The sequence below is a fragment of the Beta vulgaris genome, chromosome 8, assembly GCF_026745355.1.
Source record: "Beta vulgaris subsp. vulgaris cultivar EL10 chromosome 8, EL10.2, whole genome shotgun sequence".
Classification (NCBI taxonomy): Eukaryota; Viridiplantae; Streptophyta; class Magnoliopsida; order Caryophyllales; family Amaranthaceae; genus Beta; species Beta vulgaris.
Genome location: NC_079209.1, coordinates 46,957,096 through 47,028,281, shown reverse-complemented (window position 1 = coordinate 47,028,281; position 71,186 = coordinate 46,957,096). Strand labels below are relative to the sequence as shown.

At 35.5% G+C, this 71,186-nt stretch overlaps 6 protein-coding genes across 10 annotated transcripts; 2 read left to right on the top strand and 4 right to left on the bottom strand.

Moving 5' to 3' along the window:
- Positions 1 to 163: 163 nt before the first annotated feature.
- LOC104909032 (rab escort protein 1) lies at positions 164 to 7,741 on the bottom strand. The gene is made up of 10 exons (XM_010698209.4): positions 6,843 to 7,741; positions 5,170 to 5,292; positions 4,945 to 5,044; positions 3,571 to 3,609; positions 3,214 to 3,466; positions 3,062 to 3,137; positions 1,891 to 2,110; positions 1,078 to 1,158; positions 845 to 954; positions 164 to 676 (listed from the first exon to the last, which is right to left on the bottom strand). The coding sequence occupies exons 1-9, from the start codon at positions 7,535 to 7,537 to the stop codon at positions 865 to 867; spliced, it is 1,677 nt and encodes a 558-aa protein (XP_010696511.1). The 5' UTR covers positions 7,538 to 7,741; the 3' UTR covers positions 164 to 676; positions 845 to 864.
- A 14,612-nt stretch (positions 7,742 to 22,353) lies between these two features.
- LOC104909031 (NAC domain-containing protein 17) lies at positions 22,354 to 26,322 on the bottom strand. Its single transcript, XM_010698207.4, has 4 exons — positions 25,940 to 26,322; positions 24,156 to 24,733; positions 23,572 to 23,998; positions 22,354 to 23,298 (listed from the first exon to the last, which is right to left on the bottom strand). Exons 1-4 carry the CDS (start codon positions 26,106 to 26,108, stop codon positions 22,916 to 22,918), a joined length of 1,557 nt encoding a protein of 518 aa, XP_010696509.1. The 5' UTR covers positions 26,109 to 26,322; the 3' UTR covers positions 22,354 to 22,915.
- A 915-nt stretch (positions 26,323 to 27,237) lies between these two features.
- On the top strand, positions 27,238 to 28,131 carry LOC104909080 (uncharacterized). The gene has a single exon (XM_010698266.1). The coding sequence runs from the start codon at positions 27,238 to 27,240 to the stop codon at positions 28,129 to 28,131; it is 894 nt and encodes a 297-aa protein (XP_010696568.1).
- An 8,171-nt stretch (positions 28,132 to 36,302) lies between these two features.
- Positions 36,303 to 39,440, top strand: LOC104909030 (uncharacterized). The gene is made up of 5 exons (XM_010698206.4): positions 36,303 to 36,527; positions 37,365 to 37,436; positions 37,934 to 38,100; positions 38,575 to 38,686; positions 38,922 to 39,440. Exons 1-5 carry the CDS (start codon positions 36,489 to 36,491, stop codon positions 39,138 to 39,140), a joined length of 609 nt encoding a protein of 202 aa, XP_010696508.1. The 5' UTR covers positions 36,303 to 36,488; the 3' UTR covers positions 39,141 to 39,440.
- Positions 39,441 to 40,072: 632 nt separating this feature from the next.
- Positions 40,073 to 45,728, bottom strand: LOC104909029 (CRM-domain containing factor CFM3, chloroplastic/mitochondrial). The gene is made up of 9 exons (XM_010698205.4): positions 44,688 to 45,728; positions 43,114 to 43,534; positions 42,894 to 43,024; positions 41,959 to 42,306; positions 41,705 to 41,861; positions 41,332 to 41,624; positions 41,181 to 41,240; positions 41,001 to 41,093; positions 40,073 to 40,327 (listed from the first exon to the last, which is right to left on the bottom strand). Exons 1-9 carry the CDS (start codon positions 45,672 to 45,674, stop codon positions 40,235 to 40,237), a joined length of 2,583 nt encoding a protein of 860 aa, XP_010696507.1. The 5' UTR covers positions 45,675 to 45,728; the 3' UTR covers positions 40,073 to 40,234.
- Positions 45,729 to 48,783: 3,055 nt separating this feature from the next.
- Positions 48,784 to 62,749, bottom strand: LOC104909027 (tubulin-folding cofactor B). Of its 5 annotated transcripts, none has more exons than XM_048634997.2 (10): positions 62,456 to 62,749; positions 60,207 to 60,357; positions 57,282 to 57,408; positions 57,049 to 57,200; positions 56,682 to 56,800; positions 55,531 to 55,592; positions 55,232 to 55,273; positions 50,152 to 50,285; positions 49,847 to 49,916; positions 48,784 to 49,059 (listed from the first exon to the last, which is right to left on the bottom strand). In XM_048634997.2, the coding sequence occupies exons 3-10, from the start codon at positions 57,381 to 57,383 to the stop codon at positions 49,012 to 49,014; spliced, it is 729 nt and encodes a 242-aa protein (XP_048490954.1). In that variant the 5' UTR covers positions 57,384 to 57,408; positions 60,207 to 60,357; positions 62,456 to 62,749; the 3' UTR covers positions 48,784 to 49,011. The 5 variants fall into 5 exon arrangements, with proteins under 5 accessions (XP_048490954.1, XP_048490955.1, XP_010696504.1 ...); XM_048634998.2 differs by having other exon boundaries at positions 60,207 to 60,299; XM_010698202.4 differs by lacking the exon at positions 60,207 to 60,357 and having other exon boundaries at positions 62,456 to 62,748.
- Between the last annotated feature and the right edge of the window lie 8,437 nt (positions 62,750 to 71,186).

Below are 71,186 nucleotides of genomic sequence, written 5' to 3'. Positions count from 1 at the left end.
TTTCCCTTTATATTTTCTTTCCTTGTGCCACTTGAGTCCTTTAACCATGGGAATGACGCACATAATAACCAAAGAAACCCAAGAGCATGAAACTCGTAAGCAAATTTCCTGATAATTAGAATTTAATAGGAAATCGAGAATTTGGAAAGATGAAGACGCACAATTTGGGAGGTGGAAAGATCCTTCAAGCAAATAATTAATTAGTACAAAATCACTCGAACAAGACGATTAAGTTGTATCGATGAACTTGTTTACTCGGATATCAGGAGTACTCCCACTGATTTTTACTAAATAAGCATAACCGTGAAGCAAAGCAAAAACCTTCTCGAGTCCTAGTTTTTGGCTCTTAAATGCTATCAAAAGTGCAGCAAAACTATTTATTCAAGACTTTTTTAAATGAAGTTCACCGTTCTCTACAACTCACTTGGTCATGATCACAATCTAGTTAGGCAAACTGAAGAACAACCAGCAACATTGCAAAAGTGCCATCTTCCCGGACTAAGAAAACCACCTCCCGTGGCTATGGGTCATCCGCCTAGGCTCTTCAAACTGCCAAGCAAGGCATACGCCAAGGCCCAAAGTATTAGCCACTGCGTCCTTTTTCTCACATCAGCTCGCATGTGCCCATAGTGTGCATCCGAGTGACCGAGCAGGCTTGCTCCCTAACAAATTTGCACTGCACACAAAAAAAACTACTTCATACAACTACTCATTCAAAATTCAAACCACAATATACTCTAGCAACTTTACAAGTAACTAACAGATGGTAAAATTCTTCTGATTCCCTCAAAAAAAAAGTAAAATTCTTTTGACGAGTAACTATTACACCATTGTTTCACCTCACCTTGTCATATTATCTATTACTCAAGAATCAAAATTTTCAACATTGTCAAGATCGTCCGTTGTAGCTTCCTTGGGAAAAAATTCTTCACCAGGGAACATTTGTTGAAACATCTGCATATAGGATATTGATCACAGATTAGCAGAATATAGCTTCCCTGGTTTCAATTCCTTTCACATGGATGCCAAAGAGAGCAAAATTTTTGGGACGAATAGTCAAAGCAGGAGTTCACATACCTTCTCACTGATATTAATGAGGTTATTATAGCTCAAATTACCATCCGGGGAGGGGCTGCTGCTGATAGTATTAACTGATTCCTGAAATGAAGCATGAAAACAAGTTGATTCATTAGGACACATGGGTAATGTAAAGGAGGAGAGGGGGATTTAAACAATTGCATGTTTCTAGGTTCTAGGCCAAAATCTAAAACGAAGTGTAAAATGCTATACAGTACCAGTTAAATTCAGGCAATTTTATCGTGTTCCTATTGATAGATCATTCATATGAACTTGACAAAGAAAGAGCTAACAAATGGACATGGCCTTGGAAGCTCGTAACTGTTGTAGATATAGTGATACATTCTATTTCTCCTTCGAAAAGAACAAGACACTTTTGACTATAAAATGACTTTGCGCGGGCATAACCGAAAAGTGTGTGATCTCTGTTTAATTGCTATTCATCTCCATAGTCCATACTATGGAAGGAAGAGCCAAAATCAGAAATTCATTTTATTAAAAAAAAAAAGGGTGACAGACCCTTCCAACCTGGAGGTCAAGAGGCAGAAGAATATTCTAGTCTCATATCCACCATCATACCAACCTCACTTACCCAAAACTTATTCTGAAGTAATGAAATTCAGACACATCAATTCAGTTACATCAAAACCAAGAGAACATACTACTTCAGAAAATCAATTCAGTTAGATATGCTCCATAAGTTCTCCAAAAGTTATGATTTGGATTGGAGAGAGAGTTGGAACTCGGGAACCACGATGCCACTCCTATCCCTTTTTGTTGAGGGGGGGGGGGGTACAATAAGGGAAGTCAAACCTCTTTAATTTCTTGGATATACAAGGCAGTCCACACCAACGCAGGTTTTTGCTCTTCTGTAACTGCACTCTGATCCACGGGGTTGTCTTCAGGATTCTGGGAGGAATTGATTTCGGAGATTCCAGATATGGACTGCTCAGACAAAGCATTCATTGCAGCATTTAACAATTTCTTCCCTTGGCTGGCATCATCACACAAAGTGGACAGGTGCAAAACAAACCTGCAGAATAGGAACCACACAGCTTGAGACATTTTTAAAAAATTGAACTTCAATTAGGAGTGAGAGATTTAATCAAGGAGATGTAGCTTGAAAGAAACACAAGAGCACGCAACTAAATCCTATTTCCAACTTTTGCAAATATCTACATAGTTGCCAGTTAATTTACAGAATCAGAGGTGCTATCTAAGTGGGGTTTTTTTTTCTCTTCTTTTCATTTTTGTTTTAACTTCGATTCGGAGCGATTAGATCAACAAGACATAAACAGAGAGCTCACTCTATCCCCTTTCGTTTGCTCCATAATACTTCTTGAGAAGTCTTCAAAAATACTTGAAAATGATAACGGGGACCACCACCTTCATCTCACATTCAATATAATTGGTCCCACCATATTTGTCGTTTGATCGATTTCACCCAACCAAAAATTAAAAAAGTACCTTGGTTACAACGGGGGTAAACAATGAGGCAAAGGAGTAGTACACAACTACTCTCATTCCAACTTATGCAGATAACCAGCAGGAATATCAATTTATGTACAGGATCAGAGGTGCTATATAGATCACTCTTCCAGGGAACAAGAGAAAATGCAAATTGTTGACGAATTACTAGTGGTCTAGCATGAAATAAACACAAGAGACACAAGTATTTCCTATGTTTACTTTTCAAATATCTGACAGGTTTACCAGTTCATTTGTGAATGAGAGAGTGGTATACAAGTGGCTCTTCCAAAAAAAAGAGAAATAATTGCAAAGCATTGACTAGTTAATACTAGTCTCCATTTGCACAGCAAAGTTGCTATTAGCTAGACCATCAAATTTTAACTTCAATTGTCTTCATAAAAGAGGTGTATCTGAGTAAGTAACATCACCAGGCACAAACTCAAAAGTAATATCTTGCAGTCAGGCATACCATAGACGCAGAAAGCAACAGATTAATTTAGAGTTCCAAACTTACATGCCCACAGGACACATTGCTGAGTTGCTGCCTAATTGAAGAGCACGAACTGATGTTGCCTGCTCAGGGTACAAAGCTAAAGAAAAAATAGTGAGCTCATGATTACCCCTGAAGCTATACTTGAACACAGAAGAAAGCTAATACAATCTTACATCTTGGAGGATACACTATCAAAACGTTTGAAGCATCTGACTTCAGCGATGATTTAGTAATGCAAATTCCCCTTGCAACCTTCTTTTTAATCTCTCTTTGGCTGGAATGTTGAGAGCATCCTTGTAAACCATCCGCCCCAGCCAAAGCCAAAGCCAAAGCTGGAGGAATTTCAAAGTGTGGGTCAATCAGCAATTGCTGACTGAAGAGATTCTGGCCAGAAATCAATCTCACACCTCTATAATGCCCACTACCCTGCAGTTCTCAACATATGAAGCAAACTTGTCACTTTATCAGACTTTTCATATGCTCTATAAAGCAATTAGTTTGCACAACCAGTACTGCTCACATTTCCACACCTTATCTGTAAGCAGAGCAGCTACTGGCATCCGTAATACCTGTGATAGCACAAAACAATTACTAGCAGTATAATAAATAATAATAATAATAATAATAATAATAATAATAATAATAATAATAATAATAATAATAATAATAATAATAATAACAATAACAATAATAATAATAATAATAAATAATAATAATAATAATAATAATAATAATAATAATAATAATAAGGAAAAATTGACATCATAAATCCCGAAGTTTGAGTTGTCTGCTTTATCCAAGATTTGATTTGTTTCTTGATAATCCTAAGTTTGTGGGCATCCTTCCCACATTGGTGCCAACTCCCAAGTGATTTATTACTTGTTTTATAAGTTATTTTGGTTTTTTTTCTTGGGTTCAATTTCTCATTCTTCTCCCTCCTCTCTCTCTTTTCCATCACTAGGCTACCATGGCCATTTAGAGCATGATACATGACTTTATTTTATTTTTTTACTTGCTGAATTGATCAACTATATTTGGTACCAATATAAGAAATGTAACCCTGAACATGGGATCATTTATGAACAAGTTAAATTGGGATCAATATGGGATAAACCCTAATCTTGGGATTGATGGTGTCAACTTCTTAAGATAGATCTATCAGATTTACAATAAGCATATAGAGAGAGTATATCAACATGAGCAGAAACGAACACAACTTTGGCTTCATACCGCTCCAACAACACGACAACAAACAAAGAGCCACTAATACTTTAGCCTTTGACAAATTTAAACCATGTACATGCAAGCAAGGATTAGTAGCATCATCATGGATGGTCAGTTATAATGGGATGCATGAATAACTACAAAAGTACTAGTAGCACACTTCTTTGCTCAAGTGATTCAATTGTCAGCTTATCATAAGTTGCAGCCTATGTGAGACTTGAATTTCCCTCTCTTTCCTTCAAAAACCTAACTTCTGGTTACCCCCCCCCCTCCCCCCTCAACAAAGCACGTGAACTTCATTATAAAATAGAAAAACTGAACTTATATTATCATAACATTATAGGGAATATAAGAACAAAGCGGACAGGGGTGCATATGCAACCTGAGCCACACAATTGATGCGAGGCTTTCTTAGCCTTACCTATACAACTGAATATATAATTTAAAGCTTTACCCCTAAGGTTTCAAAACTAACATTCCTAGCATATAAAAAGACCAAGATTGAAGGCGGCAGCGTCTTTTATTTTAGTTCGTAGAAGTCATCAGAGGATTCTAGCTAATGATAATGTCCATGACTATGCTAAGATAGAACCGAGCCAAAAATATGCAAAAGGCAAGTCGTATTAAAATAATGATCAAATCAAGACGAGACTTTCTGGTTAATACTCTAAGGCACCTACATATATGCATCCTTTGACAGCAGCACGACGGCAAAAAGCTTGTGGCAACTCTCCGTGGCCATACACAGGATATAGCATAGCACCTGGTGCATTTGGGAATCTTAAACAGAATGGTGAAGATAGATCACAGGTAGATAAAAAAATTCAGTCTTAGTAGATTTCAAACAGGGGAAAAAAAGAAGTACGATAATCAGTATTAATCATGTAAGTTTTACAAATATTCACCTTCCAATTGACGAAAGATACAGAGCCAAACGTTCAATCCCATCCCTTGTCTTGATCAAATCTTTGCAAACTTCTAAATTTTCTTGGTCGTAATCTGCAAATGCTATGGCATACAGAATAATCCTAAAAAGAGGTTTAAAAAAGCAACAATTTCAGTACAGCATATATGTAGAACTTCTATCATAGAAGCCCTAAAAAAAATCCAGCATTAATTCAACTTTGACCTAGAAAAATAAATAAGAAACCTAACCAATCTACAGCCAGTAACAGCCTCAAAAACATACACCAGGACACATTCAACCAGTGTGGATTGCCAGCAAGACCTTTAACAGATCAAGATGTAACCAACCTCACTCAAAATCATTAAATGACTTATATTGTACTTACCTTCATTATTTTTATATTGTACCATATGATTTTTGACACTATTCCCATTATTCACTTTGACCTTCTTTTCATTATTTATACACAATGAAAAACATAGTCATGTGGGATTTTGTTAGATTTATCTTATATAGTTTCATAATATCAACTTTTTCATAATAATTACTTTTCTATAATTCAAGATACTAATGCTCAAAATTGTGACTTGTGTGTTGGTAAACGTGCCAAACCCTTTGGGTACAACTTAAAAAAAGGAGGTAGTATGATATACCATCTAAAACAAGATGCTGCATAAATATTATATAATAAGAGTGGAAGCATTTAGATAAGAAGTAACTAATATAACTACTAACATATACATAACCAACAAATTATAGCAAAGATGTAATCATAACAAAGAAATAGAAACATGATATCTATTAAACTACTAAAAACGATGTGAGAAAAGAAAATTTAAACAGTCATTGAAAATTAGGAATAAAGAACAATACACAAGGAAACTCATTATTAAATGCAAATTAATGCTAGAGATGGAGAGTGACAACACTATGGGATAGGGGAGGTGCGAGACGTAGGAACTAGATTGAAAAACTTAAGCTATGAAAAAGACCTTCAAGTATGCCGAAGATACATATCCTGTCAACTGGTCTCCTTCATGGTGAGATGTGATTGAAGTCTGTCATTACTTATGACTAAAATAACACCACTTAGTACCTACCCTCTAAGTTTTTGACTAATGCAGCCGACCCTATTTTAATGGGATTAAGCCCATGACATCGTCCTTGTATTCTCTCACAACTCCAAACTTGGGCCACAAAGCTTCTCTGCTTAATGTGTATCAACCATCAACTATTAGTTCCCTTAATTTCCACCTTAACAACAATAACTTTTGCCTTATTTGATCACTATTCTTCTTAAAACTTACCCATCATACAATGAATGCATCCCAACTGAATCATTTGCCTCTCAATCACAAAGCCTAAGTAAAATGATTCACTAGCCAACACTTTGTGAAAATTCCCAGGAAAACGCAAACTTGTCCTCCTCCTTTCACAGGATTATGGCCAATATAATCATACATAGCCAATTTCTCAGATAAAATTTTCAACCAAGCTTCTGATAAACTCCAATTTTAAGCTAACTAAAAACTCCAGAACATAGATTTCATCTTCCCAGCTAACTTACTAATCAAATTTCAAACTCAAGCTACATTGTATCTCAAACAAACAAATCAAGCAAAAGATAAAAATTCAAACGAGGAATAAAATCAAAAAAGATATAGAAATTACCATTTAATTTTCCGAGACAATTTAAACTCAATCTTGTTCAAAAACTCAACAAACGGACTCTCCAAATCCTCCTCAGAAAAAACACCTTCTCTTTCTCCTCCAGAATACTCTTTAACAAGCTCTAAAAACTTCATCAACTTTAGCTTCTCAGTCAAACTCAAATTCTTCCGATCATTAAAAACAGCACTTCTAGAATCAGGAACACTCACAAACCTCTTACTCTCCGCATCATAAATCAAGCTCGCATCAACGCCTTTAAACTCCATATAATGATTCACACCAGATTTCAACAACAAATCAATAGCAGAATCAGCGCAAAACAAAACCCTAGGTCCCGAAACATCGAAGCAAAATCTATGACTAAAATCCTCCCTAAATTCTTCGTCGATTTGGACATCGGAGTACAGAGAGTGGGATGAGAGAGAAACGGCGTCGTAGTCGGTGGAAGTTGGGGAGGACAGAGAAAGTTGAGGGAGAGGAGAGAGAAAGAAGGATGAAAAGTCGGAAGATGAGAGAGAAGAGAAGTGGGAGCCGTAGAAAGGGTTAGGGTCGAGGTGGAGGACGGATTTTCCGGCGGTTGATGCGGCGGCGGAAATAATTGATTGTGGAAGGCCGGTGCCGATTATAATTAGGTCGAAGTTGGATGGGTCGATCGGAGGAAATTCCGGTGCCGGAGATTCGGAAAACTCCGACATTGCTGCTCATCAATTCTAAGGTGATTGTTTATTTTCGAATTATAGGGTTTTGTAATTTTGTTCGCCGATTAAAGTTGTTTATCTTAGAATTTTTGACCAGAGGATCAAAGGAGAGAGAAAAAGATCAGAAGAGAGAGAAGGAAAGAAGATCAGGATTCAGGGGAGAGAGAGAGTCACAATTTCTTTTTCTTTTCTACAGTATGTGGGGAAGGGGAAGGAGAAAAACATAGGTTCGAATTGCGAGTGGACAGAGGAGGATTATTTGATATGTTGGTATTAAAAAAATCGAATTTTTCACCATATATTCCGAGTAATTTGTTTTTTCACCAAGTACACTTTAAACTTTTAAAATTCAATGTGTATATCTCAATTTTATGAATTGAGCTATATAAGTAATTAATGACTAACGAATGTTAGTCATTTTACTTATTAATTCCTAATCTATACTAATACTAGAATTTTTTTTTCAAAACAGACTCTCGATTTTTTTGGGCATAAGAGTCAAAATTTGAACATTAGACATACGGAGTATAATTGTTTTAGTTGCAAAATTTAATTGGTTTACTTTATGTCACTTAAGTCTCTCACCATTCTTTTATTTTTTTTTTTACTTTTCAAAGTTAAATTCTATGAACAAAATAGAAATTTTATTGAATTTATTTATGATTTCTAATATTATAATTTTTTTAGTTGATTTTTGAATCAAGTACAATACTTCATAAATTGTAAAGAAAGTGGACACTTTGGTTTCAAGTCAATTTTTTCAGAGGTTGTAGTTTATTGTTATAATTATATTTTTGGTATTTTTGTTTGAAGCCCCCTTTGATTTGTAAGTGAATTTGTAATTTAGAATGGGAAGGGGGTATCATAGTCTTTTCATTCGGGGACACCATAGCTCCCCCCTTCCCTTATATAATAGAGATATGTTGAACTTTAATTCTTGAATGATATTTTACATAAACCTTTTTACTTTGATAACTGATCGCTATCATATAATAGAAAAAGATATGTCCATATATATGTAAAAGTTTTATTATATATAGGAAACACTACCAAAAAAAAAAAAAAATTTCCTTGTCTAACTTCTAAATTATGATTTCACTACAAATACACCTCTATTTTTTATCATGCCCCACCATTAATTGTGAATGGTTCTTGAGAATAGTGATTTGTAAGTAAATTTTTGTAAATGTTTTTGTATTTATTGACGTTCTAGGTTATTAGTTTTAGTTTGTATGTTAATTTTAAGTTTTAAAAGAGTTTCCTGATTATTTGAGTGATTTGCGTGATTTTCATAACGTGATTTTCTCAATTGTATGAGTGATTTGTAAAGATTCTTAATTAAGTGATTTGTGAATTGTGAGTGAGTGTTGTAAATTAATTTTTGGTAGTTTTATTTAAGTGTCAATTTTGATGTTGACATTCCTTTTGTAATTTAGAAAGGGAAGGAGGGCAAAATAGGTCTTTCAAAAGAGGACACCATTGCTCCCTCTTCCCTTATATAATAGAGATATTAAAAGACATTCTTAAATCGGGAACGATATCACAGGGCCTCATTGTGGCCGCCGCCCACCGCGCCCCCGGGCCGGTCTCGTCATTCACGCAATTTCCTCGTCCATCGATCGATCGCGCGAGTACGCATGGCACTATCGTTAAGGATGTTTTGCTTCATGTAATTCACATACAATAAAAAAATTAGAAATTGCATACTAAAGGTTTGATCCCGGGATTTTAAGTTTCTATATTGAAGTCTCAACAAATAAAAAACAAGGGATATTTAGTGTTACAAAAATTATTAAAAGAGACGGTCTAATTTTAATATAAAAGTAAACTTAGTTACTAAATGGATTAAACTATTCACCGGAAGAAATTAACCTAATCACTATTGGGCTTATTCTCATTTTAATATTGGGCTTATCATTACCTATTTTAAAAGTAGGCGATAAACAAAGTCTTAGTGCTATAATAATAATAAAATAAATGAACATTTTTCCTTACTGGAACATTGCGCAAACCTAATAACTAGTTTTATTATTAAAGGTTGATTAACTTCTATATGACCAATATACCCTAATTGTTTTTTTTTGGCTACTTCTCCAATCTCCCTCATACTTTATCCTCTCTCTTTCTTTCTTTATTCTGATTACTGTCGATCGCCGGACACTTTGACAGTCGCGTCGCCGGAGCCCGGAGTGGAAGGCCACTAGGCACTAGCCCAGAACGACAGAACGCCATAAGCCTACTGTTAGAGGTTTTCTTTTTCTTTTGGCAGTAGCATTAGATGTTAATTGATATTTTGAATTGAAATAAGAAATTATGAAAATGAAATTAAATGTTGTGCAATTGTGAAATATGGAAATTAAGATTACTTGAATTGAAATTAGATATTAGAAATTGAGGTTGTCAATTGAAATTAGTTGGAGACATTGGAATTAATATCTAATAATATGTTTACTTTATACTAAATTTGGAAGGTGAAAAACAAAAGTTTAGAATCTTTTGGAAGAGAGGTGGAGTAAAATCACAAAACCGAATTGCGAAATAGTATGCGAATCAACTTTTTAATGTTTGTTTAGACTTTAGTCACTTATAGTGAGAGGGAGTTTTTTTTTGCAGGTTAGTGATGATGATGTAATTAACCACTTCCAATCTAGGAAAGGTCGTTGGATGCACTTGTAATTTTTATTTATTTGGAACTTATGAATTTTCATTGTTTTAAATTAGTTGTAATTTGAATCATTAATTGACATTGGCATTGTATTTTGAATTGAATTTTTAGTCGTAAATTAACTCTAGCATTGTATTTTGTTTTATTTTTATTTTATCTTACCCGTACCCCCATCGCGTTATTCTTGGATAAGCCACTGTTCGTTTAGGTCTAATTCTAGTATATATTGTAATTTTAAAGATTTAAAGTTTGCAGTGTAGCATTACATATTTGAGCAAGGAATTTCAATTTATTTCACTAGTTGCCAGCTCAAATTTTAAAAAAATCCAGATTTTGAGGCCGAACTTTTTTTTTAAAACCTTTAATCTCCTCAGAATTTAATTCGATTATGTAATTGAGTGTTTTTTCCGCCTCCATTATTTATAACTTGGTTTAATTTTCTTAAAGTTGCTTGAATTATCAACTAGGCAATTGTTTCAATTTGAATTTAGAATGTAATGGATGGCTAAATGAGAGAACAATAGAATTTGGAGTTGGTTTGGGAACAAATTAAGTTGTCATTAAAGAATTTTGTGTTTTGGTGTGTGATCAAAGTAGGTGGGGGATTGTGAGGAGTGAGAATACGAGGGATGAAGTTAGGGAGGAGAGAAAAAATATGCCTTAGAGTTAATGGACATCCATTCTGAGGTTTTTAATGATGAACTTTGAAATTAAATATTCCAATCAGTAAGTTGCCTCAAGTTCAACTCCTTTTGAAGTTAGAATGATGGTAAGATATGATATGGACCAAAATTCATCGTAGTTGTAATTGATCAGGGCTTTCTAGCGAGATTTGTTGTATATTAAAGAAGAAGGATGCGTAAAATAGGTACATGTGATGTATCTTATAGCTAGAAATGGCGCTGTAATTCTTAATGTCATGTTGCAGCCTAGTGAGCACTTAAAATTGAAGCTCTTATTGGTTCTTTTTCTTCAATTACTAAGGTCTTTAATCTGTAGGATTAATTTGGGAGCTGACAGTGACGGTTTAATTTTGTAATTGTGTAAGAAGTTAAGAGTTGTGCACTTGCTACCTTCTACTTATGCTTGAATGTTTTTGCTATGTATGGATGTTTGTGTATGTATTACTTTTTTGAGGTGGCCAAAATTTCAACTAGAGGTTTTATTTCAATGGTTTTAAGTATGATTCAACTATGGATTGATTGTTAAGTATATTTGGACTATCATTGATTGACATGGTTGTAGAAGAAGGACCATTACAATTATTTACAAGATTAAGTTGTGTTCAGTCATTTGAGAGTAGTGGTAATACATCCCTAAATTTGTTTTCAGTATCAATATTTATTAGTCTTTTATCTACCATTTTTTATTTTGTTGGTTCTGATCAGGGGTGTTACAAAGAAGTAATTTATTAAACTAGTTATAGAGCCAAAATCCTCCCCCCCCCCCTCTCGAAGTCATGAATGCTACTCTCATGGTAAGCTAAGTTTTATCTGAGCATCTCCGTTTTTTTGTTTGTTAGTTTGGTTTGTGTATTCCAAAAGTCACTTGGTGAGCGAATAATTGCACGTATATTATTATGAAAATTTAGATTATAAGGGAAAGTGGTGTTATAGTTTATTGATCTGTTATCCAAGTTTCTTATATTTTCCCTTGCTGGCTCTCCTCTCATGCAACTTTACAAGGAGTATGTTTTAACAAGTAATGTAATAATTGCGGTGAACTTGACCAATGTGTTTTCTTCCTCTTGCGGATTTTGATTATATACACACACATACAATGAATTAATTATTCTATTATTTTGGCTATATATTCAGGTCACAAAATTCAGCTCGTTGTGGATAGGAGCTTTTTTCTTATGGATGAGATTGGAATCATTGGAGATAGTCATCCGAAAGATGTTAGATGGCTTTGTTCCTTGTCCGAGTCGGAACTTGTAAGTAGCGGAAGATTTTCTTATGCTGCACCTATTAAAGTCCAACTTGGACCACTTCTTATGGCTTCATATTCTGCATGTCCCATATCGATGATTTCATGTGTTATCAAAATGACTAAAATCTCTTGAACTTGTTTCAACAAAAAAAGCTTCTTTTTCTGTTTGTGTTGCTCTTCTATGAAATCTTCCCACTTGTAACACTCATTTGCTGCAAGTGAGGATCAGTTGTTGCTCCTTTGTTAATCATCCTTTTTGTTCTTATTGTTTCTTGTCAAGCTTATCCATGATCCTAATCCCAAAGATCTTAGTCTGAATTACAAAAAATCCTACACATAAACATCTTATGGTGCGTCACCTTATGGGTATTGGTTCTGAGTGCCAGCACGGAAAGTATTATAAGCATTTTTCCCTCTAAGAAGCATCACTAGCCACTAGATTGTCCTTCCAACTCCATATAATCTGCACATAGCAATTGTCATTGGACAAAAGCTGATAAAAAGTGGAAAAGATAACTACTTTAGGTGTGGCATTTGTGAATTTATACCATTGCTTCCCCTTCTCTCTGTTTTCAAGCTTTGCAATTTGAAACACCTTATTGTTAGTCCCATATTCCAAAGGTTGCTAGAAATATGTATGGAATTTTGTTTCTCCTCCTGTAATTCCATGTTATATGTGTTCCCTTGTCTAATTGCATTGATTCTGTAACAAAAAGGTTCATGAATAATATCTAGGCTCTTTTTGAATTAGACACTGGACATTTCCTCCCCTTAGCGGACTTGTTACTAGTACAACCTTCTTATTAGTGCCAAGTATTTCTTGAAGTGTTGAACCGAGGAAGAAAAAGTTAATTGTAGCAATAAAGTTGTATCACTAAATCCTTTAGTTTTTATTCTCCTGGCTTGTGCCACTCCTCTTAACTGTTTATTCTCCTGGCTTCTTTTCATGTGACGGATAAGGTCTTTAGTTGTTTGCATTTGTTACTGCTCACCATCATAAGCTTTGCTGGACATTTTACTCACTTGTTTAGTTGAGATGGTTGGATAGTGGGTATGACACCAGAATAAATTAGTGAAGAATTTGAAGCTGTTTTACATATGTGACAGATGGGTCTAACTGCTTACCATCATAAGCTCAAATGTCTTTGCTTGGACAAGTTACTCTCACTTGTTTAGTTGAGATGGTTGGGTAGTGGGTCTGACACCAGAATAAATTAGTGAAGAATTTGAAGTTGTTGTACATATGTGACAGATGGGTCTAACTGTAGCCAACTGGATATACATGTTTTTATCTTCAAGAGGAATAAATCGGTTGTCGTAACTCGTAATAGTTTCTGTTTATACTTTATTACTTTCCGTGCTTCCTTCTCGTTTTCTATTTCTGAAATCTAGAAGCATTGAGATATCCATAATTTATGTCAATTTTCAGCAGCACTTCACTGCAAAGCACAATTCTCATATTAGGTGTCGTCTTGGGGGGTGGGGGGAGGAGGGAGGAAGGTGGGATGCTTATACCCTCAATTCTGCGTAGTCATTAAGGTTTCTCCCACAAGATTGGATATGTCCATCTTAGTTCTATAGAAAGGTTTTGTGCCGTAAGACATGTAACATCAAATTTTACTGGATGATAATTTTCGTGTGTCATCTGCCATTAAATTGTAATATAAAATGTCCACTGACAATATGTAAGTCTCTGCCATGTTTTGTTGCTTCCAATCATGTAAAGATTGGATCCGTCCATATTAGTTCTATAGAAAAGTTTTGTTTTGTGAGATCATATTTTTTACTGTTATATCATCTACCATTAAATTGTTATATACAATGTCCATTGACAAGATGTAAGTTTCTGCTATATTTTGTTGGTTCTAATCATGTTAAGATTGGATCTGTCCATCTTACTTTTATATAAAGGTTTTTGTGTTGTAACATCATACTTTTTACTGGATGATAATTTATGTATATCATCTGCCACTAAATTGTTATATAGAATGTCCATTGACAGGATGTAAGGAAATACTTTGCTTATGCTTACCAAATATCTTTCCGGAATTGTATTACTTACCTGATTGCTATACAATGTTTACAGGACATGCTGATTAGCTTGAAGAAGCTTGCCCTTCAACGAGCTCGAGCTGTTGAGCATGAAAGTCTAGCCCATGGATTTGATTTAAAAATGCTTCGAGCACTTGGTATGTTCCATCTCTTGTTTAATTATAATGGCATAAGCAGGCGGCAATTTCTGATACTGAAATTTCGCTATTTAATCCCTGTCCTCTGTGATGTTTTTGATGAATGGTGTTCTGTCTTAGGTGGTGCTATACCTTTCTTATTATTAAATTTATTACTTCTGGAAATTCTAATGTACTCCCTTTGTTTTTCTTGATAGGTACGTTTGTTTTTTAACTTCGACCAAGGAAAAAGTGAATAAAGTAGATATCACGAGAGAAAACGTAACAATAAAGTGAAAAAGGTAAAGAGGAGGAGAGTAGAAGTAAGAGAGAGATGCATTAATTAGGTGGATGAACCTACCATATAAGGAAAAGGGTCAAATGTTTATTGGAAAAAACAATCCTAAATGGCAAGATGTCACCTATTATAAAAAAAAGAGGGAGTATAATCAACTACGTCCATTTTTTTTACTTGCATCTTTTCCAGTTTGAGAAATTGCATATTACTTGCACCATATCTATTTTGGCCAATATATTTCTCTCTTTCATTCTCCTAGCGTGTGACGTCCCTTCTTATGATCTCTCTCTATCTTTCTTCCCTCCCATTTTATTTTTCTTGTGCCAATAGCCAATCGTGCGAGTTAAAAAAAAAAAAAAAAGAGGATGATTTTCCTCTATAGTTATTTTTCCCCATATCCATATGTTTTTGTTTTACCCTGCTTTCTTAACGCTAAAAAGATGCTTGGTCATATTAAGAAATCTCACACTTATCTGACAAAGTGTGGATTATGGACTAGGGTGCATAATGCTCATTGTGCACCCAAAAAGAACATAAGTATAATTAATATAAAAGAACACAAACTTTTTTCAACAACTTTTCTATTTTAAAAAAGAACACACGGCATAAAATTAAAGAACGTGTAAATCTATATTTTTAAAGAACAAATATTATAATGAAAAGAACATATAGTAAATGAACATCTACACTTAAGGTAAAAGGACATATACCTTTTAAGTTTAAATTTGAAAAAGGAATCTTTACTTGCAAAATTTAAGGAAACAAATAACAATAATTTTTAAAATTATAGATTAAAACGACGTAGTTTAAAAAAGGAAGCACCATGCTCTACATGTACTTGGGTGCATGTACTTATTTGCGCTTATCTAATGATGTACCTTCTAGAGTTCTAGGGGACTGCTTTGATTAAGAATTTGGAAGGTCGATTTGCACTGTTGAGCTTTTTGTTATGCTAGTTTGAAGTCTGATGTACCAAATTCTAGAACTATGTCGCTTTCAATGAATGTAAGTATATAACTTGAATGAAGAAAATAGAAGTTTGCAGTGTGGTACAGCTTATTTGTTCTCCCATCTTTGTTCTTCTGCAGGGTTTATTTTGATGCAAGATGTAAAAGAAAAGGTAAATGACTTGCAATTGACAGGATCAATTGCGTCAAATGATTTCTTTGATGTGTAATTTATTGAAACTGGATTTGGAGGACAGAGTAGAGACAGGAGAGCAAGCAATGGCAAGGTAAATTATCTGTATCTATAATTGGCACTTCATCATGCTTCATTTCTTCTTATTTAAGCATCTTTACTCTTCTCTGCCGTTACGCTTCTCTGTCACTCTGTGGTCTGTATTTATATACCAAAATCCTCTTTTTGAGGCTCTGTTTCTTATTATCTGATGAAGCCTTAAGGAAGCGACAAACTGTAACGTATATCTTGCTCTCTTTCTGTCCTTGTCCCTTGTACATCAGAAAGAATCAAAACTTGGGTCTTATCGGATCCATATGGGGTCGATGTTTTACTATGAGTTGTTTATGTTATGTCCGTTTCAAAATACTCGCTACACTTTCCATTATGGGAAGTTTCACATTACTTGCTACACTTCTTTTTTAGGCAATAAACTCTCTCTATCTCTCTCCTTCCACATGGGTCCCTTTTCTTTTTACTCTCTACCTCTCTTCTCCAAAAATTGCCTAGGAGTCCGTGTAGCGAGTAAAATGAAACGGAGGAAGTATATACAATCTTTGCCTTTTACGACAATGTTATTCTAGAATAGTATCTTGATTTCTTCAGTGCATGCTCTAAGAGAAGCTAAGTGGTGGTTTTGTCACATAGGCTAAGTTTACGTCGGGACATTTTTGTACAGAATGTTCTAGCTTGTCTCTGACTATCACCAAAGATTGTTTAGCCACTTCAATTCCATAAATTACATACTTTCCTGCTATTCCTATTATTTTACAGGCATGGCTAATGGCTTGACAAACCCAATTTCTTTCTTGTATGCCAATCAGTTGCCTCCTCATATTAGATTTGAGTATTTTTCGTTGCTCTGGGAAACTTGAATCTTTTGCCTCGGGAGAAGCCGTAGCAGGCTTTCTGACCTGTAACTCTGTAAGAAATTGTATGTGCTATTTCTATTACAAGACATTTTCCAGTTTAAGGCAGTGCTGTGTTGCAGTCATGAATATTGTGCTGAAGAATTCATACAGAACAATGATTAGAGAATTGGTAGCTAGACACTGTTAGCTGCAGTTTCTGATGCTGAGCAACTGATGAAATATCATTATTGTGATTATCTCTATTATATAAGGGAAGGGGGAAACCATGGTGTCCTCTTTTGAAATGCCTATTTTGCCCCCCTTCCCTTTCTAAATTACAAAAGAAATGTCAAATCAAAATCGGCACTCAAAGAAAAAACTACCGAAAATAGATTTACAACACTCACTCACAAATCACTTAAAAGAAGAAACTTTAAAAATCACTCATACAATTGAGAAAATCACGTTATAAAAATCATGCAAATCACTCAAATAATCAGGAAACTTTATTAAAACTTAAAATTAACATACAAACTAAAACTAATAACCTAGAACGTCAATACATACAAAAACATTTACAAAAATTTACTTATAAATCACTATTCTCAAGAACCATTAACAATTAATGGTGGATCATGATAAAAAATAGAGGTGTATTTGTAGTGAAATCAGAATTTAAAAGTTAGACAAGGAAAAACATTTTTTTACTTTTTTATAGTATTTCCTATATATGATGAAACTTTTACATATATTTGGACCTATCTTTTTCTATTATATAATAGCGATTAATTATCAATGTAAAAAGGTTTATGTAAAATATCACTCAAGAATTAAAATACAACATATCTATCTCTATTATATAAGGGAAGGGGGGAGCAATGGTGTCCTCTTTTGAAATGCCTATTTTGCCCCCTTTCCCTTTCTAAATTACAATAGGAATGTCAAAATCAAAATCGGCACTCAAAAAAAACTACCGAAAATTAATTTACAACACTCACTCACAAATCATTTAAAAGAAGAAACTTTACAAATCACTCATACAATTGGGAAAATCACGTTATAAAAATCACGCAAATCACTCAAATAATCGGGAAACTTTATTAAAACTTAAAATTAACATACAAACTAAAACTAATAACCTAGAACGTCAATACATACAAAAACATTTATACAAAATTTATTTACAAATCACTATTCTCAAGAACCGTTCACAATTAATGGTGGGTCATGATAAAAATAGAGGTGTATTTGTAGTGAAATCAGAATTTAGAAGTTAGACAAGGAAAAAAATTATTTACTATTTTATAGTGTTTAGAATTTAGAAGTTAGTATTGTACTTAATTGAAAAATCAACTAAAAAATTATAATATTAGAAATCATAAATAAATTCAATAAAATTTCTATTTTGTTTATAGAATTTTACTTTGAAAAGTAAAAAAAAAAAGACAAAAATAATGGTGAGAGACTTAAGTGACAGAAACTAAACCAATCAAATTTTGCAACTAAAAATAATTATATTTCATATGTCTAATGTTCGAATTTTGACTCTTATGCCGAAGAAAATCGAGTTTCTGTTTTGAAAAAAATTCAAGCACGCATCGCGTGCAAAAAATTCTAGTTCTTTTTTAGAGAAAGGAGGATAAAGTTTAAAATTTCCAGTTTTGGATGTCTAATACTTCCTTTCTTTTTCTGTTGCAAGAATTACCACTTTGGGTAGTTTCACATGTATTGCAACTTTTTTGTAAAAACAAAAGCAACTTTAGTTGACAATATCGCCCTCACTTTATCTTACTAAATCTATCATTAATTACTCACTTTGCGCCCAAACCCATTCTCGCAATAGATTAAGAATGGAGAAAGTGTATAACAAATGGACACAGGCTAGTTACTGCTATTGAAAGCAACAACTTATCATAAAGAACTGAACTTATTGGAACTTATTAAACCTGATTGGACCTGATTCAACTTAGGGTGCGTTCTATTCAACTTATTGGACCTGAACTTATTGGAACTTATCTGAACTGAACTTATTGAACCTGAACTGAACTTATTGGAACTTATTAAACCTGATTGGACCTGATTCAACTTATTGGACCTGATTGAACCTCATTGGAACTTGTTGGACCTGATTGAACCTGATTGACCTTATTGGACCTTATTGGAACTTATTGACCCTGATTGAAACTTATTAGACCTTATTGGACCTGATTGAAACTTATTAGACCTTATTGAACCTGATTGAAACTTATTTGACCTTATTAGACAAAAACATTGACCATGAATAACATAAATATTACCACTAACGTAAATGCTACCCCTCAAAATTTTTTATGGAATAATAATTATTATAATTCGTCCTTTAAAAAATAATGATTATTAATTATCTGTTATGATAATTAATTTAACAAAAAAATTACTATTTATATATTTGCCTATACATAACTTTCATCACTAATATATCTAATAGTATTGTTTTAATTTTATAAAATACTAGTAGAAAATCAAAAAATTAATTTTATAAAATACTAGTACATAATCCGCTAATAAAATTAATACAAATAAATAATAAAATAATAGACATAATACAAATAAATAATAAAATAATAGACACTAATACAAGTATAATACTATATAATCATTGTGGTACTTTAATTCAAATTCTAATAATAACATAATTCGCTAATAGTGATATGAAATTATGAATAACAAAAAAGTGGACAATAATACAAATGTTTATTAAACATTGACTATTTGGACCTTATTGGACCTTATTAGACCTGATTGGAACTTATTGGACCTTATTAGACCTGATTGGAACTTATTGCACCTGATTGGAACTTATTGGACCTTATTAGACCTTATTGGAACTTATTGCACTTATTAGACCTTATTGCAACTTATCTGAACTTATCTGAACTTATTGAACCCGAAACTTAATTTTTTAAGTTGAACAGAACGCACCCTTATTGGACCTGATTGAACCTGATTGAAACTTATTGGACCTTATTGGAACTTATTGACCTTATTGAAACTTATTAGACCTTATTGGCCCTGATTGAAACTTATTAGACCTGATTAAAACTTATTAGACCTTATTGGACCTGATTGAAACTTATTTGACCTTATTAGACAAAAAATTTGATCATTAATAACATAAATATTACCACTAACGTAAATGCTACCCCTCAAAATTTTTTATGGAGTAAACTATTATAATTCATCCTTTAAAAAATAATGATTATTAATTATCTCTTATGATAATTAATTTTACAAAAAAAATTTACTATTTATATATTTGCCTATACATAACTTTCACCACTAATATATCTAATAGTCTTGTTTTGATTTTATAAAACACTAGTAGAAAAGAAATTTTTTTAATATGAATAATAAAATAATAGACATAATACATATAAATAATAAAATAATAGACATAATACAAATAAATAATAAAATAATGTAATTATAATTATTATTGCAAAATATTGTAATTATAATTATTATTGCAAAATATTGTAATTATAATAATTATTATTATTATTGTTAACCTTAATTATTTGACCATGATTATAATATTATTTAATAGCAATATGAATAATCATATAATAGACAATAATACAAGTATAATAATATACATTGTGGTACTTTAATAAAAAATTCTAATAATAACATAATCAGCTAATAGTAATATGAATAATAAAATAATAGACATAATATAATTAAATAATAAAATAATAGACATAATATAAATAAATAATAAAATAATAGACACTAATACAAGTATAATACTATATAATCATTGTGGTACTTTAATTAAAATTCTAATAATAACATAATCAGCTAATAGTGATATGAAATTATGAATAACAAAATAATGGACAATAATACAAATGTTTATTAAACATTGACTATTTGGACCTTATTGGACTTTATTAGACCTGATTGGAACTTATTGGACCTTATGAGACCTGATTGGAACTTATTGCACCTGATTGGAACTTATTGCACCTGATTGGAACTTATTGGAACTTATTGCCCTTATTAGACCTTATTGCAACTTATCTGAACTTATTTGAACTTATTGGACCTGAAACTTAATTTTTTAAGTTGAACAGAACGCACTTTTATTGATGGTTGAAATTATGCATTGGCAAGCATGAAAGTCAAACTGTTGCAAGTAAAAAGAAACAGAGGAAGTATTGTGTATATTCTTTATACTTATCTTTCAGGGAGCGTTTGGTTCACATGATTTTGGTATCAGGTATGGGTTTAGAATGAGCAAAACCAATACCTAATGTTTGTATAATTATTTGATAGATTTAAAACCCATACCTCAAACCTATAAGGTATGGGGTTTAAAAACTTAGGGGGAGGTGAGTTTGGCTCATACCAATACCTCTAGGTATTAAATAGAAAAAAAAAAAATTTATTCCCAAATAAAACCAAACACATGATATTATGTATCAAGTTCCAAACCTATACCACCTTGATTTCATTCCTGATTCCAAACCCATACCATTATATGAACCAAACGCCGCCTTATATAGTTGACTTATTCCTTCATAATCTCTAGTTGCTAGTGTAATTTACTGCTACACTTGTACTATAAATGCCACGGCAATTACTCATGGAAACGTATAACTTCTTCCAAACTTCTTTATAGTATCACAGCCAAGATCCAACCTCTAGCAGTTATTTTTTCCGTCAAAACCATGGTATACGACTCTCACTCTCTCCACAATGCCCCACTTAATCTTCCAACCACCCGCTCATGTTACATGGGTTCACCAAGATAAACTACTTTTTGGTGCCCTTGCCGACACTCTTTCCCTGTCCCTTGGCCCCCTAATTTTCCGTGCCAACACCTCAAAAAAGCTTGGGACATTCTTGCCCACACTTATGCTAAACCTTCCCGTAGCCATATACGACAACTTAAATCCCAAATTAAAAATCTCACCAAAGGCTCTGATGATATCGAAACCTATATGAACAAAATTCGCCGAATTGTTTACGAATTGGTCTTGCTTGGTGCGTCCCTTAACCCCGAAGATATTACTGAACATATTCTTGCTCGAGATCTACCCATTTCCTTCGATGAACTAAATGAAAAATTAATTCGTCACGAGCTTAAACTTACCAAACAATCTACTACACCCTCTCCCTTCCCAGTTGTGGCACACCCCACCCACACTCGTCCTCACTACACTTGCCACAACACCTCACCCTCGCCTAAACCTACATCCAACACCCCACCCAACCAAAATCCGAGAAACCCTTTCAAAGGGTACTGCCTGTAATGTCCAAAGACATACACTCTTACTGTCCCACATTCAAGGACCTCCATCCATCTATTAACTTTTTCCACATTATGTGCGTGGATGTTGATGATAATTTGGTTGTTGCATGTTGCTCTTAACTAAGCTTAGTTACCCTAAAAAGGTAGTTTAATCATTTTGCAGTGGCTTTATTAGTTCGTTTTACTAGAAGGTAATGACTTTGCCTTCAGTATTACTGTGTTGCCCACCTTACTATTAGTCTATTACACAATTAATCTTTATTTCATTAAAGCCACGCCTAATCTCGACATACAATTATCACCTTTCTGTTCTTTCCTTGCCTTTTATTAGAGGTTTATCTGCAATGATTCGGCATCCAAAATTATCTTCTTGTTAAGACTGGAATAAAATCATATGAACAAAGAAACCACGGGAGACAACGTATAAAACAAACAATTATAAGCATATAACATACACATAAACCACACAATCTAGTAGTACACTTGTATCGTTTTACTAGCTCTCTGCCGGAAGCATTGACGGAGCAGCCAGTTGAACGAACATAAGAAGTACTAGCTAGAAAGTTGTTTCCAATGTAGCTTCGCTTCCTGAGAAACCCAAAAAGCACAAAATTATATGACAGTTCTGCTTATCTTATAGGAACTTAGATAATAGTTTCCTCCATTATGCAAGTAGAAATTCCTACAAAGTAAGACTTCACATTCTTCCACTTCCTAGAAAGTTTTACTCCCATTTTTATGTCAATCAGACAAGCACGCAAAATACCAATGAAGGGGCAAGCATTGAACCCATTGAAGAAACCAAAAAACAAAATACAAAAAAGAGTTAATAAGCTAAAACAAACAAGAAATTTCAATGATAGTCTATATAGACTATTCCTGTATAATAGTAAGGCTCTACACATGCCATATTTACACTCAATATTCTTCCCTCGAATCCCACCCAACCCATACATTATAATATTGGATGTCATGATAAAATTAACTTACAAATTCATACGACAGTGTAATTTACCAAAAACACTAGCATTTGAACCAATAAATACACATACTACAGCAAACAAGGCAGCCAAAAATGAAAATATGAAGTATCCCTTCATCCTGCCTCCTACACCTGCACTTGAAGACTTATTAGCACTAAGTGCGGCAGCAGAGATGGTATTTTTGGAATTTATTCTTACCCTACCGAAACTAGACATCCTATGAAACGCCTTGTTCAACAAAGCGCTCTCCGCAGCTGATGCAGGGGCGGCAGGTATAGACTCCACAAATGACCATATAGTAGATGACCAAGGTTGAGACTTTTCAGCCTCTTGACTTTGATTCAAGTCAGTGGAGATAGCTGCAGACATGCCGCCATATATAACACCTGAACATGCCCAAATACTCTAATATTAGCAATAAAAATCAAGAGGTTCAAGAGTTCTCCAAGCCGATCAAGGACAAGAGGTCTCTCCACATCAAATACAACAAAAGCACTCCTATAAACAAATAAGTGTTTAAAACATGGAAAAATGTGAATCAAGTACTATGATTCACAATCAACAGTTAGTCTATCTACACTTCGCAGATCAAAAGGGTATGTAATATGTCTGTTGAAATGGCAGGCTGAAATGTCAGTTCAGAAACTGCAAGTATATACCTGTGGATGGTAAGGGCATAGATCCCTTGTTATCTGTGGAGTTGAAGTTGCAGACAGTAGAATCATAAGTCCACAACTCATCCCCTGAAAACGAAAGCCCTTCCACTTGGTTAAAATAATAATTTTCCTGTGACCTATGAAATTCAGCAGGAGGCACTGTCTGATCATTAGGTGCCAAATCACGAAGAATGGCGTCAGCATCATAATACAAATCGAATTCACTCAACCCATCTTCTATTCTCAACTGCGAATCCTCTGGAATTACTCCACCGGTTGGTTGTGGAAGCACTGTACTGAGACCTTGGACAGGTTCTGGACCAAAAAGATCGTCCATTTCAATAAAATCATCATCGAGCACAAGTGTATTATTGGCTTCCTCATATGATGGATTTGTAACCGTACTCTGATTGTCTTCTTCACCAAGAAACTGCAACAAAAAAAAATAACAGAAAAACTCAGCATACAAGCTCCATCAAGAAAGTGCAGACTTAACAAGTTATTGTGTAAGACGGAAAACAGAAAATATATGCAGAAGACCAAAAAGAAAAAAAACAACTCAACAATGACAATGCGCAAAAACTGACCTGAGATAGTGCTTGCTCAAAGTCATCAATATTCACTGGCAATGGTCTAGGCTCATCAGGTACACAGTCTAAAAGCTCACAAATGTTGTTCACTGCTCGATCTACTTCGGCATACGTACAACTATCAGTAGGAGAATCATTGCCAACTTGCTGAGCTGTATTAAGCTGGTCGCAGCTGCTAGTGCTTTTGGGACAATCATCTTCAGCCCAATCTTCCTCCCTAAAAGGGGCTCCATACTGCTCCCCATTCTTAGGACCTGGACCACTCTTCTTAAAAACCTTGTAAATAACATAATAATCATGAACATTTTGGCACCTCTTAAGCTCATCTTCCTCTAATATATACTCATGCATCACCCAATCTGTACGCTGACCAGTAGGTGCGCGGCCCCTGTAAAATACCAAAGTTTTCTTAATGCCCACATTCCTGGAGTTACAGGCAATAGTGCGGTCCTTTCCAGTTGCTTTCCAGTACCCTTGTCTTGTAGCCCTGTTAGCCCTTGATCCATTTGGGTATTTCCTGTCCCTTGGGCTAAAAAAGAACCACTGTCGGTCCCCATTCTTCAGTACAGATAGCCCTGCATCAAACATTACCAGCAGACCAGTTAATAACTTGTTGCTCAATGCACATAAAATTCGTAACTAAGGGAGATAATCTATAAATGACAAGCGCAAACATAACAACATCATTAACTTTGGTCAAACTACAACAAGGAAGAAAAATTGTCTATTTTAATCAAGAGAAACGATGAAAAAGTGAGCTATGTTGTGGCTCGTCATTAACAGTCTGAAAGCCTTGCCGCCAATCGTTACTCTCTTTCTCTCTTTGTAAGTTTTTTGCTTTCAACAGAAACTTACGAAAAAGTTGAGTGAGTTGTGGTCTCAGATTAACTCTAAAAGAACCATCTACAATGGTTTCAGGCTTTCAGCAAACAAGGAAAAAAAACTTTAGGGAGCATACATACATACAGATCGATAAAACAATCACAAAGCACGCGGACAAGTAAACCACATCAAGATCAGCATACTCTCGAAATTGAGATCAGCAAATTGCATATAATATAGATCATGGTAAACAGGCAATTATTCAAAAAGACCAAAATAGAAAAACTCAAACAGAATTCAGATTAGAATCAAAAGCCTTTAATAAAACCAAACCACCCCATAATATTACACACTCCTCAAATAGCCAAAAACCCTCTATTGTTCCCAAAATCTCCCAACAGTTCGGATTTGGAAATTCCTCGGCTTAATCATACCAAGAATCACGAATTAACAAAGAATATTTCATACTCATAAACAAAATCTCCATATACATACATGATAAAACAATCTTTTTATCAACCACCAGATCAATTATCGAAAATTGATCATCAAAGCCAAGACCAAAAACGATAAAATTCCAGCTAAACTTCACAAAGAAACCTATCATTATCATCATTTGAAGTAAAATAACAATCTTTTATCAATAAAGAACATACAAAACCCTTTCCCTGCCTTCTGGCTTCTACCAAAAACAAAACGCGCACAAATCTAAATCATATCAATATCACATAAACATAACCTAATCAAATCGCAAAAATTAAAATTAAAAAAAGAAAACCCTAATACCATAAAAAGTTGGAAACCATCAAAGAAGTCAAAGTTTCCTGCAAACATCATACCAAGAATCAACCAAAATCAATCAATCAATCATCCCAAAAAAAAAAAAAAACACAAATCAGCAACAAAATTCAACAATCAATTCCTCCAAAAAAAAAAAACACAAAAAAAGAGTAAATTACCAGGTAATTCTTCAGGCTCACACTTATAAACATCAACTTCAGCGATTATATCAAGTTTCAATTTGCGATGCGAGATCTTCCTTTTCAAATAGTAAAGAATCAATTCTTCGTCAGTCGGATGAAATCGGAAACCAGGAGGCCAAACATCATCGGCCAAATTCGCCGCCATTAATGGAAGTGGTAAAAAGACTGCTAGTGAGGAGAGAGAAAGCGCCAGAAAATGAGGTTGAGGACTGAATAAACTTCTTCTGTACGAATGCGAATAATGTTGAGGAGAGAGAAAATAAACAACACAGCAAATTTTGTGGAAAGATAGAAAAAAAAAGAGAAAGTAAAGTTTTTGTACACACTGAGAATTGACTACAATGTCCTTACTATGTGGTGTGAATAACAGTTAATATGAGAAAGAGAGATGTGGTTTATTTTGGTGAGAATGAGAGGAGATAAATGGAAGAAGGGGAAAAATTAAGCAAAGAGACATGTTCTCCAAGATACTAGTATGTGGTCAACTAGTAATTTGTGTGGATTTTGGTCAAATTATTCAAGATGGGACACTTTCGGAGAAGGTGCATGATTATTATAAATTTTGTCATGTAATCCATAAGTTGTTGCTGATGTGGTCAAAAAGGTTGAGTTTAAAATGTATTATTTCTCTTGAAGTCTTTACTTTTTAGATAGTTCGAGCCCCACCAAAACTGGCAAGCATAGAACGGATCTTATCAATAAGCCCCTTCGGGATGTGAAAAATGCTCATCATATAAGTAGGGATGGCCTGTGCAATAGCTTTTATAAGAATCTCCTTCCCCCGTCTCGAAAGTAGCTTCTCTTTTCACCCTTGAAGTTTCTTCCAAATTCTCTCCATCATGCACGCAAAAGCAAACCACTGGCATAGTTGGAAGTCTTTATGCCTTCCAAAGTCTATGGGTGGTATGGGGTTCAAGGATTTGAAGTGTTTTAATCAGGCACTTCTAGCTAAGCAGTGTTGGAGGCTTTGTGAACCCGGAAACTCGTTGCTACAGGGGGTTCTAAAGGCACGGTATTATAAGCATATGGAATTTATAGAATCATTTCGTGGTCATGACCCTAGTTATTCGTGAAGGAGTATTTGGGGAGCAAAATCTTTGTTACTTGAGGGGTTGAAATGGAGAGTTGGAAATGGTATGAATATTAATGTTTGGGAAGATGCTTGGTTGCCTGGCAACGTCACTCACATTGTGCCTTCCCCGTCAAATGACAGTGATCCATCCATGCAGGTTAGCAGTCTCATTGATTTTGTTAATGGGTGATGGGATATGAATATGGTGAACCAAACTTTACACCAACATGATGTTATGCTGGTTGCTGACATTCCTCTCTCAAGGTCTTGGCCCTCGGATAGTCGCTACTGGTGGCCTACTAGTGATGGTGTTTACACTTTCAAAACAGGATACTGGCTCGGCATGCTTGGCCGTGAACGTACCTGGCAGCTCGCTTTTAGTACCATTGAGGCACCTATGTGGAAGCGTGTTTGGAGTCTACAAGGCCCACCGAAGTTACGTCACTTCATTTGGCAAGCGTGCAAAGGCAGCTTAGCTGTCAAAGCGCAACTTCGGCATCGTCACATTGTCCCAGATGCAACTTGTCAAACGTGTGGTGCTCCTGATGAAACTATTATTCATGCTCTTTTCCAATGCCCTCTAGTGGATGAGATTTGGAGACTTAGCTCCCTTGTAAGCATGGTTAATATGGCTCCTTTCTCGGCTTTTGCGGATCACTTTCTATGGATGATGAACAATGCCACTGTTGAGGAGTTTCACCTGTTCTCCACTCTCACTTGGGCTGCTTTGTTGTGTCGCAACAAGGCCCTCTTTGACACTTCGCCCCCTTCTCCATCCTTGATGGTTGTTGTGTTTTGTAGACTTGTGAAGGATTATGTGGAGTATCAAAAAAAGGTGGGAAGTACCGCTAGAAATGCTTCGTGTGGTGCTTCGGGCAGTTGGTCCAAACCCCTTGTTGGATGGGTAAAGGTCAACGTGGATGCTCATGTGTCTATGGGGAATGGTGTTAGGCTAGGTGTGGTGACGAGGGATCATGATGGTGATGTTTTGGCGGCAACAGTGATGAGAGTAAGATCAAGGTGGGAGGCAAGTGGTGCTGAGGTTGCGGCTGCTCGCTACGGGGTTGGTATTGCACGAAGATTTGGTTTGGCTTGAGAGTGATGCTGAAAGTGTGGTGAACAAGATTGTGGGGAAACATCAGAGTGCTTCTCCTATTTTCCACTTCTATTATGATATTTTTGCTTTAAGTAGTTTGTTTTCTTCGTTCCGTTGTAGTCATGTTAGGAGATTGGGCAATACTGTAGCCCAACTTGTAGCTAGATGGGAGGCCCTCTTAGATTCGAAAACTATTTATGTTGGTTCTTTTCCCCAAAGTTTAATCGCTTTGGCGGAGCTTGATTTAGTTTGAATAAAATGTGTTACTTGCTTCCCCTAAAAAAAAGATAGGTCATAGGGTTGTTTAGTAAAATTAATTGTTGTGTATTCATTGGTATTAGTAGTAGCTGTTAGCTGAGGGAAAAAACTTTATCAATCCAGTGGGTCAAAAACCACTACAAATAGAACTAAATAAATAGTGAAATCTAACTCATCAGTTTTAATAGTTTTTTAATTTTCTATTTCTAGTGGGTTAACTACCCACCGGGTAGATGTACCATTGCCCCTGTGTGAGTGCTAGTAACCGTCAGAAGTAATTATCAAATTAGTTTGCTTGAGATATATATTTCACACAAACTAGATACTATAGGGGTGTTTGGCAATTGGAAGTTTGGAGTAAAAAGAGAGTTTTGGACCACTTTTAGAGTTTTGACTAGTCAAAAACTCTAAAAGGGGTGTTTGGTAAAAGAGAGTTTTAGAGAGAGTTTTGGAATAAAAACTCTCAAAATAAAAAAGCTCCTATTATTAGGTAAAAATATGTTTAATGATTTGTATGCCTCTAATGATAATACAACCCATGTGTATTAAAAATGTCTATAAATGTCATTTCACACAAACAAATGGTAATAAGCTTTTAGCAATTAGTTAATTGTTACCAAACACATTTATAAAAGGAAAAATTGATTTAATCGGTCCCAACTTTGAGCGTCCTGATAAAATCAGTCCCAATTTTCACCTACCTACCTTCTGTAAAAAAAACCCTAAACACATCGATTTTGCACTTCTCCTCCCATGGCAGCACGTTTCTTTTTGTAAACGTGTGATGAGGTGGAAGGCAATTGAGGATTCGAAGGCATCGAGTTGGAAGCATGCGAGTAGGCTGTGCAAGGGGATGGGTGGGGTAGGGCCGTATGGGAGTGATGTTGCGAAGAGGAGAAAGAGGGGCGTGAGTGGTGGGAGATGATCAGCGAAGGAGATGGGAGAGAGGCGATTGTTGGCGGCGGTTTACTGGCGTTGTTGGAGCTCGCTGGTGGTGGTCAAAAGGTGGGGCAGTGGTGGTTGCTATGGTTTTTTGGTTTTGGGTGCCGAAGAAAAACAGAGGATTGTTTTTGTGTTTGTGAGAAATATGAAACCTCTATCAAGAATCAAGGCCTTCATCTCCAATCTTAAACATCAAACTCCATAGTCCACACATAAACATTTGAAGCAATTCAGTTGCGCATCCAAAGGAGATTCAGTAGGTTCACCTCAACAACCAAAATCTGAAAATTCACACTTCCAGATTTTGACTAACTTTGACCTACTCCACCTCGCAAATTTTTTTTCAAAAACCCATTTACAGCTCCTATAAATCTAGAATCCAACATCAAATGAGAGATAAATTAGCATTTAAAAGAATGAAATCCCTAACCACACACCCATTAGTATCCAATAGTTTCTCTATCCATTATTAGTCAATCACACTGAAAGATTAAATTCTTTATTAAAACCCATAAGATCAAAGGAGATGTGTGACATGGAGGGGAAGTGGGCGAGGAAGGGGTTGTGGAGTGGCAGGGGAGGGGAGATGTGGCAGTAAAGGGAGGTGGGCGGGGAGGGGTGGCAGGAGAGGGGATGAATGGCAGGGGAGGTAGGAAGGAGGAGAGAGAAAGAGGAAGAAAAAAGATAAGAAATTACAACAACTAAAAAAAATTTAAAAAATGTTTTACCTCTTATATAGGTGACTGGTTAACCTGGACCACTATTGTAATACACCTTCTAAAGTTGGGACTGAACAATAAAAAACCATAGTTGAGACTGTTTTCATCAGAGCGCCCATAATTGGGACCGATTAAATCAATTTTTCCTTTATAAAAAGGAGTTGTAAATCAGCAATCAAATCTGCTTAACAAAAACTCTAAGCTCTAAAAGCTAACTCTAAACTCTAACAGCTAAACTCTAAACTCTATTTGCCAAACAAGGCCTATCTCTATTTTGTAATGTATGTATAGCAGTAGTATCAAAGTGGCACATGAACCAAAAAAGAGGAAAGAAAGCGTATACAAATTTAATTTTTAGTGTCTATAGAGAGATTATTAATACATAAGATTAGTTGTCTCCCCTTTTCTATCTCTACCTCCATAATTTTCTCCCATCTTTGTTTCTCCAGCTAGCCTATCCCTCTCTATGGCTCCCCGCTGATCTTCACTTTCTTCGATCACTCCTCGATTGACATACCATCACTACCACTAATAAGGAATAATGAACAAAAAAATATTGATTTTAAATAATAAGGGAATCCAACTCTAAAATGTCCTTTTGCATAATACGCAATGTTTTTTTTTTTGCGTAAGGCAAAATGTTCAAAACTAAGATCAAATGTGCAATTAGAATTTAACATTATAATAATCAGTGCTACTACATATATGTTTTTTTAACATAATCAATGATGTTCAAAAACTAAGATTAAATGTATATTTTAATGAATTTGATTTATTTTACGGACATTTAATTTTTTGATGATGGGACCTAAATTTAATGTTCTTTTTAAGTCCTTGAAATGTCAATTTGAATAAGACGCAATAATCAAAATTAAGATCAACTTTTCTTTTAAGATATACCACTACGATAACTAAGCGGTGCAACATAATTCCATTTACCTAGTAATTAAGATACATTGTTCAAAAACTAAGACAAAAACTGGGTTGCTAAATGCCTTCCTATAATTTCTTATTAACATCCTAAAAATACGTATTTTATACTGTATATATATATCCCCCCTTCTTTCCCCACCACTATATATTGCACCATTGGACTCTATAGCCACCACCGCACCAATTTCCCGACGAGCTTGAATATACTAATTCAAAAATTGAATTTACTAATACGTTCAACATCTCATAGAAAAAGCGAAAGTCTAAAAACGAAACTAAGAACTTACTTTATTTCTTACTTCACTGGCTTTTTAAAGTTCATCAGCCAACAACTACAATCAATGACTAAAGCATGAAACTGGAGTAAAACTAAAAATCAAATACGTTTATGAGGCCTAAACCACTTATCTAAGTTTTTCAAGTTTCTTCTCTCTTCATGTTATTCTCAATCTTTCTACCTCTACAACCAAACCCAAAATCAATTATATGTGGTGATTGGAAGCTTGAAAAAGAAATCAATGATATCCAGAAAATCAATGACTCCTCTTCACGCCCTAAAAGAAATGGATGAAATTGAATTATTTTTTTGAAACAAAAAGAGGAGTTCACCATGGAGCCTATCGATATTTTTTTTAAAAAAGGAGGCATCTATGATAGGCGCTCCACCATAGGGTGAGGCGCTTGCCATGGACGTCTCCATCGATGGTGGATGCCTCACCATTTTATTTTTTTTAAAAAAAAAACCAAATGAATTTTGGTCTTGAATTTGTAGGAATCCATGTTAGAATGCTTCTCTTCAATCCATGGGGGATGGTAGACACTGTTCTTCAATTTGTTCAATTGTTTTTTTTGCAGATTTCAGGTGTATTAAATAATGTATGATATTGTACATTTGGCTGTGTTAATTAAATATTGTAGATTTGGGGGTATGGTGGAGGCGATGGCAGCGGCAGTGGCGGTGGCGGTTCTGGTGGTGGTGGTGGAAGAAGGGAAAGGGGAAGGAAGGTGGAGGGAGAATAAAGGAAAGGTATAAAATATTGTATAATTATATATATTTAGGGTGTTAGTAGGAAATTTTAGGGCGTCGAATATTAAATCCCATTTTAGATTTTAAAAACTTTATGCTTTTATCTTGCCCCACTTTATTGACACGCATTTCGTGTTTTTTTATTTTATTTGTATGCAAATCCTCTTCATACAAGCATGTGTAGAACCTAATTCAAGCTAACACAAACTTTACTTTTCATATCCAATCAGGAAAAAACACTTGAATTTTTTCCATGAATAACTTGTTCCATGAATAACTTGTGTGCGACATCTTGCTTCCAACTTGAATACGAAGTATAGGAATGATGTCATCAAGAATCTATTTTGAAAAGCTGCATATGCTAGGCAAAAGAGGAAGTCTTTGTACTACATGGATCGAATTGACTCCATTAATGTCGAGGCGGCTAGATATCTGTTGGACATTCCCCTTCATCTATGGCCTCTTCATCATGATGAGGGATGTAGATATGGTTTGCAAACCACGAACATGTCTGAAGTGTTTAATGGCGTCCTAAAAGGGGTAAGTTGTCTTCCGATCACTGCTTTGGTAAGAATGACATTTTATCGTGTCAATTCTTATTTTGCTACCAAGAGAAATTTGGATAGAAAAAGACTTGAGGAAGGCCATGATTATAGGCCGAAGGCGACTACCATATTGAAAAAAAATGGAGAAGGCAAGTGCTCATAAGGTGATTGTGTTTGACTATGAACGAGGGCTATTTGAGGTCACTACTGGACGTGGAGACCGTGCGTATTCCAGGGAAAGGTGGAAAGAAACACACGGTGAACTTAATGCAGAAGACATGTACATGTGAGAAAGTGAGAATATATAATAAGTTGTCGTGTTCTCATGTCCTTGCGGTCCGTCGATACTGGAGCTTGTCATATAGCAATTTTGTGGATGATTCTTTTATGACTACCGATTATCGATCTACTTATATGTCTTATTTCAAGCATGTGCATGATATGTACAATTGTTCTCCATATTGTGGTCCGAGAATTATAGTTGATGAGGGGCTAAAGCGTGGAGTTGGACTTCCGAGGTCCACTCAAATAAAAAATGAAATGGATGTAGCTGATAGGGCAGTCAAATATCGATGTAGCATTTGTAAGGTTGCGGGACATAACAAAGCAAAGATGCCCTAATAAGAACGATGAAGGAACATCTGGGTAAATCTGTTTTTGTAAGGATGCTTCTTTTATCACTACCGATTATCGATCTACTTATATGTCCTATTTCAAGCATGCGCATGATATGTACAATTGTTCTCCATATTGTGGTCCAAGAATTATAGCTGATGAGGGACTAAAATGTGGAGTTGGACGTCCGAGGTCCACTCGAATAAAAAATAAAATAGATGCAGCTGACATGCCCGACAAATATTGATGTAGCATTTGTAAGGTCCTGAGACATAACAAGCAAAGATGCCCTAATAAGAACGATGAAGGAACATCTAGGTAAATCTGTTTTCATTACAAACATAAATTTATATTATCATATTCAGTAAGACATAATGTATTATTATTATCATAGTCGCTTTATTTTTCCATTGTGTTACTAACTTATGTTAATTTTTTTTGCTCTTAGGTCTAATGGCACAATCCATCTTTCACGACCCCACTGATCGCAATTTTCTTACCCTCCAGGACAAGCATCAGAGTGAGGATGCCCGGAGGAGAATAGCGGACACGGTATTATCGTGCGATTGCATCATCATAGTCTCACTCTTGACTGGGAGGTTCACGATAGGGTTCTTCGGTATGTTGAGCGTGTTGGTTTCCTTGGTATCCATCGTTTGGTAGCTAGGGGAGGTTTGAAAATCGATCGACCACTTCTGACGGCATTAGTGGAGCGATGGAGACAGGAGACACATACCTTTCATTTGATTGTCGGGGAGACGACGATTACTTTAGAAGATGTCGCTGTTATCCTTGGACTTAGAGTGCACGGGCTATGGCTTACTCGTTCAGGCGAGGGTAATTGGGCTACAGCTGTGCACAAATTGTTAGGGATTTAGCCCACCACTCCGGAAAACGAGCGCAAAGTTTCCAGGGTTCGTTTTTGAGGTTGACATGGATTTGGTCCTAGTTTTTCTTGTTGCCGAACGATGCTGACGAGGAGACAGTGCATAGATTCACACGGGCTTACATTCTTATCTTGATGAGATCCATTCTTTTTGGTGATAAGAGTGGAGATATAGTTGAGGTGATTTATCTCCCACTCTTGGTTGATCTGGACGCAGCAGGAACATATAGTTGGGGTAGTGCGACCCTTGCATACTTGTATCGGCAACTATGTTGGGTATCACATAGGGGTGCAAGGGAGGTAGCTGGACATGTGTTGTTGTTACAACTTTTGGGCATGGGAGCACATACACATCGACAGACCTGAGATTTCGAGGGTGCGGGACCCAGCTCCACAATTTGACGATGGCGTTCCTGTTTTAGGCTCCCAACATGTTCTGGAGGTTGACCCCTTAGATGTTAGGTAATATGCACTGTCTCATATTTATTAACGTTATTTATTTAATATCATTTTTTAGAAAGATATTAATGTGTATTTCTTTTCAGTTGGCTTCGGGTACACCTCACCAGGTCCACTTAGCAAGTGGGCTTTCTTACTACAGGGATGCACTTGACCCATCAGGCGGACGAGTAGGTAGATAGCGTCTCACATTCCTAACTTATATACATTAGTAGACCTCTCTCACACGCCTAGTATTTGCAACCTTCTTTCTTTGTAGATGACTCGGCAGCCGTATACTGAGGCGAGACTTGTGTTGTTACCTGCTATATGTCAAGCTGATCGACATGTATGGCGCACATTGGCTCCACTTATTTGTTTCGACATTGTGGAGTTTTATTTTCCTGATCGAGTTATGCGCCAGTTTGGATTCGAACAGATGATTTCAACACCTTATGATACGAGTACAACCCTTCATGACATAGATTGGAGGTCGAAGAACAAGAATTATTCGCTCAGACGTCGACCTTACATAGCGTAGTGGGGTGAGCGCGAGAGACGTGTTGTTCAAGGTACTCCGTTTAGTGGTCGTACTCATGTCATTGAGGAGTATATGATATGGTATCGTTGCATCACGAGGTTGCGCATGACAGATCGATTGAGGTGACCTCCTTCTACGCATTATCAGCCTGTGTCTACAGATATAGTACTGGTAAGTCACATGATTTGTATTTACACTTTTATTTATCTTTGAAACTACTTAATGTATATTTTTCTTTCTATGCAGGCACATACTTTATCTGATGTTGCTCATAGGTGCAGTACTGCACTGGAGGCTGCCGAGTCATTGCCTCCAGATATGGGGGCTAGTTGTATGCACACACATTGGAGACCATGAGGGGCTTGTGTATTGACGCTGTTGGCCGAGCTGGACATGGCACATCTATAGGGCGTGCCTACTTCTGCTGCACATACATCGACTTCTACATCTTTTATGCCCGCTGCCCACACATCTACCACGACACCTTTTGCTTTCGCCTCCAGTCTGTCAGAGGACCTACCGACAACGTTCGTCCACCACTCCGTCTTCTCTTGATGCCATTGCGGAGTCTAAAGAGTAATTCATATAGACATACACAAAAGAAGAAGGGGGGGGGGGGGGATTAGCACTTTCATTTATTGTTTGTATAGTTAGTTAGTTAACGCTATGTTACATTTTAAACTATGTTTGTGATTGATCTATTGTTATATGTCATTTTCTTAATCTCTCTTCATCATTAAGCAATTCTTGGATAAATTTGAATTTGCATGAACTTGATGTTTGGTGATTGATGTGTGGATAAACTTGGTGTTGTTGGATGATTGAAGAGATATGGTGCTGGAATTGCAGGTTGGAGAGCTTATTTTGTAATATTTCAAGCATTTTGGCCAGTTATGGGAAAACAGCATTGGCTGGGGGATCTGTGCATATAAACCGCTACTTCGAATAGCGGTTCATAAACATAAACCGCTATTTTGAGTAGTGGTTCATATACGCCAAGGCTGCAGTGGCTGCCCACAGCGAACCGCTACCTGGAGTAGCGTTTTGTTTTCCTTACTGTAGCGGTTAATTTTAAAGTGAAACGCTACTCCGAGTAGCGGTTTATTTGGGCGAAAACAAATTTTTCTTTTTTTGTGAGTTGTTCTACATGAACGGTACCTCAAATTAAGCGCATGTGAGGAATTGATATCCATTTTAACATTTTTCAAGGAAAAAATTAAAAAAAAAACTTACATATTGCAATTTTGATTTTAGTTTTGTAAAAAGAAACCTTCTTCCCAAAATAAAAAAAAAGGAAAAAGAGCAGCCCAGTTCTCCTTCTCACATTTTGCGTTATTTTGTGTCTCTCTCCAAGGGTTTAACAATCCCCTGCATCTTCTACACTTAAACAGCTCGTTTTCTCTTCCACACACTCTTGCATTCGTTCGAGATCCATTTCTTGGTTCCAGTCAACATGAAGATGACTACGGGAGCCTTCAATGGCAACATGAAGGTAATTTCTTTTTCGCTTTTATTCCATTTATTTATCACTTGCTTCAAATTTCTATATTCTTTCACTTTAAATTCTGGGATTTATTGGGTTTTTTTTTGTTTTTTGTTTTTGATTGATTTCTGGGTTTGATTTTTACTACTGTCAATACTTTGTGATATATGGAAAAAAGCTTCTTATTGAAAGCACACCACATGTTTGTGAAAATGCGCAAAAGAACTATGGTGGAAGAAGATACATCGTTTGTTCTTTTTGATATTTATGACTTATACTACTTGAACAATGGAAGATTGGGGAATATTCATATTTCATATGTTATTTATTTTTTCTGTGAAAATTTCATACTTCATGTTCTGCTAAATAAATTAGCTTTTTTTAATTTGAATTTAAGAGTTAGGAATGGCTTACATTGCATATAATGGTGTATGGTGATTGAATACTGAATAGATAGGGAAAGCTAATTGGGTTTGAAACTGCAATGTCGCTTCATGAGGTGAATTTGTGTCAATTAATTCAGAGGCGGTTTTGTATAAGTACCATGCTCTATTCATATATTATGGAAATTTTCAATACTATGTTTAAAACATGTAGCTTCTGGTGTAATTCGGTAGTTGATGGGATGTTTTGTTGTGGTATAATGCTAGATCATGTCTAAGAATTCGTGCTACTTCATATAAGACTGATTTGGATATTCTAATATTTGGCAGTGGTGATGCATCTTTAGCTTCGATGAGATAATTTCCTATTGTGTTTGGTTTGCAAGTGTAGGCTCGAGTAGTTTAGTCCAAATATACTTGTCATTTGCCTCTTTCTAATAAAAGATGTTTGTTCTTTATGCAGAAAGCACTTGCTGGTTTGAGGCGTATAGATTTGGATGGTTTGCGGTGGAGGGTTTTTGATGCCAAAGGCCAGGTGAGAACCTTCATTACCTTTTCATGATGCTATCCCCCACCCCTTAAAAACTGTATCTTCTGACATATTTACAGAAATTAGACTTGTCCTTTTGTGAACAGTAAACATTAAGATTTCGTTTTGTTATTCATTAGAAGAAAATAATTCAATGGCTATTGAGTTGTAGACCGCGTTAAGTATGAGGATGTAGATATCTGTCCTTGTCTTTATTTTTGGATCCCTATGGTTGTGCACCTTGTCTATATCATTTGACGACCTTCACTTGAAAACATCTAGAATATCATTTGACATGCGCAGATTGTCATTCTTTTGCCTTTTTTTGAATTATTTGTTAATCTTCGCTTAACCACCATCGTGCTCCTTCCCTAATGTTTCAAAGAGAGGTCGAATGCTACAATTTTTTAGTACTTTACTTGCAGGTGTACTTTTTTCTCAGTGCCTTCTTGTTACCTGGATTTGATTGTGTGCATTGCAACATTTCTATTGTTTTGGCTTAGGTTCTTGGGAGGTTAGCAACTCAAATTTCTACTGTGGTCCAAGGGAAGGATAAACCAACGTATGCTCCTAATCGTGATGATGGGGATATGTGCATTGTTCTTAATGCAAAGGACATCTGTGTTACAGGGAGGAAACTTACAGATAAGTATTATCGATGGCATACTGGGTAAGCTCTTATGATAGCTTGCTTTAATAACTGAATTTCATATTACGATGGACAAAGAGAAATATAATTTGCTATAATTTCTGAATCGAACTTAAATATAATCTAATTGTTCCAGGCTCAAAATAGAATGTACATAGAAAGAAATAAACTAAATTCAATATTTCTATTTTTTAGAATTATGGTACTTAGGGTGGAAGAAGAATTATCTTCAGAAGCGTTTCTGTGTTATGTACTCGAACCTTTTGGTATTTGCTTAATATAGAAAGTTCTGTAGATGGCAATTTGGCATTATCTGCTGCGTGGTCTTTCATTGAATTCAAGTGGTGGATTGATTGTAATCGTCTGCATAAAGAATGTTTCTGATGTTTTGCATTGTTTGCTAAACTGGTCTGCGAAGTGGGGAGTCTGGGATCAGAATTGGTATGTTTATTAGACAACTTTTGTACTAATTTCTGTCTATATTGGTTTCTATAGGTATGTGGGCCACCTTAAGGAAAGAAGTTTGAAGGATCAGATGTCCAAGGATCCTACTGAAGTTATTCGTAAAGCTGTCCTTCGAATGCTTCCTAGAAATAAGTTACGCGATGTGAGTGTTACAAACATATCCTGAAAAACTCTTATGTAGTTTAATTTGAGATTTTATCTGAATTTTGTTTACTTGCTCATTCTTTAGCCTATCCCCTTCTGGTTTCTGCACATTCTTTTGTTTTCCCTATTGTTTTACCCTATATTTTGGTTGTCACTGACTTCTGGCATCAGCTTAATTCAATTGATCTAGAATCCAAGAAAAAGCTGCTTACATTTGACTCTGATGAGTGCAGGACAGAGACCGGAAACTTAGGATATTTACTGGTGATGAACACCCCTTTAGTGATAAACCCCTTGAACCATACGTCATGCCTCCTAGACAAGTGCGAGAAATGCGGCCTCGTGCAAGAAGAGCCTTGATTCGTGCACAAAAGAAGGCAGAGCAACAAGAAAGTGGCACCACTACGAGGAAAAACGGTAAGAAAGAAGAAAAGGCAGGAGTTAGTGCGTGAAGTTTATAGAGGCATGATGCTTTTCTCAATGAAGATGTGATGTTTAAAATATTTGAATGCCACAAATACAATCATGGGTTTCACTCATGTAAAGAAGGGATGTTCACCGCTACCGTGGCTTGTGTGAGTAGAATTTTGGCGTTACTCGTTTACATTTGTACTAGTAATAATGATCTAATGTTGCCCAAGATTGGAGACCTTTTTTTTCTGCTCGAAACATAGCAAAAAGAAGCTCCTTTGAATGTTTATTTTATGCAGTAAATGTCTTCTGAATGAAGAGTTCAGACTTCAGCCCCTCAATCTGCAATAACATTCTGTGGTGTGCTAGCTAATTGCTGTTTTTTCTTGATCATGTAACGACTGCAAAGCGCTAGTCTACAAACATATCTTAAGTGGGATACTGGGATACTTTGTATTCTATAAACATCTACCTAGCCATTTTTGCAGTGCATAACAGTTGGTTTTGCAAAGACAAGGGCGATGTTGTCATTTGAAGCTCAAGAGACTCGCGCTTATATGCAAATTGAATTATGTATACCACATTGTCAAATCTAATAGAATGGTAGAGGAAACAAATCCTTGTTAATAAGGGAATGTTGCATTTCAATGATGGTACTGAAAGTTGTACGCGCAACTGCGCAAGTGTGAAGTGAAAATACATTTATGTCCTAATTAGATGTAAGTTTGAAGTGAAAAGACAATTGTGCTAAGATGCACAAATTTGGTACGTCTCAGCCTCTCAGGCCCTTGAAATCGCAATTCGCAAGTACTCGCTTCCTGGTAGTTTTTTCGAAGATCTATGAGTACTTTTCATGCAAATTAGTCCCACCATCAATAATTATCACCTCTTACCTCCTGGAGTCTGGAGAGTTTGACAATGATGATCTAAGCATATTTATAAGTACATGAATCAATTATTCAGACATCAAAAGTGAAGGATGAAGCCTCCATGAAAAGGAGCACATAACATGCTATATTAAGTTCTAATTTCATACACAGGCTCTGGAGAAATAATCAAAGAAACATATATACATTAGTTACATACATCTTGACATCTAGATACCAATTGTGACCATGATTTTTTTAGCAGGAACTCAATTGTCATCGTCAGACAGTTCAGCATCTAAGAAAGCATCATTTTCTTCTCCACTATCATATGTTTGCAAGTAGGCCTCTTCATCTTCATCCTATAAAGCAGTGAATCAGCAAGAATACAATGATAAAAAAGGATACCTTCTGCAAAACCACATCCATTCCATTGTAGAACTCTTAGTTCTTGAGCGTACCAAAATTGTGATTCTTTTCCCTATTAGTTTTTGTACTAACAATGTACTTGTTTCCTAATCATAAATTAAGGGAAGGAGGGGAGAGAAAGAGCGAGCTTTTGGAACGTTTTTGTTGGACAGAGCACATTTTACAGGAAAACACGTTTTAAAGTTAGTTCTAGAAAACAAAGAAAAGTTATAAAGAAAGGATTATGAAGGGGAGAGGATGAACGGGAGACAAGAAAGATGAAGGTAAGGAATTGGGGGGGGGGGGGGAAGGGATGTGGCAATCCTTAGGAAGATGCTTTCCATCCTTGGAACTATTTTCCATCCATTATAAACCAAATAAAGGCATTTAGGAAAACCACTTTGCCAGTAAAATGTTTTCCTCCCAACCAAACATGGAAGGATATGATTCATTCGAAAGGGGAAGGAAAAAGGACTCCCTCTTTCATTCCCTTCCCTATTTCCTAGCCAAACAAGGTAAAATTGATCAGACTGTTCCTCCATTTTCTTTCTAGCCAGATCATCTAAGCACATTTTAAGTGACAAACTGATCTATGATGAATGCACAAGCATACAATAACCCTCTTACCTCTTCCATGTCATCATCAGAAGGAATTGAAGAATCGTCCAATTTTTCATAAAATGTTTTATCATCAATTTCTTTTCCGTCTTTCATATCTTCCTGCAGAAAAGTTAAAAAAAAGTAGGTCAGCCTTAGAGTTCACTTTGAAGATTCAACAAGACATGCCAAATTAAAGTAGATTCATACTATTTCAGACTTCAGCAACTCCATTTGTTCCTGTAAACTTAAGATATGATGCTTCAGACCCTGCAATAGGCACAAGTCACAAGACAAATGTAAGAAAGAATGACTTCATCTACTTATATGGTAAAAGGGCATACATATCACCAGAACTCACCTCACGTCTTTGCAGTTCGATTGACCGTGCTAATGCCTGCCTTTTTGTCAGCAAATTCCTAGGCCTTAATCGAAGAGGTTGCTGATAGTTCTTTCCTCGATAAATGATGATTGCGTAGCCTTTAGTAGTTTTATCTATTGATACAAGCACCCCACCAGTCTCTGCTTCCAAAAATATAGCCACATGTTTTACTTGTGCAAAATTTTTTCCCCTCACAATTACCTTTACCAACTCCCTGAATTTCCAGTGTAGATGTATGTTCTCTATCGTACCATCAAAAACTTCTCGCCTCCCTGTAAAAAATAAGGTAACTCTTATGATTGATTCTTTTGGATGACAATAAGAAGCCTAAGAACTAAGCTGGCATGCTTACCCACAAGCAAGAAAGGCTTCATGCTTAGGCCCATTTTACGAAATACTAGTCTTTCCTCATCAGTTATCGTTTCTGAATCCGTAGGGAGTTCTTCTGGCTCTAGATATCCCTGCACTTTTTCCAAAGCCTTCCCAGCCCTCTTGAGCTTCTCATTTGCCTGCAGGCATTGACAACAAGAGAGTGTGAGTCAGAAAGCATATTTGTCAGTGCTCACTATGTCCTGATATCTTATCTGTATAGATAAAGTAACTTACAATAGCTAGTTTTTTATTAAGATATGTAATCAGTGATGCACGTCTAGCCAGAGCAGATTCTTTCATCATTTTCTCCACGTCTTCGTTGTTTGGTTGCTTTCCCCAACGAGAGGTTGCAGCAACAGTCTCTGCGAGAGTCCCAGCAACCATGGGAATCTTATAGTTTTTCGAACTTGAATTAACCAAAGCTAATGCACTCCGTCGGTCTTCTTCTTCCTGATATTGAAGCAATGTCATCCTTTCCCTTTCTTTCAGTGATTCTGTTACGTTTGGGGGTAAGAAGTCATTACCCCGATAAAAGACTATGTACTCTTTATTTCTTGAGAGTAATGTCCCCCTAGTCAATCTCTGCGATTGCAAGTTGAAAGTGCTCATGAGAAAATATGGCATATCATAGAATCAATAATGTCGCATAATTAACAAAAGGAGATACAAGCTGTGCCGTTAAGATGTTGATAAATGTCTAATGATGATTCAATTTAAAATAACTGAATAACTAAAACAAATGCTGATCTAGATGATTCAATAACAAAAAAAAAAAAAAAAAAAAAAACTATCAAAAGACTACAACAAAATCCTACCTTCACGATTTTATGAAATGAACAGTAGATTTTAACTTCATTCTTTTTCAGGATTTGAAAGGAAGTTATGATAATCCAGAATGAACAAAAGCGTTTAGAATCTCTAGTTGATATGTCTATGTGAAGTAAAAAGCGAATGAGGCGGCAACCTCTCAGCACAGTCCGCTAGCCTTTTCTTCATAATGTGATACATATATAGATATGAGCAAACCTATATAGGATCTTGATGTACTAAGTTCAATGCTTCAAAAAGAAAGAGGAATGGTTGGTCTCTTGCTTTCTACAGAAATCATGTCCGATTTCATCTCAGCTTTTCTGGCAATACAACAACCGAACAGAGAAGGCAAACCTCACCTTCAGCTCCTCAGCCATTCTGTCATTGCAAGTATATAAGACACCACGTTTAATAGCGATCTTGGCAATAGCACTTTTCTCCCATAACTTCACCATAGCTGCAGCCAGACCTTGGAGTTCTCTGCTCCTCCCTACAACAATACATTTGAGAAAAACCCAGTGAGGTCAGCATGGCTTCATAATTGTAGATTGTTGTTTACTAAAATCATTTCTGACATACCCAAAGCAAAATGTGGAGGGGAGGCCCTTGCAATCCTACGATATTCTGTTGTTTCCTTGTCTGTCAGACCACGTCGTACACCATAAGGAAGAAGTCTATATGGAGTTCTGTACCCTGGAACCACTGCTGGAAGCGCGTCTGCATCAACAGGCAATGGAGGAGGACCAGACCAATCTACATATCGTGGCCCCAACTCATTCAAAATATTGTCGAGCTCACTCATTTCCATTGACTCTTCTTTCGACAGTTTTCTTGGAAGTCTCACAGAATCAGGCACACGTTTTCCTTGATTATGCAAAACATCTAAATTGACTTCCTTCTCTTCCTTATATGATTGTACACAGTCTAGTTGGTAAGTCGATCCTCTGAATAGCACCACCGAACTACCCGATCTCCATATCACCAAGCCACCAGTTTTACTCTGGGAAATGATATTAGAAACATACCTGAGGTTAAAGACAACCCTAAAGCAACTACAATTCACACACACATTCATATATAAAGCATGAGTATACAGCCAGTTCAAAAAATCAAACAAGATTATTCGAAAGAAAGAACTTTCATACATTTTCAGAATAAGAGACTAGAAGCATCCCAGTACCACTCCATCAAATGCCTCAATTTATTTAATCCTACACCCAATGAAACAAGCTTCAATGCATGATTCACTATATTTAGGGTGCGTTCTCTTCACTTTAAAAATAATTTAGAAAATATAAGTTTCAAGAAGTTAGATTAGTTCAGATAAGTTACAATAAGTCTCAGTAATACTTTGTTTGGATAAGAAGAATTGGAGAGTAAGGGAGGGAAGGGAAATGGAGGGAAGAGAAAGGGAAGGGAACTAATTCCCTTGTTTGGATGAGAGTTGGGGAAAGGAAGGGGAGGGATCCATTTCACCTCCCTTTTTAATAAACACCATCACTCCAAAACTGGAGAGATTTGGAAGGAAAATGTAGCTCCACCCTTCACCTCCCTTTCTTTCCTAGTGCTATCAAAACAAAGTGTGAGTTCTCGTTAGTTCAGATAAGTTTCTATGAATTACAAAAAGTTATAAAATACACTCCGTTAGCTTCTAATAAGTTCAAAAGTTTGAATAAGTTCTGATAAGTTCAAATAAATTCAGATTAATTTGAATAGGTTCCAATAAGTTCAATTACATAAAGACGAGTTTAGTTTAAAATAAACACCATCCTTTTTAATAAACACCATCCCTCCAAAACTAAAGAGATTTGGAAGGAAAATGTAGCTCCACCCTTCACCTCCCTCTCTTTCCTACGTGCTATCAAAACAAAGTGTGAGTTCTCGTTAGTTCAGATAAGTTTCTATGAATTACAAAAAGTTATAAAATACACTTTGTTAGCTTCTAATAAGTTCAAAAGTTCGAATAAGTTATGATAAGTTCAAATAAATTCAGATTAATTTGAATAGGTTCCAATAAGTTCAATTACATATAGACGAGTTTAGTTTAGAGTTCAGATAAGTTCAAATTTCAAGTGAGGAGAACGCACCCCTCATCTACAAACGTAAATCATAATACAAAATGCACGAAACATTGTTAAGAAAAGCAATCTAACCTCAAGAACATCATGAATCCTTTTCATATTAAGCATAGATGGCCCTTCGAATTTCAGCTTCACCACCTCATCAATCTTCCATTTATCATGAATTTCCTCCACCAAGACTTGTGTAACACCTGCTGCCCCAACTTTAATCCTCTCTTTCATCCTCAATGCCACATTCCTCAATCTCTTCAATTCATGTTCTGGGACCAATTTCTCTGCTATCTCAGTCTTTCCCTTCTTTTCCCCATCTCCATCACTTTTCTCGGAACCGGTTTCGGACACCCATGGCAACCTATCTTTACTCTTCCCTTGAACAGAACTCTCACTAACAACATCATCATATTCACTGCTAAATAATGTTACTTTACTTTCTTCTTGTACACTAACATTTTCAGGAGCTAAATTATTCGACAATTTCTCACTAAATTCCACAACATTAGACTGATAAGTCCTAACTAATTTGGGTTCTGTCAATTTCTTTTTCTCAACAAACGAAGAATTTATCAAACTATAATCCAAAGTAGAATTAACAGGTTCACTTACAGTATTACTCAAAGTTTGATCAACATTTCTGCCAAAATCCAAACTGGGTTCTTCAATTTTGCATCCATCAATCAAATTAACAGATTTTCTAGGATACCCAGAAGTTAATTCTATCTCTTTGTGAATTTCCACCATTTCTGATGATGGTGAAGCTTCTGAAATCAAAGATATCGGTTGTTGTTCTTCTTCTTGTTGTTTTTGAAGCTGCCATGGGAATTTCTGAGTTTGAGAAATGGGTTTTACAGACCATTTTTCACGGATTTGGTCGTAGAAACTTGGCCTGGGTTTTCTTTTCTTCTTCTCGATGTTGGGGAGTTGGGTTTGTGTTTGGATAGTTTTCTGAGAACAACGAAGAATGAGGAGGTTGTGTAGTTTAGGAGAAAGAGAGGAAGAAGATGAAGAGGAGGGGTTTAAGAAGGGGTGGGAGAAAGATTGGTGAGATATTGAAATTGCCATGGCTGATTATCACATGAGCATGGCATTGTTTTTGTTCTTCAATAGGAAGGCCATTATGGTGATATAACAGATCAATTAAGCCGGTAGGCATGGATTGGCTCGGACCAAGTCTCGGAGTACTTGGTCCGAGCCTGAATTGCCTCAATTGGTACTAAATTGAAATCGTATTATTAGGTATTTGGATTTGACAGATATTTTTATTTTTTAATAGATCAATTAAGGTATATTTTAGAGAGAAAGTTTCACTAATTATATATACATTTCTCAAAGAAATAGTTCATCAGATTGGGGTTCGGATCCTCTAGAGTTTTATGAAAACTCTACAAAGTAGAGTTGAATCCTAACCATATATTATAAAATTAAGGGCTAATGACTAGTGGGAAAGGAGAAGATATGGGCAGAATATTCGGGGGAAAATCGGGGGAATTTTTGGGAAAGAAAATACAAGCCTTTGATTTCTTAGTCAGCGACTGATATTTAACGAACTCTACCGTGTAGAGTTATTTTGAAACTCTAGAGGATCTTAACACATCAAAGATTGGGGGTGGGAAAAGTCCTCTTCAACATTTTATGCGTATAATAGTTTTCGATCACATTTACAAAATAAAAAATAGTGTCCTTAAATTAAAGTATTGTATGTTGAACTTCAAACTTGACAAACATTGTGAAATAATGATAAATGTTTGTATATAACAATTATGAGGTTGTGTGATCAAGTGATACTAGAAGCATTTTGAGGTTGGAAATTTATTCACCTTTCTTCCCACTTTGAAGTCCTTAAGGTAGTGTTTGGATAGAAGAAATTAATTTCAAGTGACACGTTTCAAATTCTATATTTCGAATACTCACATTCAGTTTCAAATCATCAGTTTGGGAAAAACAAGAATTATGAATTCATCATTTCGATTCTTAAGCATTTACTTTTTGGGATTGCAGCGCAAATAAGAAGATTGGATCAAGGATCTTGACATGAGAAAGCTTGGGGAGAGAGAAATCTTGACGTGAGAAAGCTTAAGGAGAGAGAAAGCCCAAGGAGAGACAGAGCACGAAGAGAGAGAATGAGCGACATTTATTTGGGATTTCAAATGACAAGTTTTGATATTGGATTTCAAATTTTCAAATATAGGTTTATGTTTTGAATAGGTTGAAATTGGGTCAATTCCAAATTCAATGTTTTGGGTTATCCAAACATGTTATTCGCCAAATCAAATATTTCAAATGAAATGTTTAAAACCAAACAAGCCATAAAGGGGTTTGAGATTTGCTTGTATAACTGGAAAATACTACGTAGTATGGACGTGTAATCATCAAAATAAATGCTTGAAAAAAAACAAATAAAGGAAGGAAAGATTTGAGAGGATTATGAACAAAATTGATAAGGCGAAATAAGAAATGATTTCCAATTTCTAACTGTTAAGAACAGATCTCATTCCTACTAATAGGGTTTGAAAAATTTGAATGCTAGTTTAAAAATGATATATCATAGGGTTTTATTCCTAATTATTTATAAGAATTACGAACTTGAGCTCCTCAAAATAGGACTTCCAAAAGATAATATTATGGTATGAGTTATGGAATTGGATCTTATACAACAAATTTTGCCTTAGTAGACTCTCGTGTCCTATTCTACACATAGTATGTTTGAAAAAGTTTCGTTCCTTGGGGATATTACCCCCTTGATACTCAATAGTTAACACAAAATTGTCCATATAAATTCAAAGAAAGGAGCTAATGATATGTTAGAGGGTGAAATGACAAATTAGTTGCTTTATTATTTTTGGTGAGAAATAACTAACTTATAGTTATTTCCTTAAATCAAGGAATTGTATTAGAATTCTATTGTTTTGTTAAATCAACTCAAGTTATAAAACCTTAGCTCTATCACTGTAATAATCATGAAATGCAAATCAATCTCTCTCTTCTATTTCTCTCTTCTCTCTCAGATTCTAGAAAATCTCTCTTTCTTCTCTTAAATTATAGAAAACTTCATTTCTCTTGTAGTTATTCTTAATCATATATCATTAGTATCATAGCCAGCCACCTCTCCACTGTGCCGAATGTACCGGTGGAGGTGACACCGATGCTCGTCTGGGGCTATGAATCTTCTCTCTCATGCCTAATGCAAAGGTTGCCACATGAGGGTCTGTGGCTCTTAAGATAGGTGGTATGTCATGGTCCATTGCAAGGTATGAGACTTAATGCCCATGTCAGTCATTTGGGGGATTGATGTGGGGTTTATATAAGATATGGTCTCTCTTCCCTTTAAGCTAACTTTCGAGGATGATTCTCCTGTGATCCTGTATCAATAGTATCAGAATGGGGTCATTTAGGCAGGGACTTAATTGTCAATAGGTTGAATAGTATTTTTTATTAGGAGGGATCAAACTTGGATGTTAGGAGATCCTTGAGGACTTGTCAAGTGTGTCAAGCTACTATACCTAATAATGTTGCTAGTCCTGGTCTCTTACAACATTGCATGTTTGTTTCAGAGAAGGTCTGGTATCATATTTCTATGGACTTTATTATTAGTTTATCTCTAATGGCAAAAGTGTGATTTTTGTGCTTATTGATAGGTTGAGTAAGTATGCATGTTTCATGGCACTTTCTCATCCATTCACAACATCGTAAGTAGCACAATCTAACCATGATAACGTGTTTAAACTGCATGGTTGGCTAAAATTATATGTCTAGAGACAACAATCTCTTTAGCTTTGAACCAATCAGAAGTTAGCACACAAGAACTTTGGTTCTTTTCAAGTGGTGGCTAAAATTTGCAAGGTAGCCAACAAGCTGCTTTCACCAGTTGAAGCACAAATATACTATGTATTTCATATTTCTCAACTTAAAAGTTATATGAAACTTTGCTTATGGCAGCGTACATTCCACCTTGATTTCAAGGTCAATTGGATTCTACTATGATATAACCTAAAAAAAGGTTCTCTTAAATGCTAGAAACCTTCATTTCTCTCAGTGATTCTTAATCCTACAACATGATATGAATCTAACAGTGTTACTAACTTACATGGCGATAAAGGCAACGACGATGGCAACAGTCGAATGCTATGTTGAAGCAAGCACAAAGCAGAATACATAGATCTAAAACTCCAAAGAAAATAAACATAGTACTTTGTATAATCACCGCAACTGTTCTTCAAATTAGAACAAGAAAGTACAACTCTGATACAAGAGTGAACAATTTCAGAATTTCCATTATCTTATGTCTTACAGCAAGACTGGCAAACTGCAATCGTAAGTCAGCAATACAGTTCTCTCAATGGAAACATCTACAAAAATGGGTGATGAATGATAACGATTTTGATGCTGCTGTGAGTTGTATCTATATCTCCTCTTCTTCGAACGGGTCTTGTTCAGGAAAGTCTCCCACCTGGAAAATAACAGCCCATAATTACTCAGTCTAATTTTGAGAAATGTTAGGTTTAAATGTCGAGAGAAGCATTCACCACCTCAAAATTATGCTATTAGAAGAAGACCAGCAAAAATTTGTAGATTAGAGATTACAGAGGAAGTTTTCAGGAAGAAAATACAGCCGGTGTACAGGAGAGAAGACCTAAATGAAAGTAATCCATTTGGTGAAACACAAAGGAAATTAACCCGAATCCCTCCAATTGCCTAGTGTGTTTGGTTATGGAGGAAGGGTTTTAAAATTTTTGACAAGAGTGGTTGTACACTTGTACTAATTAATGAAACCCCCAACCTTCCTCTTCCTCACCTCCACGCCAAGTCCCTGACTGAAAACAAACTTACCTCACCACCACCACATACAAAATGCCACCTAACTAATATATTGACACTCCTATGCCTCATGCAAAAACCATCCCACTGAACCATCGAGGCGTCATAACTCATAACAGAAAAGAGCTCATAGAAGAAACATATGTGGAGAAAGGTTTGACTCTCAGAATATCTTACACAGAAGCTTGTTGCTCCTAATACTAAAATAAATTGAGTATGCTCGCACAAGACGGAATTCGCAAGTCGTGGAATAGATGACTCGTCTATCTCAACCAATCAAGTCAAAACTACATGAAACTTCCAGTGACTATCTATTCTAATATTTGATTTTCATGGTGGATGAATACAAATATACATTTTCCCTCCAATGAAGTGAAAGAAAATATGTATGGATTTATTAAGTATGATTAGGAACAAACCTGCAGTTTGTCTGGTCTAACCATCGCACCGTGAAGTGGTGGACAATCAAAGTAACGCGTCCCTTTGACTCTGCATCATGAAAAGCTGGAATAAACAATCTATAATATACAAAAGATAACTATTTGCTGCATGCATTTGTAAAACAAGTCCTAACTTCGACAACATGTTGGACGATGCAATATCAAAGCAACACGAGCATACTACTCAATGAAAAAGATAAAGGGCAAGAGTTGTGCTTTGTAGGACAATCAGAAAGTTTCCATGTAGATAGACTAAGAGTTAGAGAATAAGTTCACGAACGCACAATCCATCATGCTTCCCCAGTGGTTCATCATACTGAATTCCAACCCAGAAACCAGGGCCTAGATTTTCGGCTCGGCCGACATATTTGACAACACCTCGTTTATCTCCCGGTTCAACTTGACATCTATCTCCCACCTTCAAGGAAAGCGATAAATTATAGGTAAATAATATAACGTAGTCAAGATTAAGAACACTGGACATAGAAATTGATTGAAATAAACAAACAAAATATCTACACAATAACAAAGGACACTATAAAGAGCTTTGAACCAGCAAGTTTATCATATACAAAGTGATTTGTCAACCTGTCACATGTATTCAAGCATAATATAATGGCATAATGACAAAGCCTACTGCTCAGAGTCATTTATGCCACTCTGAAACACAAGGATTATTGAAGAGCAGCAATTCAATGATGAAATTATCTATAATGATGCAACCAAGCACATCAAAGCGTTCCCAGCTCCGAGTCCATAGGCTGCAGGGATCTTCGAAAGTGATTGCTTATTGATCCTTCAGATTCAGTGTGTGATAAATTCTCTGCTTTCACTGGAAAACCATAACTTTCCCATCTATAAACTACATTTTGGCGGGTTTGCCTAAGGGGATTTGCAGAAAAACTTTTGGCCATAATAACTTTTATCACGACGAACATATTACAGCAGCCATAAATAGCAAGTTAGAAATATTAGTAGCAGAATGTAATTGTGACTTATGAAAGTACAAAAGAGAAGTTTAGCAATATATTGTCCCACTTGTCTCGAGTCATACTTTATTCACTTCCACGATGTGTTTTGCATAGTCGATATGCACCGCAGAACACAAGCTCAGTTGGTTAAAAGCAATTATATCACACACCTATGATCTAGTGAGGATGGGGTTTATATACTTGTGTTCCATATATCAATATAGGATTATCTCCAGCTATGTTTGGTATTTGTATGTGGAGCATCTAACATTTATTGTTTGATCATCAAGGGTAACGTACCTTAAAAATAACTTCACTGCTATGGAAGTTATGACTTTATGAAACAATGTGCAATCGTAACAATTTGAGTTCTAATAGCTTTATTGCTTGATACCTTCTGTATATACAACATTGTAGAAATTCTAAATATATCTGAACGAGAAAAAGTTTATTTCAAAGTTGTCATGTCCCAACAATTGCAAGGTTCCAGCATTTTCTCAAAATTCCCTTAATACAATCTTGAAAAGGGTAAAAAAAAGGGGAAAGCAACAACAACAATAATACAGAAGCCTTAATTCCAATAGGCAGGCATCGGCTACATGAGTCGGGATTTGCCTTCCCTCATATAGATCCTTGGTAGGCGTATGCCGTGTACTCCTAACCAAATATAATTAACCTACTCTCATGCACACTAAGCTAGTATAATGGAAGCAGGGATCGTATCCACATAAAGCAAAGGAACTTGATCGGAAATTAATGAATTAACGACCCTAGTATGTACTAAGGCCAAAGAAACCGAATTGGGGGAATTTGGAACAATGCAAGTAAGCTAAACTACGCACAGTATTAAAACACGAAGAGATTACAATATAAAAAGACCTTGGACTTGATTAGCATCCACTCTAACCTCGTTTGTGATCACGAACCTTAACCCCGACACTTCCTAAGTTCACCTATCGAGAAGTCTACACCTCTATCCTCCTATATCGTGGCTAAACACACGATCCGCGTGGTCTGAACCACCCTTACTATGACTTAACTCAAATGAATTGCACTTAAGTCCAAACCAAAGTAGCATGAAGTTCGAGGAACATGATAGGATTACAAATGTTATCAAAGCAATAACATTCAAGTAATAAGCCATGCTTCTCTAAGTGCAAAAGATTAATTTTCAACATATAATCAAGCACCTAGTATGCTACATGAAACTAGGAACACCACAATCCGATCATGCACCTAGAAGGCTAGAACTAGCATTAGATGAATCACACAACAATACTAGTAACATTCCTAGCAAAGATTATGTAAGCATCATGAAAGTAAATACAAGAAGCATCACAATGACCATAGAGAAAGTAGAGGATAAGAACTTCTCACAAATAGATTAGAGCTTCAACAATCGAATCCAAGATTAAACTAGCAAAGCCATAGAATCCATTACAAATGTACAAAAGAAAAGAAGAAGAAACCCTAGGAAGAAGAGTTCTCTAAACCCTCCTCTCGTAGCTAGAACATAAAACTAAAGCTAACATAACATAATAACCCTCCAAGGGAGGAAAAGAAAATAAAGTGGGCGGCTGACACAAGGTCGCGACTCGCGATACTGATCACGACCTAGTTCCTGCCTCTTTTCCACCAAAACATACAACAAAGAAGGAAAAAGGGGAAAAACTTGGCTTTGGAGTAAGCCATGAAGCTGCAAAACCATAGTGAAGATGATCCTGGGATGACGAGTAAACCAAGAAGCTTGAACCACGGACCTCGGACTCGAAACTCAGAAGATCTCGAACAAAGCTCGGAAGCCTCGAAAGATTCACCATAAAGGGACAAAGGACAAGGAACTTGGGGTACAAAAAGTGATCGGAGAGCCAAGATCGGCCGGCCCTCGACTACGCCACCATGCAAACCGTTCCATAAACTCCTCAAAACACAACATCCTTGGACAACACCTCCTAACATCAAAACTCTCCTAAATCCCGATACTAAGCTCGAACCGACACCAAAAACGACCGAAATCCGCCTAAGATTGGCGTATAACTTGGACACATCAATCCTCTACCTCCATTATCTTCTATCAAGCTCTATATATTCCCCCAAGCCTAATTTTATCATATCGTTTCAAACTCCATCTATCTACTGTCTCAACTTCTTCTTAAATCTCCGATATCCCAGCTCCGTGCAACATCTAATCGACGTCTCACATGCCCAAACTAATGTAAGCATCCTCTTATCTAATCCTCGTCCCTCGATATCCACAACTCCAACCATCTTTCAAATATCTTCGTACCAAATTCTATCTCTCTAAGTGTTTTTCAGTGTTTTCACAAATCCATCTCACCCCCATCTTCCTAATGTTAGTCTAATAGTATCCTATAAAATTGTCCTATAATGTTGGGCTTGTATGAGCAAGAACAATGTTGTATACAAATGTGACGCTTTTACCTATTGGCAACAAGAGAGAGGGGTCGACCGAGCCTAAGTTTTGATGAGCAAACACTTTCACTTAAGCTGCAAAACCAAACGTAAGCAAGGAAAACCACGACAACTTAGTTAAAATAGATTAGTAGGGAGTATCTTTCATCCATTCATTTACACCCCCTCAAAGTCTTAACCGTCCGTTTGGTAAGAGGCCATAACTGGTGGAAATCATAATGCATTATAGTGTAAATTTGTACTCGATATCCAATGTCATTACCTATGGCAATGCTACTTCATTCCAAGATATCCATTTTATTCCTAAAATTGCATTACTATACATTACCACTTGGGAAAGTGGTATTGGGTGTTAATGGAAATTTTTAGAAGGCACCCCATGTTTTGTGATAAAGTTTCATTCCCATGGTTATTGACATGAGAACTTCTTTACAAATTTACACTAAATTTCATTACCATTACCAATATTTATGACCACTAACCAAACGGGTCGTAAGTGTGAAATAAGAAGAATTCTTAGTTAACACACTCTCTACGATAACATAAAAATGGCCTAAAAACTTCAAGAAAAGAGTTAACACATAAAGAAAGTTCAAGAAAACATAAACTAAGAGAAATACAAGTAAAAAAAAAAAAGGTTGGATTCTACACTATGTCACCACATCCGTAAGGGACTCCCGACTCCCTTTTGTATACTGATTTGCACTTCATGTACTAAGTTTAACTTTGACGTAGCATAAACTCTCGAGATTCTAATGTTTCCCTCTATTGCTGCAACTTAGTATTAACTCCAGTTCTAGTTTCATCCACCATAATAATATTATCCATAAACAACATACACCATAGTATCTCATCCTTGATAAGTCGCGTTATATTATTATATCAATGCCAGGGAAAAAAAAAAGCGGTCACATTGCCGCGGGAACGGCTTGTACCGGGGAAATAGAACATTTCGCGACCGACACGGTGTGAAATTTTTAAAAAAAGTCACATTATTATGTTTTAACCTTATTTGCATTTTTTTTTAGTTTATGAAGCATTATTACAACATAATATAATCAAATCTAATAGAATATCATGTTTCATCAACTATAAAATTAAATCTTAAAAAAAAAAATTGGCCAATGTTTGAAACGAACGGAAGTAATGTGGATAAAAGCGTTCTAACGCGGTGAGTTTGCGTTACGGAACGGACAACACGGCGAGAAGTATGTGAATTTTATTATGGCGTTCGGTAACAAGATTTCGCGGAACGGCAAATTCAAAATCCGTTACAGAACGACCGTTTTTAACAGAACGGGAGAGTTTTGATTCCCTGTCATGAATAAGGATGACTTAAGAAATAAGATAAAGAACAGGAACAACATAAACACTGCCAAAACACTATTGTGCGTATAGTGAGAGAAAATGAACATTGAACTTTCATTACTCTCACGATACAACACAAATACCTGTGCAGAACAGTTGCCTGTTAGGAATGTTGTCTTGGGCTTTTCTTATTTCAGGAAATAGAGCAGGGTTAAAGTTGTCTTAGGTTGCGTGACAGCGCACCCTAATTTCCAGATTCAAAGTCCACTACCAAAACGATTCTGATAAAAATCAATCATGAAAAAAGGATATTCTAAATCCAGTCCCAAGAGCATGTTAAACACTGAAAGTTGTTATGTTATAGAGAAAAGCTTGAAGATAGGTAGAGATTTCGAGAAGTGCTAGATCAAGCATGATCATTCTTAGCTAGCTTGATTTTATATTCATCATACTAGGTCACCCAAGTGTATAAGTCACTGGTTCATTGACTAGTATATTCTTCATTGGTCTCTAGATATATGCAAAGCAATAAATATGAATTAGAATGCTCTCATTACATACTAGCATTCAAGTATAAGATGTTGACGGTTGAAACAGCTTCACCAATCCGCCCGTAGCACACCAAGTATGCTAAGATCAGAAAACTACTAACCTTGATGTTAGCACAAAGATCTTCCATATAATTATCAGGTAACTGCACAAAAGAAACAGAGGAAAATGTCAATAGATGAAGGTGGTGTAATCACGTTCAGATCGCTTATATATTTATAACAGTACTAACGATCAGAGTTTGATCAAATACACCAGTCAAGGTCTCAAGGATATATTCTTGTGTAAAATTCTGCATTTTGGCTAAGAAATAGGTTTCAGAGACACAGGGGAGCAATATGGAAGTATCAATCTGTGGTAAGCACCACCAAAAATTACGCATAGCAATATTTTAAGGCTTACCTTAATACTAGCACCTGAAGGATTTTTTAGTGCTAATTTTTCCTTGAATTTTCTGAAAGTACCTAAAACAAAATCAAACTTTCAGATAATGCTATTGATATTTCAACCCTATTGCACTCTAATAGTATATAGAAAAGGGAAGGGGAGGAGAAAAAACAGGACAAGACTAAAATGGTTTTCTTTCATTTATTTGGCTGCACATTTGTGGGTCAGAACATGAGTCGAAGTCAAAACAGTGGCTATCATGGTCCTTTTTGACACCACACATCCAAAACATATTGGCAAATTTGCTTCCCTAATATTGTTTTGGCCACATTATGTTTTGGTCAAGATTGAAACCTCATTCCTTCAACCTGTTATGCTGTTTGTAAGTTTGTTAAATTTGAGAGATGACACAAACAATAACTTGGGAAAAGACCTACTGTTCAAGCAGCCTTTTCTCTGATCAGTCAGTGAAATGGCCAATTTACCACTTGATCTGCTTCTCTATTTTCTTATCCTTTGTTTTCTGGGATTTCATTCCATACAACCCTTGGCTTTTTAAGCATTTTCCTCAAGTAACTCTCATGTTTTACACCCCTTCCTGAAGACCAGAAGTAAACCCTAACTTTTAAAATGTCGCCAAACTTTACCATTTAGGGTACAACGATATTAAGGTAATAAAACATATATGTACACCCCCTGGACTAGACAATTTCTTTTAAAAGCATCACCTACTTACAAGAGTTTCTCTTCTTTTAACCTCTTCTCCGAAAATTGTATACCATGCAACACAGTTAAATAGATATAAGGTTCTAAAATTGTGGGCTGCCAGGGGAATTTAATTAGGATTATCTAAATCACTAATGTCGTCACCAGAATCATTAAATGGCATTTTACAAGTTGAGCTTACTTAAGGATGCAACCATGGGGATTACTTGAGAACACCTAAAAACAGGGTTTATCCCCTAAAATATCTGGAAGCAATCTAAGATTTTTCACATTGATCATCAGATAGAAGTTGAAGCAATAAAAAAGAACCCAGAAAGATATATCATCATGATTATACATAATAGAGGTGACTAAGAAGATCACACCTCAAGGAAAATGAGAAACACTAAAATGTATCCAAGATTTTACATAAGTCACAGTATAGTTTACGGAGTACTTGCCATCACGCTTTTTATAAGCATCATCCGAAATTTCATACTTCTCCACCAAAGATGTATCTTCCAGCCAACCACCAGAAGTTACTGATGATGGATCAAGATCTACAACATTCAGCCGATATCTTTCACGACCCAAAGAGGGGAATAAAAGAAAGACACAAAATGAAAAAAAGGGGAACATCAGCAAATACAGTAGAAACCCAGACAAAATTTCAATTTTAATGGTTACATAAACAGATAATTTCAAGCTCAAAAAATGTCTAATAAGATGATTTCAACGAATACCCATTGAAAGTGCAACTCATTTGACAAATGAAAGAAGAAATTTGACAACGGAAGCGAAAGAGAAAGACATGGGTGGCTATCTCACCCATCCATTAGATAATAGAACCCAAATTGTCTTGTATTATCATTAAGATCAGCTACTTTAGCACCTGTATCATCATAAAGTTCAAGGGACATTGAATTTACAGAAGTACCACATCTTTTCCAAAGCTTCTCTTTCATGGCTTCCACACTCAACTGACCAAAATCATAACATTAGTAATTGAATTGGGAATTATGCATAAATACTTATGAATTAAACATATAAAACTCACACACCTGAAGTGAAAACCTAACATCAGCATTGAAACTCTTGAGATTAGAATGTGTAACACGGCATAGGACTGATTCATCCCCTTCAATTTGCAATCGAGATGCCATCAAATCTGGAAAAATGTTGTGTTTCCTAAACACCCAAAAACTATTGTATCAAAATTTTAATGGTAGAATAATACCTAGAATGCAAAAAGCGAATAATTCAATATGAAACTCTTGAATTATATAATAATACTAGCATAAAAAAAAGAATGAAGTAAATAGATTTTCAACACCCAATTTGAATACTAAGTAAAAAGACAATGCATTCACATAAGTTTAGTGACCATTTAAACATATCTGTATTACAAGCAAAGAAAAAACTGAGGGGATTATAAGAGAGAAGAGAAAAGAGAGAAGTAAAAAAGTAATACAAGGTTTTCTCCAATGATGGTGGTCTGGAGCCTGAAGACTGAAGAGGTTGCTTGGACTTCTCAGTAGTCAGTTCTCACAGGTAAAATTATGTATCAGACATCCAGGACTTCCAGGCGCAAATTATATTGCACACGCCCCTATAGCGAGCATCGTGGCGGGCTTTGCTAAACAACCCCCTAAAATTTCCTAGTAACGTTTCAAATACGATATTTTTATACCGTATTTATATACTTGTATTTCTTTCTCTCTCTCAATGAGTTTGTGATTTTTGACAGTGAGATACGGTAGAGATAACTTTTTACAATCACAAAATCACCACGATGATTTAAAAGCCTACCGTATCTCTATTACATAAGGGAAGGAGGAGCGACGGTGTCCTCTTTTGAACTGACTATTCCCCCCCCCCCCCCCTTCCTTTTCTAAATTACAAAAGGAATCTCAATACCAAAATGAGAGTCAAACAAAGCCATCGGAAATAAATTTTCAACAATCACTTAGAAACCACTTATATGAGGAAACTTTACAAATAACTCATAGAATTGAGAAAAGCACGTTGATCAGGAAACTTTACAAAAACTAAAAATTAACTTACAAACTAAAACTAATATATTAAGACGTTAATACATACAAAAACATTCACAAAATTCACTTAATCATTGTTCTTAATAACCATTCACAATATATACTCACAAAAATTACCTATAAACACAAATTTGAGAAAAACATAAGATTTTGACACTGATATCACACATTTGTCCATTGGCGATTTGCGAACTTTCAAAAAGGTACATAATTCTTTTAATCTTCAAATTAAAGTTATTTCACATTAGTTGACTGTTATGTAGTTGAAAAAATAGAGATAATAACAATTAGTTGAAAGGGCTTTTATATAATTAGACTTAAATTTGATTCATTTTCATATAAAATCAGAAAACAAGATGTGTATGAAATTGGATTCATTTATGACACTGATGGAAAAGTTAAAAATTAAGGGGGGTCCATGGTGGACGCCTCCTTTTTTTGAATATTTTTTTAAAAAATTAAGGGGGGCGTCCACCATGGACGCCCCCTTAATTTTTTTATAAAAAAATTCACTGTAAATTGAAAAAAAAAAAACAGAGAGAGGGGTGATGGTGGGGATATGCAGTGGTGATGTGTCGGGTAGTAGTGCGGCGGTTTTACGGTGATTTATAAATCTATGCGGTGGTGATTTTAAATCCTCAGAACTATATATGGTAGAGATAACTACTATAGTTACAGTAGGATTTTGTCACTGTCAAACTCAGGAACTATATACGGTAGCAATAACTTTTTTGATTGGTATTATGATTTTACGGTGATTGGTATATACGGTAGGATTTTGTCACCGTAACTACTATATATTATACTAGCCTTTTGTGCACGCGATGCGTGCGATGATATTTTTAGGCCTAATACTAAGTAGTAAACAAACTGAAAATGCAAGTTAGTATTTAAGTTCACCTCCATTTTGTGAATAAGATTCTTCCATGTTCTTTTTATGCTGTTATTCAATTTTGTGATTTTGAATAATTTTTTGTTTTTCAAGTCTTATATGCGCATGTTCTTTTATAATCAGCCTTTTCTATGATGTTCTTTACTAAATATCGTCATATTCTTTTTTTGGTTTTATTCATTTTTGTAATTTATAATAGTTTTTGATATGGATTTCAGTAATTTCTCTATGATCCCAAAATTATAACCGAAAAGTATAATACAGTTTCAGTTTTTTTTCCTTGTCTAACTTCTAAATTCTGATCAAGTGGTAAATTGGCCATTTCACTGACTGATCAGAGAAAAGGCTGCTTGAACAGTAGGTCTTTTCCCAAGTAATTGTTTGTGTCATCTCTCAAATTTAACAAACTTACAAACAGCATAACAGGTTGAAGGAATGAGGTTTCAATCTTGACCAAAACATAATGTGGGCAAAACAATATTAGGGAAGCAAATTTGCCAATATGTTTTGGATGTGTGGTGCCAAAAAGGACCATGATAGCCACTGTTTTGACTTCGACTCATGTTCTAAGCCACAAATGTGCAGCCAAATAAATGAAAGAAAACCATTTTAGTCTTGTCCTGTTTTTTCTCCTCCCCTTTCCTTTTCTATATACTATTAGAGTGCAATAGGGTTGAAATATCAATAGCATTATCTGAAAGTTTGATTTTGTTTTAGGTACTTTCAGAAAATTCAAGGAAAAATTAGCACTAAAAAATCCTTCAGGTGCTAGTACTAAGGTAAGCCTTAAAATATTGCTATGCGTAATTTTTGGTGGTGCTTACCACAGATTGATACTTCCATATTGCTCCCCTGTGTCTCTGAAACCTATTTCTTAGCCAAAATGCAGAATTTTACACAAGAATATATCCTTGAGACCTTGACTGGTGTATTTGATCAAACTCTGATTGTTAGTACTGTTATAAATATATAAGCGATCTGAACGTGATTACACCACCTTCATCTATTGACATTTTCCTCTGTTTCTTTTGTGCAGTTACCTGATAATTATATGGAAGATCTTTGTGCTAACATCAAGGTTAGTAGTTTTCTGATCTTAGCATACTTGGTGTGCTACTGTCGGATTGGTGAAGCTGTTTCAACCGTCACTAGTAAAACACTAAAATGACTGCCCACGACACTAGTAAAACACTAAAATGACAAACCAATATTAAATATAGTAATGGCTAGCTGCATAAGATTAGAAATCAAAACACATTATGAAGAACACTTTGCTACAACTTTTTTGTACCAGATAAGCTGATAGTTCCGCACCCACCACAATTTTTGGCTATCCCAAAATCTGGAACAGCCAATTATACCAGAGGTGAATCTAGCAAATTTTCTAAGTGGGTGCACTATACTATAAGAAAGGATTATATGGATTGTTAAATATAGAAAAACAGTATTGATGGGCTCTTCAAAGATTTAAAATTGGGACTGTGTGTGCAGGTATATGATGGGTTGACATCATATATATAAAAATAGAGGTCATTATTCATGGCGTGTAAGAATATAAAAAACATAATATATAAAATACCCACATAGAGCAAGACAATAAGTAGCATAAAGAACAGGTTATGCCCGATTACACAATTGCTAAGATTTTAGATAATGCAGGATCTGGTCATATAACTCAAAACAAATAAACTACCAGTAAATTTTGGTAACTCACAACACCCTCCTAGATTATTGTCACTCATACATAGATATGCTACATCAATGCAGTATTTGAGACGCTACAGATGCCAGACAGCTAAGGTCTTCTTATATTTGCTATAACTAGCTTAACAACCTTCCAATACGTAGCATCTACTTTATGGACTAAAACAGTTTAAAGTCTCCTCAGGCGACTATTATTAAAGAAGTGTTAGTACTTGTCTGGTAGGCATAAAAATTTACAAGCTATACTTCCCATAAAGTTGGAAGCACAAAACTTGAATACTCTTTTGAGTTGTTTGGTTCTATGAAGCACAAAAACCTCAGGAACACAAGGTTTCCCAGTTTCAAGGACATTTTAGTTTACACAATCTGAGCCGATTTCAAGCCAATGAAGCTTGTAATGTATGGATGCTAAACCTTCTCAGTTTCTACAGTCCAACTATACTTCCCATAAAAATTTACAAGCTATACTTCCCATAAAGTTCATGAATTGTGTCTCTCTAAAACATTTACAATTTCATAATCAAATTACATAATTTCATGAACAACATGCAACATTTCCCAACCAATATCTCATAATTCCAGCAGAAAAACAGTCAATCAACATTCAACAACAATAGAAAACCAGAACTAACAGTAGATTAAGCCAATATACTTTATAATTTTATACTTGGAACAATGCACGAAAAAAAAAGGGGAGATCAAAGCCTTAAGTTTAGATTAGTTCAATAATTTCAACTTTTAACTCAACATTAGTTGTAAAAATTTAAAATAATCTTACAAATTAACAGAATAACAAAAATAATATACCGTTACGCTGCAAACTTGCATAGCTCTTGAAATCTATTAACGGTGGAAATCATAAAATTCAGACCCAAGAAATTAGAGAGAAGAGAGAGGAAATCGACAGCTTAATTATTGGAAACAAATGGAGAGATAGAGAAGAACAAGTGTTAATAAAAATTCATGATGTTTCTTTCTACAGAGTACAAAAAAGAATGGTGAAGTAATTAACCCAACCCAAAATTTGTCATGAATTTATTGGAATCAAAGTTCATAGTAATGTAAACTTCAAAACAAGTTTCAATTCAAAGTAAATGAATTTTAATTAGTAAACAACTTACTACACACAGAAGCTACAACAGCCATCCACAAATGCGGCAACAACGCCAAGAAGCGCGGGAGCACTGCTGCGGCGGCAGCACCAGAGGAGAGAGAAAGTGAACAAATTTTTGGGGTTTCAGTCTTTTCTAAAATGTTTGGAATGAATGTGAACAAGTGTTATTGAATTTATTATACCGGTCAAACCCAACCCAAAATGCGAAACCCTAACCCCAAATACCCAAACCACCCACGAACCCAGAGCCCCACCCACACGAGCCGGAAAGCACCACCCTCCCCGAACAACCCCACGAACAGACCCACCCAAACCAAAACAACAGATCCAAAACCCAAACCAAAACAACAGATCCAAAAACCCAAACCAAAAAATTGAAAATTGAAAAACAGAAATCCGAAAACGAAAATTCAGAATAAAAAATAGAATAATGAAAATTCAAACGACAATTAAAAATAAAATAAACTATACCTGATAAAGAAGCGGCGGTGATGCTTGAAGACGACGATGAAGCTCAGAGACAGCAGCGACGATGATGCAACCAACTGAACAAAACCCTACCACAACTAACTGAACAAAAATACCAGATCTAAACGAGTGAAATAACGAAAACCACAATTTTTCTGAGGAAAATGAATAGTTTGAGGGAGATGAAGAGTTAGACAGAGGAAAGAATTGAGGTGAGAGAGAATTGAGTGAGAGAGAATTGAGTGAGAGAGGACCATATGGCGTTATGGACAATAATTGGACGGTTTGGTCGATTGATTTTGGTAGGGCCAATAAATTAGCGTCTGCGTAACGGACGCTAATTTACTGAACGGACGCTAATTAGTGTCCGTTTTTGTAGACGGACGCTAATTAGCGTCTGTTTACGAGAGCGGACGCTAAAAAACAAGATAGCAGACGCAAATTAGTGTCTGACATAAATCAGACGCTAATTTTTAATTTACCGTCCACTTATACTGTCGGATGCTAAATTCAGACGCTAAAAAGGCGGATTCTTGTTGTGTGAATACATCAATATAAGTTGGTTTGATAATTAAAGATTACATTGGTCCATGTTGATATCAAAACATAATATTAAAGTGAAACAAGTTAGTATCAAACTATTAGATTATTGTATCAATGTGAAACGATAACCTAAATCAAGATAAGAACACTCCAATGTAGTTAATCATTTATAAGTTACATTTATTTTGAAATTCAAATATCTAATTTAACTAAAACAAGGTAATACTGGATTATATAATATATCAATATAAGCTGACAAGGTAATTGAAAATTAGAAAATAGTAATGATCTATCAAAGTGAACCTTGATTAAACTATATGTATTGCAAATACAAAACATATTAGTAAAGCAAAACAAGTTGATTAGTGAAGTTGTTTTTACTTGTTCGATTAGATGTTATATATGGGAATACATCCAAACACATAAACAAGTTGAAACAATTTGTTATTGCATAAGAATGTATAATGATATTGGATTAGATCAATTTATTGATATAAGTTGATAAGCTTATTGGTGTATATGATTTACATGGATCGTTTATGTTAAAGTATATTATACTTTGTATTCTGTTTATGTTAAAAATACTTTATACTCTGATATACTCTGTATTATCTATGGAACATAACAACACTCCATATAAGTTGACCGTTTTAAGTCAATGAACTAATTAAAGATATATAATTTAAATGAAACAAACTACTATTAGATAAGATCAATTCATTAATGTAAACTACTATTAGATAAGATCAATTCATTAATGTAAGCCAATAGTTTAATTAAATAATTCAAAACAACATTTTAATTAATCGTCTCCATGTAGAATCAATTTCATAACAAAATTATTTGATTTAATTTTTTTATTTTTTTTTGAAAGAAATTATTTGATTTAATTCATTGTATGCAACATCTAACAAATAATAATAATAATAGTACTAAAATAATAATAATAATAATAATAATAATAATAATAATATTATAATAATAATAATAATAATAATAATAATAATAATAAGGGAAATTCTCAATGGTAGCCCCGTACTTTTGGCAATTCTCAATGGTAGCCAATTTTTTTTTTCATTCTCAATGGTAGCCTTCAAGTTTACATTAAGTTGCTTCCGTAGCCTTATTTATGATTTTTAGTTAAATTTCAGTTAAATCTAACCTAGCCACTAACTAAAGTTAACTTTTAAAAATAAAATAATAAAAATAAAGATAAAATAAAATAAAAACCAACGCCCCCCTCCCCTACTCCATAACAGTCAGTCCCCCTCCCCTTCGTACCAACAACCAGCCCTCTCCCCTGCAACGGCGCCGGAAACCGTTCCCCCTCCGCCGGCGCCGGCTAAACTAACCCCCACCAAAGCCCCTTCACCGACGCCCCCCACCTCGACCAGTTTCCCCACCGTCACCCCGACCCCGACTCCACTCCAAACAACCACAAAAATTGCCGCCTCTCCCCGACGACTCATCTCCCCTGTTTGATGGCCTCGAAAACACTAAACCCACCCAAAAAATTCCATAAAATTCAAATCCGTTTAGGGTTCCAAACCCAGAAACCCGCTGACCCCGGAAATCGTGAATCCCACCCAAAAATTATAAAAAAATCCAGACCCATTTTCTGGGTTTAGAACCCTAAACGGGTTTGATATTTCTAGAGTTTATGGGTGGGGTTTAAGGTTTTCAAGGGCGGCGAACGAGGGAGAGGGATTGTCGGGGATCGGCGGTGGTTATCGGGGTGGTTTGGAGTGGGGTTGGGGTCGGGAAACGGGGCTGAGGGTGAGGGAAACGGGTCGGGGTGTGAGGAAAGAGAGGCGGGGGGCGTGGGTCGAGGCGGGGGTGGGGGTCAGATTCGCCGAGGGAGGGAGGGGGAGTGGTTTCCGGCGGTGCAGTCGCCACCGTTGCAGTCGGGAGGGGGGTTGGCTGTGGGTGGGGAATGAGGTTGTACCTGATGACAATGATGGGGGAGGGGTTTGGGTTTATTTTTTTTTATTAAAAGTTAACTGCAGTTAACAAATTGGTTAGATTTAACGAAAATATAACGGAATATTCTAAATAAAGTTACTTTTGCAACTTTTTAAAAGTATAAGGCTACCATTGAGAATCGAAAAAAAAATTGGCTACCATTGAGAATTGCCAAAAGTACAAGGTTACCATTGAGAATTTCCCTAATAATAATAATGATAATGATAATGATAATGATAATGATAATGATAATGATAATGATAATGATAATGATAATGATAATGATAATGATAATGATAATGATAATGATAATGATAATACAAATAGAAATAATGATCTCTTAAATAACTCTCAAATGGACCCCCCATCACTTTAAACCTAAATTGTTGCCCAAAAACTTTCACTATACATACCCAATGTTCTCCGTTCCACTCTCCATCCCTCACTCTCCAATGTTTTTGGATTTTTTATTTATTTATTTTATGTCTTAGATCTGAACATTTTAGAGTTTTTACAAGTGTTTTATTTATTTTATGCCTTAGATACCAATGTTTTAGGGTTTTAATAATTTATTTTATGCCTTAGATCTAAATGTTTTAGGTCTTTAATTATTTATTTTATGCCTCACATCTGAATGTTTTAGGGTTTTTAAGAGTGTTTTATGCCTTTGATCTGACCCAGGCCTAGTGGCCTGTAGCATTGACCTAGGCCCATTGACCCAGACCCAGACCTAGGCCCACTAACCCAAAACCAGGCACACTGACCCTGACCTAAGCCCACCAGGCCCACTGACCCTGATCTAGGCCCACTAATCCAAACCTAGGCCCACTGACCCTGACATAGGCCCATTGGCCCTGAGCCTAGCCCACTTACCCTGACCCTAACCCACTGACCCTGACCTTGACCCTCACCTGAACCATTTTCCTTTCTTGTTTTGTTTCTTCCCATTCCTTCCTGATTTTTGTTTTCCATAACTTTATGTTTGTAATTTGATTGATCTCATTATTTTCCAGTATCATGGATCGTTTGTATGACCCCCAAATTGATTCTCATGGACCACTTGCTTTTTTTCGAAGGTAATATTTCTTGATAAGTTTCTGTTTTTTCATTTTAATTTGTATTTATGTTTGTTTATAGATATTTGTGGTTTTTTGTTCTATTTACAGATGATGTTATTGAGACAATTGAGTGCAACAAGCCTCCAACAAACATTTCTCCTGTTGTGTCCTACAACCGTAAAAGGAAGAAGTTAAAGTATCCACCAGAAGGTAAACGGAGAGTTGCAATATGGGCACATTACACTTTCACTATTGTTGAAGGTAAGGATGGTAAGTTTATGGCTCATGATGCAACAAGTAAATATTCCAAAACAGTCAAATAGTATGCTGGCCCTTCTTATGGCCCTTCTAATGTTATTAGTCATATTGAAAAATGCCTTGCTTATGTTAAGCATAAAGCTGAAAATCCTAATGCGTGTTCTGATTAAGATTAAAAGACCTATTATAGAATGTGTGCTGAGGCCATTATGTGTCATTCATATTCGCTTAGTATGGTTGAGCATGAGAAACTTAGGCAATTGCATTCTTATCTTAACCCAAATGTCAGACACATTTCTAAAAATACAACACTAAAATATTGTGTTTTTCAGCATCATGATATGAAGTCTTCTTTGCAAATTGCTCTGTCTTTGGTTAATAGTAAGGTGTGTTTTACTTGTGATTGCTGGACTTCTGAAGTATCATCTCGTGGTTATTTTACCTTGCTTGTGCATAATGTTGATAATAATTGGAAATTAAGATCCCACATTATGAATTTTAAGTACTTTCCCCCATCACATAAAGGAATTGGAAGTTGGAAGGAAAGACATTTTCTATGAAATATGATAATGCTAGTTCCATGGATGTCATGATAACTAGGTTGAAATATGATTTGCATTCTCGTTATGGTTTACCTTCAAATGGTAAGTATTTCCATGTTAGATGTTGTGCCAATGTTTTAAATATAATTGTGTAAGCTGGCATGAAAGTTGTGGATGATTGTGTGAAGAAGTTGCGTGATGGTGTGAATTATATTGATGGTTCTGTTTCAAGATTAACAAAATTTGAACAATGTGTTGTAGATTCTAACATTGCTTTTTTAGGGAAGTCAAGGTTGGATGTTCCCATTAGGTGGAACTTCAGCTATTTGATGATTATGAGTTATATCGATTTATTTTCAATTAGAGAGTCTTGTTGTGATTATGGACTAACTTTTGATGAATGGGAGATTGTTAAATATGTTTGTGACTTTCTTGAGCTTTTTTACCATATTAGGTGTATTGTTTTCGAGTTTTGAATGCCCAATTGCTAATCTATACTTTAAGAAAATCATAGAAATTGAAATATTATTAGAAGTGGGCTATATTAATGTGGTCGATAGTATTCAGAAAATGGCTAAGGAAATGTTGACAAAATTTGAGAAATATTGGGCTAATTATCAACTTGTGCTCTGTATCTGTTTTGTTTGATCCTTGTTATAAGTTGTGGTTGGTTCAAAGCATGTTTGGGTGTTTGGTTGTGGGAATTAAAATGGAGAAAAAAGTAAAACTTGTTTGTATTGCATTTATGGAGCTTTATAAGTTCTATGACAATATTTCCACCACTTCAGCATTTACATCTTACTCCAGTTCTACATCTACTCGAATATGGCTAGCATGATCCAGTTTATTATTTTGAACAATTGAGCCATTCTTTGATATGTAAATGTTGTGACTAAGTTGTATGGTTTTTTCTATTACGTTTTTTTTAGTAAAATGAGCCCAATAATTATAGTGGCGCATATGCTGAAAGTGGTGTGGATGCATATCTAAATGCACCCTTGATTCCACGCATTGAAGATGATTTTGATGTTCTTAAGTTTTAGCAGTCTTTCGCGTCTATATATCCTGTTTTTTCTACGATGCCGAAAGATATCTTGGCTATCCCTATCACATCGGTTGCATCAGAATCCTCATTTAGCATAAGTGGGAGAGTTTTAACCAAATATAGGTCATCTCTTCTTCCCAAAAATGTTGAGGCTTTCGTAACAACCCAAAACTGTTTATTTGGATACTTGAAAGAAGAGGAAGTTGATGAGTGTTTTGATGTTGTTAAAGAATCTATTTTTGACAAACAAGCCTCCAACAGACATTTCTCCTGTTGTGTCCTACAAACCTAAAAGGAAGAAGTTACAATCTCCACCAAAAGGTAAAAGAAGGGCTGCAATATGGGCACATTACACTTTCACTATGGTTGAACGTAAGGATAGTAAGTTTATGGCTCAAGCAAACATGAAAATATTGCAAACTAGTCGAATATTATGCTGACCCTTCTTATGGCCCTTCTAATTCTATTAGCTAGTCATATTGAAAAATGCCATGCTCATGTTAAGCATAAAGCTGAAAATCCTAATGTGTGTTTTGATTAAGATCACAAGACCTATTTTAGAATGTTTGTTGAGGCCATTATATGTCGTTCATATTCGCTTAGGATAGTTGAGCATAATAAGCTTAGGCAATTCCATTATTATCTTAACCCAAATATCAGACACATTTCTAGAAATACAATACTAAAATAAATTGTTATTCAGCATCATGATATGAAGTCTTCTTTGCAAACTGTTCTTTCTTTGGTTAATAGTAGGGTGTGTTTTACTTGTGATTACTAGACTTTTGGAGTATCATCTCGTGTTTATTTTACCTTGATTGTGCATTATGTTGACAATAATTGGAAATTAAAATCCCACATTCTGAATTTTAAGTACTTTCCCCCACGACATAAAGGGATTGATATATATATGTGTTTGGAGTTGATTAAGGATTGAAAGTTGGAGAGAAATATATTTTCTATGAAATTTGATAATGCTAGTTCCATGGATGTCATGATAACTAGGTTGAAATATGATTTATCGTTATGGTTTACCTTCAAATGGTAAGTATTTCCATGTTAGATGTTGTCCCCATGTTTTAAATATAATTGTGTAAGCTGGCATGAAAGTTGTGGGTGATTGTGTGAAGAAGTTGCGTGATGGTGTGAATTATATTAATGGTTCTGTTTCAAGGTTAACAAAATCTAAACAATGTGTTGTGGATTCTAACATTGCTTTTTTAGGGAAGTTAAGGTTGGATGTTCCCACTAGGTGGAACTCCAGCTATTTTATGATTATGAGTGCTATCAATTTATTTTCAATTAGAGAGTCTTGTTGTGATTATGGATTAACTTTTGATGAATGGGAGATTGTTAAATATGTTTGTGACTTTCTTGAGCCTTTTTACCATATTAGGTGTATTGTTTTCGAGTTTTGAATGCCCAATTGCTAATCTATACTTTAAGAAAATCATAGAGATTGAAATCTTATTAGAAGTGGGCCATATTAATGAGGTCGATAGTATTCAAAAAATGGCTAAGGAAATGTTGATAAAATTTGAGAAATATTGGGCTAATTATCAACTTGTGCTTTGTATCTATTTTGTTTGATCCTTGTTATAAGTTGTGGTTGGTTCAAAGCATGTTTGGGTGTTTGGTTGTGGGAATTGAAATGGAGAAAAAAAGTAAAACTTGTTTGTATTGCATTTTTGGAGCTTGATAAGTTCTATGACTATATTTTAATCAATTTGACATTTACATCATACTCCAGTTCTACATCTACTCAAACAATGGCTAGCATGATTCATGTTATTATTTTGAACAATTGAGCCATTTTTTGATATGTAAATGTTGTGAAACTAAGTTATATTACTATTTCTATTAAGTTTTTTTAGTAAAATGAGCCCAATAATTATAGTGGCTCATATGCTGAAAGTGGTGTGGGTGCATATCTAAATGCACCCTTGATTCCACGCACTGAAGATGATTTTGATGTTCTTAAGTTTTGGCAGTCTTCCGCGTCTATATATCCTATTTTTTCTACGACGCCGAAAGATATCTTGGCTATCCCTATCACATCGGTTGCATCGGAATCCTCATTTAGCATAGGTGGGAGAGTTTTAACCAAATATAGGTCATCTCTTCTTCCAAAAATGTTGAACAACCCAAAACTGTTTATTTGGATACTTGAAAGAAGAGGAAGTTGATGAGTGTTTTGATGTTGTTAAAGAATTTGTTTTTGACAATGTATACTTGGACTCTTTTCCAAGGGTATGCATAAATCTTTAGGTAATTTTTTGATTTTATATTTTATTGATCTTTTATTACTCATTTCCTTATATTTATAATTTGTAGGTTGAGTGAATTTTATTACCATTTTGCTTTTTGGTGTTTCCACTGTACTGATAAGTGGGTTTTTGTTTCTCAACAGTGCTCAAGTGTTGCTAACACTTGATATTTGCAACTTTTGGTTCATTGCTCATTTTTTTTTTGTATACTATGTAGGTGATAAATGATATAACCTTTTATGTTGTTGAGGCTTGATATATGTCTCTAATACTATGTTGAGCTTGATGAATATGCTCTCTTTGTTCTTTTGGTGGTGGTTTTTGGTGATGATATGTTATCCTTTGTGCGGATCTTGATGAGCCCCTTTTGTTTTGTGGGCTTGTTTCTCTGTCATGGTATGTTGTCATTAAAATCACATTGATCTTGATTTATACCCCTTCAGTTTTTGGCTGATTTTCAGTGCTAGTATGCTGGCTTATGAATCTGTTGATCGAAGTTGATGAACAAGCCCTTTTGTTTTGTTCGGTTGGATTTTGATAATAGTATGATGTCCCTTCTGTTGAGCTTGATGAAAATGTCTCTTTTGTTATGTTGGGCTTGTTTTCGGTAATGGTTTGCGTTCCCTAACACTCTTTTGAGCTTGATTAATTGCACCTTTTGTGTTGTTGGGCTGGTTTTCTATAATGGTATGACGTGCCTAATACGTGTTGAGCTTGATACCCATGGTATAATGGTAATTTTTCTTGATAAGTTTTGGTTTTTTCATTGTAATTTGTATTTATGTTTATTTATTGGTATTTTTTTTTTGGTTATGTTTACAGATGATGTTATTGAGACAATTGGGTCCAACAGACTTTTCTCTTGCTATGTCCTACAAACCTAAAAGCAAGAAGTTACAGTCTCCAGAAGGTAAAATAAGGGATGCAATATGGACACATTACACTTTCAGAATGATCGAAGGTAAGGATATATGGTAAGTTTATGGATCACACAACATTTAAATATTGCAAAAAAAGTCAAATATTATGTTGACCCTTCTTATGGCTCTTCTAATGCTA

What these genes read in the sequence shown, in the direction of transcription:
- LOC104909032 (XM_010698209.4), bottom strand. Translation starts at nt 7,537, where the DNA reads ATGTCGGAGTTTTCCGAATCTCCGGCACCGGAATTTCCTCCGATCGAC. An exon ending in TTGTCTCGGAAAATTAAATG is followed by an intron (nt 5,293 to 6,842) that starts GTAATTTCTATA and finishes ACCTCTTTTTAG; the next exon opens with GATTATTCTGTATGCCATAG. An exon ending in ATATCCAAGAAATTAAAGAG is followed by an intron (nt 1,159 to 1,890) that starts GTTTGACTTCCC and finishes GCTTCATTTCAG; the next exon opens with GAATCAGTTAATACTATCAG.
- LOC104909031 (XM_010698207.4), bottom strand. Translation starts at nt 26,108, where the DNA reads ATGGCGGCGAATTTGGCCGATGATGTTTGGCCTCCTGGTTTCCGATTT. An exon ending in TGAGCCTGAAGAATTACCTG is followed by an intron (nt 24,734 to 25,939) that starts GTAATTTACTCT and finishes TGTTTGATGCAG; the next exon opens with GGCTATCTGTACTGAAGAAT. An exon ending in TATGCCCTTACCATCCACAG is followed by an intron (nt 23,299 to 23,571) that starts GTATATACTTGC and finishes GGGCATGTTCAG; the next exon opens with GTGTTATATATGGCGGCATG.
- LOC104909080 (XM_010698266.1), top strand. Translation starts at nt 27,238, where the DNA reads ATGGTGAACCAAACTTTACACCAACATGATGTTATGCTGGTTGCTGAC.
- LOC104909030 (XM_010698206.4), top strand. Translation starts at nt 36,489, where the DNA reads ATGAAGATGACTACGGGAGCCTTCAATGGCAACATGAAG. An exon ending in TATTATCGATGGCATACTGG is followed by an intron (nt 38,101 to 38,574) that starts GTAAGCTCTTAT and finishes TGGTTTCTATAG; the next exon opens with GTATGTGGGCCACCTTAAGG. An exon ending in CTAGAAATAAGTTACGCGAT is followed by an intron (nt 38,687 to 38,921) that starts GTGAGTGTTACA and finishes TGATGAGTGCAG; the next exon opens with GACAGAGACCGGAAACTTAG.
- LOC104909029 (XM_010698205.4), bottom strand. Translation starts at nt 45,674, where the DNA reads ATGGCAATTTCAATATCTCACCAATCTTTCTCCCACCCCTTCTTAAAC. An exon ending in TTAATAAAAAACTAGCTATT is followed by an intron (nt 41,862 to 41,958) that starts GTAAGTTACTTT and finishes CAATGCCTGCAG; the next exon opens with GCAAATGAGAAGCTCAAGAG. An exon ending in CTGATGATGACATGGAAGAG is followed by an intron (nt 40,328 to 41,000) that starts GTAAGAGGGTTA and finishes ACTGCTTTATAG; the next exon opens with GATGAAGATGAAGAGGCCTA.
- LOC104909027 (XM_048634997.2), bottom strand. Translation starts at nt 57,383, where the DNA reads ATGGCATCTCGATTGCAAATTGAAGGGGATGAATCAGTCCTATGCCGT. An exon ending in ATGTTAGGTTTTCACTTCAG is followed by an intron (nt 57,201 to 57,281) that starts GTGTGTGAGTTT and finishes GATTTTGGTCAG; the next exon opens with TTGAGTGTGGAAGCCATGAA. An exon ending in ATCTTTGTGCTAACATCAAG is followed by an intron (nt 50,286 to 55,231) that starts GTTAGTAGTTTT and finishes CTTTCCTTGAAG; the next exon opens with GTGGGAGATAGATGTCAAGT.